At 45.8% G+C, this 64,375-nt stretch overlaps 2 protein-coding genes across 4 annotated transcripts in view; both read right to left on the bottom strand.

Annotated features, from left to right (window-relative positions):
• Nucleotides 1-19,576: 19,576 nt before the first annotated feature.
• CD8B (CD8 subunit beta) lies at nt 19,577-32,930 on the bottom strand. 2 transcript variants are annotated; one of them, XM_007175318.2, is made up of 5 exons: nt 32,888-32,930; nt 29,353-29,712; nt 26,188-26,277; nt 21,170-21,259; nt 19,577-19,617 (listed from the first exon to the last, which is right to left on the bottom strand). In XM_007175318.2, the coding sequence occupies exons 1-5, from the start codon at nt 32,928-32,930 to the stop codon at nt 19,577-19,579; spliced, it is 624 nt and encodes a 207-aa protein (XP_007175380.2). The 2 variants fall into 2 exon arrangements, with proteins under 2 accessions (XP_007175380.2, XP_007175381.2); XM_007175319.2 differs by lacking the exon at nt 21,170-21,259.
• Nucleotides 32,931-58,893: 25,963 nt separating this feature from the next.
• The window catches only part of LOC130704538 (lysine-rich coiled-coil protein 1-like), a 10,131-nt gene continuing 4,649 nt past the window's right edge, over nt 58,894-64,375 (bottom strand). For both annotated transcript variants that reach the window (XM_057558292.1, XM_057558291.1), the window contains one exon: nt 58,894-60,256. In XM_057558292.1, the coding sequence (XP_057414275.1) occupies nt 59,467-60,256 (790 nt within the window). In that variant the 3' untranslated portion in view covers nt 58,894-59,466. The remainder of the gene's footprint in view (nt 60,257-64,375) is intronic.

Below are 64,375 nucleotides of genomic sequence, written 5' to 3'. Positions count from 1 at the left end.
GTGTGGTACATCCAGACAAGGGAATATATTGAGTGCTAAAAAGAAATGAGCTATCAAGCCACGGAAAGACATGGAGGAAACTTAAATGCATATTACTAAGTGAGAGAAGCCAATATGAGAAGATTCCATTTATATGACATCTGGAAAAGGCAGAACTATAGATACAGCAGAAAGACTAGTGGTTGGCAGGGGTTAAGGGGAGGGAGAGATGAACAGATGGAGCACAGAGGATTTTTAGGGCAGTGAAACTACTCTGCATGGTGTTATAATGATGGACACATGCCATTATACATTTGTCCAAACCTATAGAATGTACAACACCAAGAGTGAACCTTAATGTAAACTATGGACTTTGGATGATAATGATGTGTTCATCAATCGTAACAAATGTACCACTCTGATGGGGGATGTGGATAAGGGGAGAGGATATACATGTCTGGAGGCAGGGAGTATATGGGAAGTCCCTGTACCTTTTCAATTTTGCTGTGAACCTAAAATTACTCTAAAAATATAAAGTCTTTGAAAAAATGTGGCAATCTTCTAATACAAAATCATATCAACACTGAAAAAGTATTTCCCACCTATAACCCATCAGGGGCATAAAAAAGTGATACCTTTTTTATTGTGGGTGAAAGTGGTGTAGAACTGGTAGTTGCTGATGGCCTGGAAAGCAATCTGATACCAAGTATTAAAAGTGACAAAAATATTTATACCCGTAAGCTCAGTAATTCCAATCCGGAAAATTTCTCCAGTGGATATAATCTTAGACTTATCACAGTAGGGTATGAACAGAGATGTTGAAGGTTGAAAGCAGTTGAAATGTTCAGAAATAAAGGGTCATTTAAGTAAACTATGATAATCCACTCAATACAATTTTAAACACTAAAATCATGAATTGATGGGACTTCCTTGGTGGCGCAGTGGATAAGACTCCAGGCTCCCAATGCAGTGGGCCTGGGTTCGATCCCTGGTCAGGGAACTAGATCCCACATGCATGCTGCAACTAAGAGTTCGCATGCCATGCAACGAAGGAGCCCACCTGCCGCATAAGAGCCGGTTCAACCAAATAAATAAATAAATTTAAAATTCATAATTAAAAAAAATTATGAATTGTAATTATGAAAACTATGTAAGAACAAGAAAAATGCTTATAGTATACTTAATAAAAAGATACACTCAGCATGATTACAACTAAAAATGTTTTAAAAACATTAGGTGAAAATACATCAAGATGCTTTTTCCTCACTCTTTTTTCTAGTTTCTAAGTTTCTGCGATGTATATTACCACGATTATATTACTTTTACAAATGGAAGACTTAAAAATAACTCACTTCCCTTCCGGGGGAGCAGTGCTTAGTGCAGAACCGCACTCCGCCCGGAAACAGCCTTCAGAACTGGGCTTCTTTCTTTCTGGGGCTGAATCAAGTAGTGTGTGTGTGTCGCTTTCTGCTCCATATTGTCTGTGTTGTGTATTCCTGTGTCGTCTCATAATTTTCCAGTTTAGTATATTTATGTCTTTCCCACAACTATTAAAATTTTCAAAAACTGTGGCAAAATATATATAACATAAAATTTGCCATTTGAATCATTCAGTGTACAGTTCAGTGGCATTAAGTACATTCACATTGCAATATCAGTGGCATCCATCTCCAGAACTTTCTCACATTCCCATCAAAAACTAACTCCCCCCCCACAACATTCTACGTTCTGTCTCCTTGCATGTGACTACTCTAGGAAACTCATCTATGTGGAATCATATAATATTTATCTTTTCCACCATCATTTTTAAAGCTCTCTAAGGATAAGGACCAAGTCTCCGGTTTATTTTCATTTTAAACGTAATGTTTACTTGCTCATTTATGTCAATACTACAGGGCTAGGCAGAGGGTTCAGAAACGCTCAAGGAACGCACGGGCTGACGGTGCAGTGGCGCAGAGAGAACAAGGGAAAACAGAGAAAGAAGGACAGAGCATGAGAAGTACGCTGAGTGTGGTGATGGAGAACCGCAGGGGGCTTTCTGGAAAACCTAAGTGCTGTCGGATGAGTGGAGGAGGGTTCCTGGAGGGAGGCGAGGAGGAGCCCTGGGGGGTCCAGGCAGAGGGAGGGGAACACAGAGTATGAGGATGAAGGGGTCTTTGCGCAGGGTGAGTGTGTGTGTGTGTGTGTGTGTGTGTGAGCGCATGCGCATGCAGGAGTCCTGGGGGAGACGGCAGGCCCGGGGTTTGGGGGGTGCAGGAGTGTATTTTAGGGGTGGTGGTAGGTGTGGAAGACCTGCTTCTCTCGCCCGGTTGAGAGGGAGAAGTGCCCCGGGCTTGGTCAAGTGCACAGCCAAGGGCAGGAACAAACGCCAGTATGTCGTGCGGGGTCCTGACTCTACCACACTGTGTACCCGCATGACCTCCCGGGCCAGGTGCCAGGGAGCCCCGTTTCCCAGACACCAAGGCCGAGGCACAGGTCAGTGCAGCCTCTCACCCAGCACGGCCCAAGCCCGGAACCGCCACTTTGCTCCGCATCTTGGTTTACGGCTGGGCGGCTGTGGGTACAGTGCCTGCGGTACGGGCAGGCAGGCGATTGTTCTCTCTAAATTTGTAGGAGTGAAAACAGGCGGAGGGACCAGAAGCCGCCCGCCCAAGGTCGAGGAGCAAGTGAGTGAAGACTGAATAAGTGATTGCATGAAAGAGCGAATGAAAAGAGAAAAAAAAGTCCTACGCCCCCCCATCCCCTCCCTCATTCCCTCCCAGGGTCCTGGGGGAGGGGGTTTCGTCACTCTACTGGGCCTGGGGAAGACAGAGGGAGGCCTGTGGGGGGAGGAGGGGAGAGGAAGGGGGAGCAGGGCCCACCACAGAAGATGAAAAGTAGATTCTAGACTCTTCAGAGCACACTTGGGCGTGCTTTCTTCTGCTCCTTTCCTAAAGCCTCGTCTAGACCTTACTTACTGTAAATGCAATGTTATGTCCTGTTTTTCCATTTGTTATTTGCATAAACATTCTCTGAGCCTCTTACAAAATCTTTGACAATTGTTGAGCGTTGAATAATTGTCTGCCAAGTAAATGGACCACAATTTATGAAAATTTCCTCTTACTGTCAATCATTTACATTGTTTCGATAATTTCTAAAGTCCGCAAACAATGCTGTTAAATAATTCGAATAACCTTTGGCTTTCAAAGGTCTGAGCAGTTTCTTTGGGCCCTGTCGGTTTTGACCTTCCAAGGTACCTAAGGTGTCTGTGGGCCTTCCACAGAGGACAGAACCGAGACACTGCATCTGTGCTTGTAAGTGAACTTGTTCCTCATCCCAAACAGCTGCTGGAGGGGGGCCGCCCTATATAACGTCCCCACATAAAAGGGGCAGGTGTGCAGGTGGGACCCAGGGTGGCAGCAGCTCTGCCTGACTCCCCTTGCTCGTGAGGGTCAATTGCCTGCCTCAAGCGTCCCCCCAACCCCTCCTTGGGCCATTCCCTTCAACTTCCCTTGGGAAAGAGTCCAGAGTACAGGAATTCTTGCACGTTTTAACCTGACCTCATCTGAAGGGCAGCCTCAGAGTCCCTAACTGTTGCAGCAAACCCCAGGCACGCAAAGACAGAGGCTTGTGGCTGGCTTGCGGTCGCTGTGATCAGCTGTGATCACGCTGAAGTCAGGACGGCAGCCCTGGCAGGCACCGCTCGGCACTTCTAGGAGGGAAAGCTCTGTGCTAGTGGATGGTGTCCTGAGGCTCTGGGGGAGACTCTGCCCTGGGAGCCTGGGCTCCAGCCAGCTCAGCCTCCTACTGGCTGATGCCCATGGGCCAGACACCTCTGGGAAGAAACCCACAGAAAATACAAGGGAGAAGAAAACTGCTGAGACCCGTTCTTGGTGCCACCTCCAAGTCTGAGTGCTCAGCAGACCATCACCAAGGCGTGGGAGCTTTCCAGAAAGGACCACCTCTTTCCTGGTCGGCTTATCTCCTGCCCATACACCGTCACCCTTTACTGCCCTTACCTGACTGTATCAGGCCCAGTGACTCAGCGGGTGTCTGTCAGCCACCCCCAAAGATGCACCGAGGAGAGCAGCCGTGACCGTGTCCTCAGGGAGGGGACACCATTTGGTCATGAAGGGGAGCACGTACCTGAATGTGTGGACAGCGCCGGCTGGAGCTGTTGGAGGAGAACATTCAAGACAGCTCCCCCAAACTCTGATAAATCTGTAGACCCAGCAGACTGAGGCACCCGTGTTTCTGGGTGGTTTTTTAGAAAGTCTCATTTTTCTTGTATTGTTATGCCCTTGAAACCCTGGGAGGAAGTGTGCTCTTGTGGGGAGCACTTGCTGTCGGAGGAGTCCCTCTGGGCCACGGGAGTGAAGGTCACACTGTCCCCTGCTTAACCAGCGACACCGCCCGGCGGTGTGGCAGGGTGATGGAGGTATAAAGCCAGTGCGCTGCTCCCAATAAGCAAAACAAACAGCAACTCTAAAGTGGTGACTTTCTCGCAAACAATGGAATATTCAGAGAAGCTGTGACCTGTGGGTTTGTAAATGAAGAGGAAATAGGAACCACTGCTCAATTCATAGTGATACCATTGAAAGTTGCTGTGGTTCTGGGCGAGGGGAACACCAACAGATGTGCTGGGAAAGCAGATGAACCCAGGAAGGGTGGCGGTACATCTGGGTGCATTGCGTGAGCCCTGTCACATGGAAAGAACCCCAACTCACCCTCTTAACCTTCTCTGTATGGGTACCTTACTGTGTCACTGCTGGGTGTGAAGAGTGGCAATTAATTAATTAATTAAGTTTTTTGCTGTGTTGGGTCTTCGTTTCTGTGCGAGGGCTTTCTCTAGTTGCGGCAAGCGGGGGCCACTCTTCATCGCGGTGCGTGGGCCTCTCACTGTCACGGCCTCTCTTGTTGCGGAGCACAGGCTCCAGACGCGCAGGCTCAGTAGTTGTGGCTCACGGGCCTAGTTGCTCCGCGGCATGTGGGATCTTCCCAGACCAGGGCTCGAACCCGTGTCCCCTGCATTGGCAGGCAGATTCTCAACCACTGCGTCACCAGGGAAACCCAAGAGTGGCAATTAAAAATACCCACTTCCTGAAAAACAGGAGAGCAGGTTCAAGATTATTCCTGAAATATAGTGTCACTTGCATTGTAGTCGGCTTCCCTGAGTGGGCTAGAAAGGGATGAAGTGACAGCTGGCACACTGGGCATCAGCCATGGATATGGTCACTCGCGGATATCACTGTGAATTTTATGGCAGCAAAAAGGTCAACTGGGTGCATTAGTGATTCAGAAACGCCGTCAAATATCAGTCATTGAGTAGACTTGCTTTTGAGCGGTTCTTGGAAGCTTGCAGGGACTTCCTTTGAGAAAAACATTTTCGAGTGGAATTAGTTAACTGTGAACTGGGTTGCCCAGAGAATGTGAGTTCCATGTCACAGGAGGTATTTAAATGTGGGGATGAGGGTCGAGCTCTTGGCAAGGTTGTAGTAAAGGGTGTTGAAGTCTTATTTTGGAAGCTGAATTAGATAGGCTTTAAGTTCCTTTCCCAGCATAGAGATCTATAACTCTAAAGGATAGGATTTTACCAATTGCAAAGATTTTTGAATTTTATTTGCAGTTTGCTGCTACTCCAGCCGCAAGGAGAGTAGGGAAAGAGCCCACGGGACGCCTTATGTGCAGGGATCATGAACTGTGGGGTTGTGTATGGTGAGAAGACTAGGTAAGCTTGTGCAGGACCCAAGATGAAACCGCTCTTGCTCTAGTCCCCACGGGTTGGGGTGGGGAAGAGGACATCTCACCAGGTATCACTGGGTGGTGGTATTCCTGTCTCTGCCTTTTGCTTTCCAGCCCGGGGACTTGTTGGAGCTTGGGCTTAGCATCCTGCTTATAAACTAGCAAGAATGCATATGTGCATGAGGGGTTAGTTGAGACAGTGCAGGTAAAACAGGACGGTACCAAGCACATAATAAGTGCCTAATAAGTGGAGATGGTGGCTGGCAATTGAGGTCGAATCGAATGTCAGTAAACAGTGCGTGAAGGTGTGGGTCATCTGGTTACTTTAAACGTTTAGTGAGATTGGAGGCAGGCAACCCTTCTCTGAAAACAAGTAGAAATGTGTGCGCATGTGTGGTCAGACCCATCTATTAAAAAATAGATGTATAACATAGAAATTTTAGATTTCTTTTTTTTTTTTAAGATTTTTTTGATGTGGACCTTTGTTTTGTTTTTTTTGAAAGTCTTTATTGAATTTGTTACACTATTGTTTCTGTTCTATGTTTTGGTTTTTTGGTCACAAGGCATGTGGGATCTTAGCTCCCTGACCAGGGATCAAACCTGCACCCCCTGCATTGGAAGGCGAAGTCTTAACCACTGGACCACCAGGGAAGTCCCTAGATTTCTTTTTATTGTTTGTTATGCGATGATGATTTTTTTCCTCTCAGAGGAGATTTTGCAGCTGCAGGGAATGCTGTTGTTGAGCTCAGTTTGGAGGGTAAGATGCCTTTCTTACAGCCGTGGACTCAGAGATGTGGAATCCTCAGGGTGGCTAGAGAGGGCGGATCTGTGTTGTTCAGAGCCAACATGTGAGTGTGAAGTTCTGTATGTTTAAAACGGTTATGTTTTAAATAGTTACAGCCTGAAAAACATTATTTTCAAAGTCATGTGTCTTTTTAGAGAAAATTTAGGATATAGCAAAGCAAAGAGAAGAGGAAAAGAAAATACTCATACAATTCTAACCCCACAGATAGGGGGGGTCTGTTAGGTCACCTTCCAGATTCTCTCTCTTAAAAGTGGAGCCGGGACTTCCCTGGTGGTGCAATGGTTAAGAATCCGCCTGCCAATGCAGGGGACACGGGTTCGAGCCCCGGTCTGGGAAGATCCCACATGCTGTGGAGCAACTAAGCCCATGCGCCACAACTACTGAGGCTGTACGCCACTACTACTGAAGCCTGTGCGCCTAGAGCCCGTGCTCCGCAACAGGAGAAGCCACTGCAATGAGAAGCCGGTGCACCAAAATGAAGAGTAGTCCCCGCTCGCCGCAGCTAGAGAAAGCCCGCTCGCAGCAACAAAGACCCAACACAGCCAAAAATAAAATAAATAAAATAAATAAATTAAAAAAAATACGTTGTGGGATGTTACGTGGCAGCCTGGATGGGAGGGGAGTTTGGGGGAGAATGGATACATGTATATGTATGGCTGAGTCCCCATGCTGTGCACCTGAAACTATCACGACATTGTTAATCGGCTATACTCCAATATAAAATAAAGAGTTAAAAAAATAAATAAATAAAACTACATTGTGGGGACTTCCCTGGCGGTCCAGTGGTGAAGACTTCGCCTTCCAATGCAGGGGGTACAGGTTTGATCCCTGGTCGGGGAGCTAAGATCCCACATGCCTCGCGGCCAAAAAACCAAAACATAAAACAGAAGCAATATTGTAACAAATTCAATAAAGACTTTAAAGATGGTCCACATCAAAAAAAATCTTAAAAAATATACATTGTGGGGCTTCCCTGGTGGCGCAGTGGTTGGGAGTCTGCCTGCTAATGCAGGAGACACGGGTTCGAGCCCTGGTCTGGGAGGATCCCACATGCCGCGGAGCAGCTGGGCCCGTGAGCCACTGCTGCTGAGCCTGCGCTTCTGGAGCCTGTGCCCCGCGACGGGAGGGGCCGCGATAGTGAAAGGCCCGCGCACCGCGATGAAGAGCGGTCCCCGCACTGCGATGAAGAGTGGCCCCCACTTGCCGCAACTGGAGAAAGCCCTCGCACGAACCAAAGACCCAGCACAGCCAAAAATAAATAAATAAATAAATAAATAAATAAAAATTAAAAAAAAAAAATAAAATATACATTGTGTACATAGAAAAAAATTTATGGTTATCAAAGGGAAAAGGGGAGAGAGGGATAAATTTGGAATGTGGGATTAACAGATACAGACTACTACGTATAAAATAGATAAACAACAAGGACCTACTGTGTAGCACAGGGAACTATATGCCATGTCTTATAATAACCTATAATGGCAAAGAATCTGAAAAATAATATATATATGTATAACTGAATCACTTTGCTGTACACCTGAAACATTGTAAATCAACTATACTTCAATAAAAAATAAAAATTAAAAAAACAACAAACAACTGTACCGTGAATACCTTTCCAGTTATTAAGCATTCTTGCACGGCATCATTTTAGGGACTCTCTTTACATTGTATTGATGTATTTGTTTATTTCACTGGTGGATACTTGGGTTTTAACATGTTTTCAGCATGCTCGCACGTCTTTGCTGTTAATAATCCCTATGTGTAACCATAATAACCTTTCATGATAAATTCCCAGAAGTGGAATTGCTGGGTCAAAAAATATACACAACTTTATGGCTCTTGATACATGTTACCAAACTGCCCTTCACGGTAGTAGCACCAGTCCGTACTCTGAGCCATGGAATACTAATGGGCTCATTTATCAGCACTCTTATCTACCTGGAATATTATTTTCTGGTGTAATCTGGTAAAATGCATTTTAAAAATGGATTCCTTTTTTGTTTATTTTTTGTTTGAACAACTCCAATCTGTATCAGAAACAAGTTTGTCTTTCATTTTTATTACAGTTTATTATTCATTAAAATACTGATCTTCTGGTTTCTGTCTTTCAGTATATTTTTTTAAAACATTCACTGATTGAAACCACCTGGAATTTCTTTTGGTGCAAGAAAGGCTAAAACTTGCTTTTTCCCTAATCGTTACTAATTATCCCAGCACCCTTTATTATAGAATCCAGTCTCTCCCCGTGTATGTGGATGCCACTTGTAGCTTGTAATCCATATATTCTACTGGGGTCTGTTCTTGAATCACCGTATTTTAATTACTGGGATCAGTAATTGTAAACTGACCAGTATGTGTCTAGTAGCTGCTAATCCCTTTGGGAAGGAGAGACTCTTACCTCTGAGAAAGAAAACCTTTCTGATTCTCAAAAGATGATTTAGTCACACATTCTTCCATCTCTGCAACTTTTCCCTCTGTTGGGACGTAAGGATGGGAAAAACAGGCCTTCATGGTGAGGAGGAAGGAATCCAGAATTCAGAATGTAGCCGACCAGTAACAAAAGCTCGTGTGAAAACTTAAGATCCCCTAGTCCCAGAGGGTAGGGGTGGTCGCAGAAGAGACTGAAGATCAGCCTCAGGGATTCTGACACTTTGAGAAGTCAGCCTGATTCTGGGACCCTGATAAGAAATTAAAAACTAAGAGTTTGGGGAGATGAGAGGAGTTTTTTTCTCAAGCTTTTAGAAAAAAATAAAGTTTTTAAGGGATCAAAGAACAACCTCTCAGTAAGTCAATAACTTCCTTGTACCTATATGCTCGAAATGCATCTTTTTAAATGCAGGAACTATAATATGTTCACCTACTGCAATAACAAATTCTACTTCTGTGGAAAAAAGTACAGATGAGTGGAAATTGTGCTCTCTCATCTCACCATGCTTCTGAGCGACCTGAGTGTTCATACCACGAACCCACAGCCGGAGCAGTACAGACTTTGGGGGGAGGTGAATTGTAATTTTAGATAAATTCAGAGGAGAAAATAAATTATCTGGAGTGATTGGAAAACTAGAACTGGAAAGTAAGAGGCGATATCATATCAGGATGAAGGATACAGAAACATCAAGTTTTACGTGCACCAGATTAGCCAGTTTAGAGATGCTGAAGGCCAGTGGGTGTTGGGTTGCTGTGATGCCGCCTCGGCTCCGTCCCATTGCTGGTTTGTCCTTACTGCTCCCTTTGTGCATATAGCTTTGTAAGCTGCCCCAAATCCTTTCTGGAATTGGACAGTGCCAGTATAAATAAAAATATCGATTCTTAAGTGCTTTCTGATGTGTTGTGAAACTGAATTTTAACTAACAGTCAAGTTAATCAAAATAAAAGGATTACTTTTGTTTTAATCTCTCATTACTTAAAAGACACTAGTTCCTTTTTCAGTGCTTTTTAACACAGTGCCTCATGTTGGTAGTCAGTTAGGTGTCCTTCTACAGCGGCGTATATTGATACCTCCTCATGCAGTCATATATGCTCAGTTATATATCTATATCTATCTATCTATCTATCTATATATATGTAGAGGGTTTTCTGCAGGTGATTATTTGCTTTACAGAATAGGATCATATATTTTTTTAAAAAATTTTTATTTATTTATTTATTTATATTTGGCTGTGTTGGGTCTTCGTTTCTGTGCGAGGGCTTTCTCTAGTTGTGGCAAGCGGGGGCCACTCTTCATCGCGGTGCGCGGGCCTCTCACTATCGTGGCCTCTCTTGTTGCGGAGCACAGGCTCCAGAAGCGCAGGCTCAGTAATTGTGGCTCACGGGCCCAGTTGCTCCGCGGCATGTGGGATCGTCCCAGACCAGGGCTCGAACCCGTGTCCCCTGCATTGGCAGGCAGATTCTCAACCACTGAGCCACCAGGGAAGCCCCAGGATCATATTTTAAATACATTCTGTTTTTGTTCTCTGAGGATCCCTGGCAATCTTGCCAAATCATTTTTTTAAGTCATTCTTTTGATGGCTGCATGATATTTTAAGGTGTGGATAGATCACAATTTATTTAGTGATTCCCTACTCATTAACTTGGGGTTGTTTCCAGTTTTTATTTTACCCAAATAAAGGAAATTGAAATAATCATCAATTATTTGTATATTATTTATTTTTATTTATTTATTGTATGTTTATTTATATAAATAAATATATAATATTTATTTATATTATATATTTGTATATTTATTCTTATGTAGTGGTATTTTTTTTTATATATTTTTTTTTAGGTAGCGGTGCTTTTACTTTATAGAGGACATATTCCCCGGAGTGCTGAGTTGAGTATGTGATTTATATTAGACGCTACTAGATACTGCCAAACTGTTTTTGAGGTGTTTGCAGCGTCTCATGATACCATCGATAACCCCCGTGAGGCTGTCCACATTCTCTCCAGCAGTGAGTGGTATCCTGCTTTTACATTTTCACCCAGTGACCGTTTGTATGCAAATGATGGGTTTCCATTTTCTGGAAAATGTATTCTTAACCTTGACCGAGTCGCAACTCATTCTACGAAGATGAAATTTTGCTGTAGAGGTTACGGCAGGAGATTGAGAACACGTGAATCAACCTTCTTCTCATAAACACACAGATACACACAAAGGTCTTAATTTAGTTTGGATACTAAAAGCAGGGCAGGGAAGCCGTGGGGGAGATTTTGCGTTAACATCAGCGGAGTCTGAACAGGCTCAAGTATGGGACAGCTGTCCATTGGAAGGCCCCGTCTATCAATAATCAGGCCTCGTTCACAAGGCAAACACCCTCTACGCCCCTCACCCACAGGGGCACGCCCACTCGGATATTACCTAGATAAAACCTCAGTAGCCTCATTCCCTCTTCCGCGGATCAGCTCCTTACGCGCTGGCTGGGCTGGCAGAGTCCTGATAGAGGAAGATGTGCGAAGCCCTTGGAGGAAAGGCTGGCTGCAGTCTGAGCCCCAGTGTGCTTTTCTTTGCGTCTCCTTCAGCCCCCCACACGGCTGGGTGGGTCACCATAGATGGGGTTCTGGGTTTCTGGGGAGGTGGGCTTTGAGCGGGGTCCAGAGAAGGTCTTCCACAAAGGGCTGCTCCTCTCGTGGAAGTCACCTTTCTTCCCCTCCCCAAATCTCCCTGGGTCCCCCAAGTTTGGCTGAGGCCCGGAGTGTGGTGAAGGGGGGGAGACAGGAGTCACATCTTCCCTTTGGCCCGGCCTGGCCCTCCCCGGCCAGCAGGCCTAGCCAAGCCGCCAGCTTTCGGCCCACAGGATGCTGAGGGGATGCAGGGGGTGAAGGAGGGTCTTCCGCCTCCCGCCAACACCTCAAATCTTCCCCTCTTCACATTGCCCGCACCCAACCACAGAGACCTCCACAAATCTGCTGTGAGAGGCTGCAGACCCTTCTGTCAGCGGGAACACAGCTTTTTTGTGAGGAAGCAGTTCATGCCTTTGCCTGTGTTCCCATCAGCTGGGTATTTACCTGGTGACTTGTTTACCATCTGTCCAGGCCTGGTTCGAGGGTGGGGCGAGTGAGGTCCCCCAAGGGCACTCACTCTGGGCATCACCCAAGTGTCAGCCCTGTGTCCGTGTCCCCGAAGATGATGTAAGCCCAGGATTCGTGCCAAGGATACATTAGGTGCTCCATTAGCATCTAATACGTTGAGCTTGTGTTCTCCAGGGGGGTTGTTGACTGTACTTGGCAGAGTAAACATGCAGAAAGTGGAGAAGTTGAGTCCTCACCGCTTTGGGATGCCCAGCAAAGTTAGGTGGGGTATCCAGGAGGAGAGGTGCTGACGGGGCGGAGAGAGAGGGTGGTGCTCCCGGCCCACTGACATTGGAGCAGCCTGCCTGTGGGCACGGGAGGCCTCCTAGGCGAGCCTTCTCGCTTGTTTGTTTATTCACGTAGACTCTGGCCTCAGGGCTTGGGAATGCTGACCATTTGTGCAGGTGGCAGGATAGGGCCAGAGGGCTCCCACAGCTCTTGGTCCCCTCACTCCAGGAAATGAGGGAATGGCTAGAAAGAAGGGAATTGCAGCCTAGAAGCCTCTTTGGTGGCAGATGTGAGTCTGGAGGGCTGGGGTCTGTCGCCCTGGCCACCTTCATCCCAGCACAGTGTGGGCTGGGCACACAGAAGTTGCCCAAGTTAATATATTTGAAGTGGCAGCAAGCAGCCTAGGGAAGAGGGCCACTAACTGCAGGGAGAGGGACAGGTAATTAGTTCACATAAATGAGGGGCAGGGTGGGAGATGGCCTGCAATCAATAATATATGAACCTAGAGACTGTCATACAGAGTGAAGTAAGTCAGAAAGAGAAAAACAAATATCGTTTATTAACGCATATATGTGGAATCTAGAAAAATGGTATAGATGATCTTATCTGCAAAGCAGAAATAGAGACACAGATGTAGAGAACAAACATATGAATACCAAGGAGGAAGGGGGTGGTGGGATGAACTGGGAGATTGGGATTGATTTATATACACTATTGATACTATGTATAAAACAGGTAACTAATGAGAACCTACTATATAGCACAGGGAGCTCTACTCAATGCTGTGTGGTGACCTAAATGGGAAGGAAATCCAAAAAAGAGGGGATATATGTATACGTATAGCTGATTCACTTTGCTGTACAGCAGAAACTAACACAACATTGTAAAGCAACTCTACTCCAATAAAAATTAATTAAAAAAAAATAATATATGAACAGAGAGGTAGGCAGTTTCCATTCAAATTTAGAAGCAGAAGTTAAGCTCTAAAGATGAGGACTTGCATGTAAAAGGCTGTCAATTAATGGAAAGAAACACAACCCTGGGGAACCAATGATACTGTGCAGGAAAAGAGTGCCTTTTTCAGCACTTCTGCTTTCGGCTTGATAAGAATCACACATGTCACGCGTACTTCTGTGAATCTCAAACTGATCCAGTGCTGAGGACTATGGTTTCCTTCTGTTGGAGTTGATGCACCGAGCTTTGTAGCAGGAGGACACCAGGAGCCAGTGACTCACAGCCACTGAGAAGTGTCAGTGACGCATCTGAAGAGGTTTCCCAAGAAGTGACAGAGGAAATCTCTTTTGTCCTCCACACCTGGAAAGGCCTCTGAAGACAGGGCTCTTTCTCTCTTTCCCTTTGACTGGGTGGTAGATTCGGATCAGCTTTGTAGCCCACACGGGGCCGGGGATGACTTTCTGAAAACAAGTTGCTCACTTCCTACAGGTAGAGAGTGAGCGGCTGGGGTGAGGGGGTGGGGCTGAGTAAGGATGAAAAGGAGGGGGATGTGGGAGCCCCCTTCTTCCTTTGAACTTGGCCCCGCTGTGGCTGGGTGGGCGCCACACCTGCGAGCTGGGGCCCAGAATCCTCCACACTTGCTTCCCACTAAGAGGAAGGGAGGGGAGGAGACAAGCACTGCCCCAGACCCTCCTGTCTGTGGTCATTCAAGGCCAACAGCAAGACTACTGGAGCCCCCATTTCAAAGGAAAGAACAGGCGCACAGAGGTCAAGTAGCTCCCCCAAGGTTGTACAGCTGGTAGAGTTAGGTCCTGTTGTCCAGCCGTATCAGCGTGCATCACAGTGATTTCCGTTGTACAGATTTTTAAAAATCATGATTCATGAACAAATCCCTCACTGATGGATATTTAAACTGATTCCAATTTTTTAAGATTACAATCACCAGAGCCTCTTTTAAAAGAAGTTGTTTCTTTTTTCCAAACCTCCGTTTTTTCCACCAATTATAAAAGTAATAGGTGATTATTGTAAAAATTCACAGACCACAGAAATGTACCATGCAGAAATGGAAATTCCTCAGAGGAAATGCCATCAACAGTTTGCAGCATATCCTTCCAGACCTTCTTCTATTCATTTAGGAACAAATATGTCCAGAGGTCTTGATTAGAGAAAAAAATCAAACAATAAGATTCAATATTCTACGTTATATATCGTATATTATATTTTATAAGATTTCAACTTTCTGTTTAAAAAGTACATGCAGGAAAAATCTGGAAGAACAAGAAACTTTCGAATACCAATTTTACACATTTCTGCAATGTTCTGTACTTGTATTTTAAAAATATCTCTTTATAGAAGTATAACGTATATCTATTTCCATACCTATATATGAAAGTTGACATCTCATGACTGTACAGCTCTACTGACGTTTCACAAATTGAACACACCCCTATGACCAGCTCCCACATGGAGAAACAGAACATGCCCACCCAAACCTCCTGCTCCCTTCTCATGATCATCCCTGGACCAAGGGTGCCCATATCCTGACTTCTAACTTATATATATTTGCCTGTTTTTATCTGTGCTTGAATTTTAACAGTGACCACGTATTACATTTAAAATGAGAATAATCAATACAGATGTTACAATAGATGCAGATGTAGTGGTCATCATTTGATGCCAGCGTATAGGCTTCTAGCTCATTCCTTCACAGCCACGTGGAGTCCCTTGCGGCACAATTGATCTAACTGGCTCCTTTTGAGGGACATTTGGATTGGTTCCAATTTTTGGCTAATAAGCAACTCTCCAAGGAACAATTTGATGCATATTTCTTTGCACACATCCCTTTGAGATGTGTTTCTTTAAGATACGTGCTGAAGAGTGAAATTGCTAGTCAAAAGATAGCTAAATTAAGAAAAGATTTTTTGATATTTTGCCATAATGGCCCTCCAGAAAGTAGCAAATGCTCAGTTCCTTCTTCAAAACAAAAGTCAGGTGCTGAGTGCAGACCTCCTCACCGCAGCCCCTGCCGCTGGCAGCCAAGCCTGTGCCAGCTCCCCGGGCAGCTGGAGCCCAGGCTGCCTCAGCAGGTGCCTGTTGCACAGAAAACAGAAAAGCACCACCCCAACCTGACCCCCAAACCTCACCCCATGCAAACGCACAAACAACTAAACACAATCACAAAGACAGCAGCTGGGAGATGCAGCTAAATAGCAGAGCCCGTAGCGGGATGGGGGGCCTTGAGATCTGTTCTTACTTCCTCTGCGGACAGGGTATGAGCCTTCCGGAAGGGTAGGCTGCATGTCTGGGCCTTAGTCTCTTATTAAATAGGGCGTCTCGGAGCAAAGTGAACCCCGGAGGTGTCTGGTCCAGGCTAACCCAGCCCTTTCCCATGACCTGTCAGCCTTGGGAGGCAGCCTGTTCTGTTGTCCTTACAGCTGATGGGCAGAAAGAGTCAGTTTCTCTTGAGTACCTCCTGCATCTACGCCCTTCTAACTCCCACCCACCACTGCTAGCCCTGCTGCGCTCCAACTCCACTGGGAGCCTCTCAGATGCTGGGAGATGGTCACAGTGGCCCTTCGTCACAGTCTGCGGCTGCCAGAGGCCTCTGAAGACGGCCTGGTTTGCCATTGCCCTTCTTAAATCCCACCTCCCAGCCCTGGGCTGGCCAGGAAAAGCAGGTGGGACTCTCTCCGCCTTTGACCTGGGCCATGTGCTTCTGTTAATGCAGCCAAAGTTTGAATTCTTCTTTGACTCAATAGCTCTTAAGTTGCTCAAGCCCAGGCTGGGGAACTAAGATATAAGATCCAGGGGCTTTTACAACTCTTCCACCCCAGCTCACCATTTTCTCCTTGCATCTTTCTCCTCTGACTATTGAAGCTGAGAGACAGTAAAATATTAACGGACATGCAACAGAGACCCTGATGTGTCTCACCTTCCCTTTGGTGCAAGGTCGCTGGCCTCGTGGCCAGGAGTCCCTGGGGTTCCATGCTCGGTAGGAGTGAACAGGTGCTAGTGAAGGCAACTTGGGGGTGGGCTGGAGGGGGGTGGCCCCTGGGGCACCTGCTACCTGGCTCTGGGTGCCTTGGGTGCTTCCAAACTATCCAGGCTTTCTCTCTGCACCTACACGGTGGAGTACAGCATGTTTAGGGGCAAATGAAGAGCTTGACGCAAAATGAAGACATAGTCATTTTAACCTTCTTATCTCGTTTTAACTGAGCACCGACATCTTTGCCGCGTAGATGAGCTTTTGTGTGTTTACATCCCAGGAGCCATGTGCGTCATTTACTCAAGACTTTATTTTTACAACCAAGATACTATCATAACAAGAACAGAGAGTAAGAGAAGAAACATACAAGCCATGGGAGGGCAGAAGTGAAAGCTGAAGGACTTCCTGGTGGGAGATCAAGCGGCCTCTTGTCCCCCAAGCCACAAGTTCCAAGCCCCAGAGGAGGTCCTCAGAATCTGAAGTGACCGTGGGAACCAGGTCAGTCCCTCTTGGAAGCCTCATTTCCAGTCTGGGTCTGCTCTCTGGGGCCCTCTGTGAGGAGGGTCAGCCCCAGCCTGGGAAGACCAAAGGGACCCATCCCAGCACCATCCCATGAGAGACTCGGGTCTCAATGTCACTGCCTTACCTGGGCAAAGCAAGGCGGTGGCTGGACGGCCAACACTGAAATTCCCAGCCCAACCCAAGATGAGTGCAGGAGCCGGAAGTGGTGCTCTGGGTGCCATTTTGTGCTCAATCCTCCAGTGTGCCTTGCAAGTTGCAGAAAGTGCCCTGGGGTTCTGAAGCCTTCTCTCTGAGATTCCCGATGACCATGTAACAAGTTGCTCCCATGCACGAGGCCCACAGAAAGAACTTGCAGTAGTTAAAAGCAGGCAGCTTCAGCAGGTCAGTGACATTTCCATGGTTGAGCGTGTCCTTTCTCTCTCATTTTTCCAGATCTCGCTCATCACCGACCAATGTATTTTTGTAGCAGGACACCAGAAACGTATCCTCTGCTCACTTATAAAACCTGAAAACAACAGCAAGCTGTGAAACCACTTATCATCAGGCAAATGCTATTGTATTTCCTGTAAGAGAGATAAATGGCGAGTCAGGTCGCAGGGCTCCACTCCAAGTAAGTAGCCTAGGGCCAAGAGTTTTGTGTTGGTATGTTTTTAGGGCCCATCTCAGTCATTAAAAAAAATTGAAACGCTCAAAAAACGCAGCCCTAAGAACTCTAGCTTTGAATAGTTACTTCCTGCGGTACCTTCTAAGGTAAGCGATTCACCGATGCATACTAAGGGACCAGAGGAACGTGGCCTGCCGATAGATGATTTTCTAAGGCCAGTTAGAGGCTGGGGAATGTCTGCCCCAAATTGCAACTTGAATTAGTAACAGCTGATCTTTGAGGCCCAGGGTCTATTTCATCCACACCTGGATCATGATAGAAAAACCAGAGGTGGTTTTCAAACATCTTTTTAGCCACGAACCCTTTTGTTCAATGACATCTTAAGGTAAGTGTAATTACAGGCAACGGATGAGAGCAGAGCTGTTTGGAATGAAAAGGGTGAGGGGGCTAGGGTCCCACCCGGGGCCACCCCCAGCCCCTTCCTCGCCTAAGCTGATCCTCAGAACCCCAGGGGTTTGCCATAGCATGAGGTCCTGCAGCCAACTCCTCCCAAACTGGCATCAAATCACTGGGGAACAAGTTAAAACGAAGGAGTGGGTGGGAGGCACAATACAGGCAGCTCCTTGAGGGGGAGTCGTTCTCCACAACAGGTCACCGCAAGGAAGATTCTGAACAGAACATTCTGGAGGTCTAGAGTTAGACAAATACACTTAAGTTACTGTCTCTTAAGTACGGGGTAGTTTCTAAATCCAGCACGTAAAGTGAAAATTGCACACCATCAAAATTACCATAGAAATTGCCCATGAAATGCAGCAGGCATGTTTAAGCAACTATACAATACAATGTATACAAATATATACAAACACAATGTGTGTAATAATGTAGAGCAGACAGTATAGTGAGCATATATGAAAGTTTATCATTTCAGAGTATTTAAAAATACATTTTATGTTGTACACCTGAAACTAATATAATATGGTCTGTCACTTATAATTCAACAAGAAAACATGTTGTTTCTTGGTTGTTGGGCTCATAAAGTTGCCTTTTGTAAGTAACATGAGCTGCTGCCTTGACTCCAAGGATCCAGGGGCTGTGCACTTAGACGGTGCTTCTTCAGTAAGTCCTTACAATAGCCATGTGGTTGGTACCGTTATCCCATTTTACAGATGAGGAATCAGGGGCTCAGAGAGGTGAAGTGACTTGCCTACAGTCCCAAGGCTGGTGAGTAGCAGACAGGACTCAAACCCAGATCTGCCTCACAATGGAGCCAGAGTTCTTGATCTTCAATCTAAGATCGGGGGCTTTCTTTCTTTTTTTCAAACACTCTACATAGAGGGGGGGTGTAATTAATGAGATAGGTAGATGCGAAACAATCTCTATTTTGAGGCAGAAAAGGCAGTCCAAGGACACTGCCCATGGCCAAACAGGGGTCCAGAGCCCTTGAGTCTGGGAGACTCAGGCAGCCTTGGCCTCTGCCTTGGCTTCTGCTGGAGCTTACCCAGCTCAGTGGGCCTAAGCAGCGAGCCTTGTAGCCCCTGTGTCTAGGTGACTCAGTCAGTGAGTTTGCCAACTCCTGGGACCCAGGTGGGGTCAAGTCTAACACACAGCACGAGGAGGGAAGGAATTCCACTGGTGGAGATGCTGGCCTTGGGGTGAACTGACTTGTCTTTGAGTTCGAGGCTGTTCTCTACTGTCCCAAATGCTTTGAGCAAGTCTTGATCTGTAAAAATAACCCTCCTATGTCATGCAGGACCAAGTTGAATGAAATAATGGGTGGCAAAAAGTTTGGGATATCTTACTGGTTCTCTACCCATGCAGGAGTTGATTGTTTATTCAATATCTCATAGTAACGTATAATGGAAAAGAATCTGAAAAAGGATATATATAACTAAATCACTTTGTTGTACACCTGACGCTAACACAACATGGTAAATCAACTCTACTTCAATAAAAAAAAAAAGAGTTCACTATTATTCTCAGGAGAGATAAGAGCTAAATCTTACCATACTTGACATATACTTAGACGACTAATCAGTATTCCGTTTGCTTAGGTTCTCTCTTTGCCTGAACTCCATAAGCCCATCTATTTATACAGTACGTGATTGTTTTGAAGGTGGTGTCTGTCTGGGGCTCTCGCAGTTGGAGGCTGTGAGTACCAGCAGGGGCTGAGGAAGCCAGGGCCACACCCAGGGCTGCGGCCCAGGCAATTTTCCAAGGCCCCAACCACTTACTGTTTCAGGAGGCGAAGCCGAGCTCTCCTCTGCAGGCCTGGAAGGAGAAAACAAGACCGCTGGTTGGCATGGGCTGTGAGCCACTGACACGGAGCCCCAGAGAGGGAGGAGGGCGATGAGAGGGGCAGCTGACACCTCGGACCACTTCCTTGGTGCCAGGCTCTGCTCCAGACACCTCATGGGTTTTAACTCCCTTACTGCTCGTGGCAAACCTAAGAGTTGGTACTCTTATTATCTCCGATTTGCATATGGGGAAGCTGACGTAGAGAGTGAGTGTGTTACTGAGTGACCTGCCCAAAGTCATGTAGCTAGTAAGTGGCAGTCTGTGTGCCCTTAAATGCACCACCTTGCCCTTCACAGCAGGTCAGGAAGCAGAGGTTGTACAGACAGGTGGTCTTAAATCAGAGCATGTGTATTCTGGGGAAGTGCAAGATTTCCCCCTGGGACGAAGGAAGGAAGGAATGAGCATGTCTATTTACATGCTTATCTCATCCTTTTTATTTTTGAAGCACATTTAATAAGATACATAGACTATTAAATAAACACAGCTAGCATAAATATTAATCATTTAAGAATATAAATATAGTTATAATTATGTATTAAATATATACATACATAATATATTAAATAAATAAATATAGCTAATTGAAGTTAGGGTTTATAATTAAAAGATTTTTTTACTGATGAGGTCCTTGATCAAAAAAGTCTGCAGACCACTGAACTCTAATGGTTCTTAGAATGGAATAAATGGATCCCTTTTTTGGGGGGTGGCAATTGTATGCAAAAATGTGCACATGGTGCATTTCTCTGCAGAGAGGGTCCATATTGCCATCATACGTTCAAAGGGGTCTGTGGCCTATGAAAGAGCCACTGATCTAGTCCACGTCCTTGTGGGCCACCCCGTCCCATTTCACAGAAGCCCAGAGAGGGTAAGTGACTTGCACAAGGTGGCACAGGTGAGCAGAAGAGTCAGGGCTAGAGTCTGGGGCTCTGGCTCTTGGCCAGCTGTGTGGGCCTCCCCTGAAGCTCCCAGGGGGCCCGTAGAAGGAGGTGATCCCACCTCTGAAGTGACCGGGTGCAGCAGGCATCTCTGAGTTTCCCCACAGCCTCACAGAGGGGAGGATTTCTAGCTTCTGGGAACATAACCCAAACCCTACCGCAATCTCTGTGCACTGCTTCCATCCCAACTGCTCACGCGTGTTCCTGATTACTGAGCACATGCCCCGAGCCGGGCACTTGGGCGGGACTTTACAAAAGCAGCCCTGGGAAGTAGGTAACATGGTTACCCGGGGTGAGGCAGCTGAGGCTCAGGGAGGCCAGGGCATATGCCCAAGGTCACTAGATCAGGAATCAGCAGAGTCGGATTCAAATCCAAGTTTGTCTGACTCCAGAGGCAGGGTGTTCTCTGATCCCTGAAGCTTGGTCTCAGGCCAATAATCACTTCTTGGAACTATCATGGGTTCGGGGTTGGAGGGGCAAACTTCCACCAGGCTGCCATCTGCCCTGCTTCCCTAGAGAAGGAAGGACCCTTGGGGACACCTCCAACAGCAAAAGGGGTCGCCATGACGGCCCAGGAGGGCACAACTTACAGTGTAGGTGAATGGCCACGCCCAAGGACACCAGCAGAACAAGGACGACAGCCGCCAGTAGGCCGACAATGAGGGGGGCACAGGACAGGCCTGGAAGAGACACGCATATTAAATATTTGAGATGTGCAGATGAATACAAAGAGTGAAAAATCAACCGGAAGCCCCACCTCCCAGAGAATACCACTGTTTACATAGTTCCTTCCAGTCTTTTTTCTAGGTTCTTTAAACATATTGAGATCATTTCATATATAAAATTTCATGTCCCACATGCAAATTTTAAAAATTAATAAACTCAGGAGCTATTTATGTTCAAATGAGATAGACAATTTGCATGCCTGGTAATGGGATTTTTCTTATTTATTTTTAAAACTTTTAATTTCAGAAGAAACACCTGAATATATTTTCACTGTAAAAGATTTAAGTATATGGTTAGAATGCCCCTTGGCATCCCAGCTCCTTCACAGAAATAACTGCCATTGTTAATTTGCATGTACACATACATAATTTACATAGATACAGCCCATATAGGTTTTAAAACTACAGAGGCTTATATAGTACAAATTGTTCTGCAACCAGGTTTTTTTTTTCTTCACTTAAACATGCCAGCACATTCTTTTTTTTTAACGGATATTTTGTTTGTTTCCTGTGTTTTACAAATACCTCTGCAGAAAACATCCAGGTGCATTTCTTTCCTTATGCAGGAGCCTGCCGGAGGCAGATACTGTAAACGAGAACTGTTAACCATAGACTATATCCATTTGCAATTATAACAGATACTGTGAAATGCCTTCCAAAAAGGCTGCAGTGAAGTAAGTCAGAAAGAGAAAAACAAATGCAGTATGCTAACACATATATATGGAATCTAAGGAAAAAAAAAAAAAAGGTCATGAAGTACCTAGTGGCAAGACGGGAATAAAGACACAGACCTACTAGAGAACGGACTTGAGGATATGGGGAGGGGGTGGGGTGAGATGTGACAGGGTGAGAGAGTGGCATGGACATATATACACCACCAAACGTAAAATAGCTAGCTAGTGGGGAGCAGCTGCATAGCACAGGGAGATCAGCTCAGTGCTTTGTGACCACCTAGAGGGGTGGGATAGGGAGGGTGGAAGGGAGGGAGATGCAAGAGGGAAGAGATATGGGAACATATGTATATGTATAACTGATTCACTTTGTTATAAAGCAGAAACTAACACACCATTGTAAAGCAATTATACTCCAATAAAGATGTTAAAAAAAAAAAAAGGCTGCAGTGAATTCCATTCCTAATCACCAGTTGTGCACCCTGCCGACCCTTGACATTATCAAAGTTTTTAGCTTTTGCCAGTCCAGTGGGTGAAAAATGATATTTCACTTCAATTCACCAGTTGTCAATTTCAGCCTATTTTCATATATTGGCCACGTATGATTTTTCTTCTATCAGTTGCCTATTTGTTCCTTTGCCCATTTTGTATGCTATGTAAACAGCAGAGCTTATGTCATCGATGACCCAGATCCTTCTCTGGCACCCTTCGTGTCCCTATGGCTGGTCCCTATGAGTAGCTGAGGGAGCAGACCCAGGACCCATGGGTGAAAAGGGAAAGGCTGCAGATTTGGGCTCAAGGTTAAAAAAATTAGAAAGAGTTTTCGATGTCAGGGAAGGGGGAGAATGTTTACTGAAGACCTGTTATGTGCCAAGGATAGTACTAACTACAAACTTCCATCTTGTGAGGAAGGAAGGTATTAACTGTCATTTTTATCTCTCATTTTACAGTTCAGAAAAACCAAGATTCAAAGAAGTTCAATTACATGCCCTAGGTCACCTGGATACTAAAAGGCAGGGCCAGGATTTGGACCCAGATGCCCCGAGTTCTACAGCCCCTGCCAGTCCCATCGTGACAGCTTAAGGGCAGGAGAGGTGGCGGAAGGGACGGCGTGGGCTGCTCTGTGGGGGGGAGCCTGCCGTCACCAAGGCTGCATGGTACCACGTGGAGAGGAAGGTTGGGTGAGAGGCCCTTGGAAGTCCTTCCCGCCTCTGATGTGTGAGCGTTTCTGTCTGCCTCCCTCTCATCTCCCCCATGTTCTCCCGACCCGGAGGAACCTCAGAAGCATGGTGCGAAGTGAAAGAAACCAGGCATGAAAGACCACATATTCTATGACTCCATTTGTATGAAATTGTTCAGAAGAGGCAAATCTATAGCAACAGAATGTAGATTAGAGGTTGCCAGGGGCTGGGGTGGGAACAGAGATTAGCTATAAACAGGCACAAGGGCTCTGACAGTTTGATGGAAATGTTCTAAAACTAGATCGTGGTGATGGTTGTATAACTCGGTAAATTTACTAAAAATCATGGAGTCATGCGCTTAAAATGGGTGAATTTTATGACATGCAAATTATGCCTGGATAAAGTTTTAAGTAAGGGAGGTGGACACAGGCTTCAGGGATAGGGGAGAGGGGTCAGGGGGGGCCTCCTGAGCTATGACCTGAACTAGAGGCCGAGAGACAGCTACCGGTCCACGGGTGCTCGGTGAAACGCGATCACCTACCAGGAAAACTGCCGCTTCTAGTAAAGGTGGCGAGAAGCCTGCTTGGGCAGGGAGCCAGCGGCCAGAGACACACGGGCGACACTCAGCCCCACCTTCTTTGCCTCGCTCGGGTCTTGGGGTCTCCTGAGGTCTGTATCTCACCATACTGTTCCTGTGACAGCAGTTTAGAAATTGTCCCCCAGCACCTCCCCAGCTTGTCTAAGGGGAGCAGGCCCCTCCCCATGGCAGCCTGTGGGTTTCTTTCATGATAACAAGCTCTGAGCTCTGTCTAGGTGCGCCGCCAAGCTGAGTGCCTTGTGTATAGTATCGCATTTTATCCTGCCTTCCCTGCAGCCACGTGAGCATTCCCACTTGACAGGTGAAAGAAACTGAGGTTCAGAGAGGCTGAATCACTTGCCCAAGGTCGCACAGAATAAGCAGCGGTAGACAGGGATTCAGACCTAGGCCTGGCTAACCACTAGACTACACTTCCCCATGGTCCCCACCCCCAATACAACCTCCACCTACTCCCCTTGACGCCCCTCCCCCCAACTTGGCCACCTTCACACACATCCTGGTTATTCTCAATAACCTACTAATGTTGGAATTGCATTTTACCCTGGGATTTTACTGAGGGTTGATATCAGAAATGATGCAAAAAATTTGAAGACCATTTTTCCATCATTTATGAAGTGCTACTGAATTCACTATCGTTCAGCGGTCCTTACATAAGAATGAACGGGGCAGATTTTTTTCTAGAATTTAGCGCCAGGATGAAGGCTTTGATGCCCGGGTTGTTTCTTTATATCATTGTGGTGGGAGGAGGGGTGTTAGCGGTGCCACGTTACTTGGGGTCTACTCTTTGCTTCACTGGATTTTTTGGGCTCCTCCAGAGCCAGGGCACAGACCCAGGTTTTGCGTCTTCATCTTAGTGCCTCTACTGTCTTGGCCTTTTGTGTCCTGTTTTTGGTTATACCCTGCCTGAAATCCTTTAGGCAAAGTTGGGGGGCATACTTTATAAAATGAGCTCATTCTGTCTCCACCTTTACGTTCCCTAAGACTTTGTCCTTCTGTACATGGGTTCTGATTTGCTTTTTACTGTGAACTCATGTGGCAGCTTCCCTCTCCCATCCCCTGGATCCTGCTAGATGCCTCCCCCAAGACTCTTTCTGATACTTTATATAAATATTTAAGACAAAGCAACACCAGTAGCATGAGGCGGCCTTGGTGTGGCTGCTTGTGGTTTGTCCTATGGGTGGGAGCAGGTGGCACTTTCTTTTTGTCACCAGTAACTTTTGGGGGACAGAGGTCAGTGTTTTTCCAGAAACACATTTGGCTGATGGGTTCAAGGCAAGTGTGTGTGTGCGTGCATGCGTGTGTACTCAGCTATGGTGTCTGGTGCTTGTAGCACAGAGCAGTGAGTTGGTTCACTCATTAGTAAACATATATGAAGCACACACTGTGTGCTAGGTCCTCTATTAGGCATCAAAACTGGGGAAGGTTAAAGTGCTGGCCCTTTGTCTTTTTTTTATTACTTTTTATTGGAGTATAGTTGATTTACAATGTTGTGTTAGTTTCTACTGTACAGTAAAGTGTATCAGTTATAATAGGCATATATCCACTATTTTTTAGATTCTTTTCCCATATAGGTCATTACAGAGTATTGAGTAGAGTTCCCTATGTTATACAGTAGGTTCTTATTAGTTATCTATTTTATGTAGTGTGTATACGTCAATCCCAAAGTGCTGGTCCTTTGGGTTGAGTTTTTTGTTTGTTAACAGCTCTATTAAGATATAATTTATATATTGTAAAGTTCACCTGTTTAAAGTGTATAATCTAATGGTTTTTGTTATATTCACAGAGTTGTGCAACTATCGCCACAATCTAATTTTGAACATTTTAATCCCCGCCAAAAGAAATCCTGTGCCCATTAGCTGTCTTCCCCCCATTCCTTCCCCAAACCCCCAGCCTTAGGCAACCACTAATCTACTTTCTGTCTTCAAGGAATGTCATATTCTGGACATTTCATATCAAGGGGATCATATAATATATGGTCTTTTGTGACTGGCTTCCACTGCAAAATATTTTCAAGATTCATCCATGTGGTAGCATATCAGTACTTCACTCTTGATTATGGCTAAATAATATTCCATTGTATGGAGAGTCCATATTTTGTTAATCCATTCATCAGGTGGTAGACATTTGAGTGGTTTCTACTTTTTAATCCTGCTAGGAACATTTGTATGCAAGTTTTGGGTGGATGTATCCTTCATTAAGTTTTGTCCTGTGATGATTTGGGAGTGTGTCCCCCACTAGAGTGTGAGCTGCTGGAGAACAGCACTGCTGTCACACTCAGCTCCCTCTCAGACCCCAGCTCACGGCTAGAGAAACAGGCTGGAGTCCACACTTGGGAAGGGCTTGCGGAAGGAAGGAATGATGAGAGGGAGGGATGGAGGGAGGGAGTGGGTCTGCTGTGCTTCTGAGAATCCAGGGGTATATGGGAGAACTCACCCTTCCGGGTCACCAGGTTTGGGAACCGGAACACTTTCTTCTTGGGAGTGGTCTTCTTGGTGGGCTGCGGAGTGGTGGGAAGGACATCAACTGCGAAAGCAAGACACGTGTTTCAGCCAGGTAAACAGCAGGTGGATTCAGAGATAAAACTTACAACTGCACATCTTACATCCAGGTACTAAAGTCCTTCTCAGTGTTCCCTAGGCTGCTATGGGGCTTGAAGGTCACAGATCACTAGGATTTTTGATCTACTTCCCCAACTCTCAGATGAATCTGAAGGCCTAGGGATGGGGGTCTGTTTGGTGTCCTGGAGAGAGGGGCTCTGGGGCCACCCAGATGTGAAAAGAGCCCCAGAACCCCTGATTAACCACTACGTGACTTGGGGCAAGTCCCATCACTTTTCTGTGCCTCAGTTTCCCTCATTTTAATCCAGTGTCACGTGCTGAAGTGTTGGGACAGGGCAGAGGGACAAGCCCACAGGGCAAAGGGAGACACCTGAGGCTCGGAGATGCTAAGGGAGGGGGGACACCGGGCGCCGCTGAATCCAACCCCTGCCTCTGAGGGTTGGGGAAAGACATTTCACTGAAATGATTTTCTGCAAAATGGTAGGAGAGGGAATCGGGTGACACCATGAACTTGAACTTTAGAGTCAAGGGCAAAGGGAGGGGCAGCCAATGTTTGGTCATTTGGGCCTGGTGGCTTCCATATAAAATGTGGACACTTCAGACACTCACTGCCCTGATCCATGAGCAGTAGAGAAAACGTGCCCCGCTCTGCCCGCTCCACGAGGTTTCTAGAAGAGCCAACTAAGCAGAATTAACCCTTACCAAGCTCCCACCTCGGGCTAGTGCCCATGCCAAGAGCGTCAGCTTAAGCTTATTGAACCCAACAACGCTGGGGACTGGCACTCTTTTCCCCATCTTATCTCCGAAGAAGCCTAGGCTCAAAAGGTTGAAATAAATCACTTGCTCAGAGTTCAAGAGCCACGAAACGGCAGGGCCGGCATCTGAGCCAAAAGATGCCTGTCCTAGGCGCTCACCCCGCACACCGCCTCAAGAGCAAATGCGATTTGACAAAAAGTTAAGCACATCAGGTCATCAGAGTGCTGAGGGAAACTATCGTAAAAGGGGAAAACAGCCTCAGTCTCTTGCTCGGAAAGCCTGGGAGGATCTTGACCCTCTGCGGCGGTGTTTTGACCTTCCATTACCCCCTTTAGTCCTCACTGCCTGGGAAGTGTTCATTCCCCTACTTCCTACACAAGGAGGCACAGAGGCTCCCAGCGGGGCAGTGGGGGCAGCTCTACAGGACTTCGTGCCCTGCCTGGCCACAGGGGCCTGGGGACGGATGGGAGGGTTTGTGGGGAGACTTGTTCTATTTCAATGTCTTCTTGCCCAGAGGCAGGTGCCCTTGATTCTTCCTGATACCACTCCGCCACACCCACTTCTCCCCACTTCTCTCCTCTTGGAAAGGGGCAGGAGTTTTGAGCCCCTGGTGTCCTGAGGGGCCTGAGAAAGGCCCATCTTCCCCCAAATACTTTCTCTACCATCCAGGCTTCCTCCTTTAAAATGTACTGACCTTCTGGCAGGAGGGCAGGCTCTGACTCTGAATACGTGTACCATGTGGAGATGATACGGTTGCCAGCACGTGTTTTGGGGAGGGACTGCCATTCCCGGGGAGCCAGGCAGTGAGAGGGGTTTGGGAAGATCAAAGCCAGGAGTGAGCGGGTGGTGGTACATGTGGCGGGAATCTTCTGAAAACCAGTTTTGCTTATTTCACCATCCACCTTTCCTAGACCCTGAAATCTCATGAGTGGGCAGTGTGAGGCTTATAGAGACAAAAACAATAAATCAAACCCAAACCCCAAACTCACAAAAGCCCAATTTTCAATACAAGAATCAGTTGACACCCACCCCTCCAGGGATGCCTTGGCTTCTTGTCGGGAGAGCTCTCCCTACCTTCCCCACCTCCTGATTTAAGACCTGAGGTTGCTGACATGTGACGAGGGCATCAATCTGGTTTGTGTCTCCCTGATCATGTCGTTATGCCTGCACCTCCCATGCTGAGTGGTCTAATTCCTGGGGGTCCCCTTGTCACTCTCAATGCCCCCAGCCTGAAAAGATCCCAGGTGAGTGCGAAGCAAGACAGTGGGAGGCCCACTGGGCGTTGGCCTTGGCCATGGGCTAACCTGGGGAGGGGGCCTTTGAGAATTCCTTCACACCCCTGATAGTTTAACCCTCACCATCCAATATGGCAGCCACCTGCCACGTGTGCTACAGAGCACTTGAAACACGGCCAGTCTGACCTGAGATGTGCTGTACGCATAAATATCGAGCACTTAGTATGAAAAGCGAATGTAAGATATTTCAGTAATAATTTGTATACTTACACATTGAAATAATAATATCACTGATACACTGGGTTAAATAAAATAAATTATTTAAATTAATTTTACTCGTTTCTTTTGATTTTTTTGAACGTGGCTATTAGAAAATCTTAAATTACATCTGTGGCTCGAAACATAGTTCTACTGGACATGATGACTTAACTCCTGAGGAACTGCAGTTTCTAAGGGCTGGAGGGAGTCATGGAGGCCCTTAGCGGCCCCATAAGACAGATGGGAAAACTGAGGCCCAGGGAGGGGAGCGACCTGCCCACAGGCACTGGGTAAATTTGCAGCAGAATTTGCAGCTGGGTCTCGGATCCAGCCTCCTCACTCCTTGCAACTCTGGGCGTGGGTTCAAGCTACGGGTCCCCATGTTCATTCTTTCCCTGTGTGCACACTGGGAGGGGATTTCTGAGACCACTGGCAGGTCTGGGGACTCGGCCCAATCCAGCCACAGCCTCAGGTGAACGTAGAATGGCTGAAGGACAGTTCTGCCCTGTCTGCAGAAGAAGCAGCGGCGCTCCTAAGCCTCCCATGGGATCAAACAGCACCTGCCTCCCAGGGTGGTTGACAGCATTGAGTGAAATAACTACGTACAACACTTGCACCTGCTTGGCCCTGGGTTACTTTTTGTTTCTATTAGCGGTAGAGCTGTTGCTCCTGGCGGTCATTCCCTCCTGCAGGGCGGGGCTCACTGAGAGTGGGATGTCCCAGGGCCTGGCACGCACCCGGCGCCCAGTAGGTGCTCCGTGCTCATCTACAGCACTGAGCCAGATCCTTACCCACACTCAGCAGAGTTCCCTTCCCAAAGGTCAGGTCGGGGTTCCCAACCGTCATGCAGAAGTAGACGCCGCTGTCGGAAGGCTTCACGCTTCGGAGGCTGAGGGTGTACCGGGAAGAATCTCGAAGCACGGTGAGCTTCTCCTGCTCCACCTCCTTGCCGTGCACAGTCCCTTTGGTGAGATCCCAGAAGGCCAGGAACTCGTAGTGACTGTTAGCGCTCGGGGCCTGGCGCTGCCTCAGCCAGTAGATGCGAGAGTGAGTGGGTAAGGTTTTGGCTTCACAGGACAGCATCACTGTCTGGTTGGTCTGAGCCGTCATGGACGCAGGGGTCTGCAGGAGTGCTGAGCTGCCACACAGAGCTACGAGAAACAGAAGGAGCGGAGACCATCAGCACCTTTTCTTGGCCAGGCTCGTGGGGCCTCAGAGTCACCCGTAGTCAAGTATGAGAGAAGTTATGAGAGAGCCTGCCCAGTTGCAGGGCCTGGGGAGATGCTGTGTGAAACGCAGCCGGTGGCCCCAGGACTCAGAGCTCGAGCACCCCATCCCCCATGCGATCATCCACCAGGCAGGTGTTCATGATGCCAGCCTGACAAAGGCGACAGGGGAGAGAGCGTCCTTTGTTGACTGCATGCTTATGCCTGGCTCTTTGCATAAATTACCTCAATCATGCCTCAGACTTACTTTGGGATTTTTATTCCCATTTCACAGATGAGGAACTGAGGCATGATATGACTTATTCAAAGTCCTGCTTACAGCTAGTAAGTGCCCGGGAGTCAAACTCAAGGATTCAGTCTGAAGTCAAAGCTGGTTGCCTTTCACCTTGTCCTGCTGCCGCTCTATGTAGACCTTCAAAAGGCTCCAAGCAGCTGAAGGAGACCCAGGGCAAGCTCAGAATCCCCGGCAGAGCACATGGCCGGTCTGGCCAACCTACAAGAGGGCCAGCCACCGTTTCTGCACGGTGACAACAGCCAGCAAGAGGAACTCACTGTCCCCTGGTAGGCACAATTCTAGCCATTACTCCCCGAGCCCGTCATCAACTGGTCTCTGGATCCCCATTCCCGAGTGGAAGGACAGACACCCCAGGTGTGGCGCTGGGAGTTCATTTCAGTCTCAGATGGGAAGCCCCTGCAGGTAGGGGATTGTTCAGGAAAACTAGAGCAGAACACAGAGACCTGGCCTTGAACCCCGTCTGTGCCCCATGCCAATTGTGGGACCTCAGGCGAGTCGTGGAGCCTGTCTCCTCCTATAAAAGGAGGGCGGCTTGCTGCTGCTGTCCTGCCTGCTTCTGAGGCTTAGAATGTCCAAAAAAGCACTGCCAAGTGGAAAGTGCTATATGTGGGTAAATCACTGTCTGTGTGTCTCACATCTCAGGGGTTGTTACTGGCAGCAAATGAAATCGTAAGGAGAGGATTAGAATGGGTCCTTCACGGCCAAGTCCAACAAACTGAGTCTGACCTGGCAAAGCTTTCATTTTAGCTGAGGGGCAGAGGAGACTGCAGACCAGGGCAGAGACCCAGGAGCATCAAAGTCCAGAGAGGACACAGACCTGGATGGGCAGAGGAGGCCACAGAGTGTGTGTGTGTGTGTGTGTGTGTGTGTGTACCCAAGGCTTTCTGAGGTCGTGGCCCACATTCACAATCCTGCCTGTACTTGGGGCTCAGGCTCCCTGGCCCCAGAGTGACCTTCTCTAACACTGAAGAAATGAACTTAAACTTTTGGACTCCCCTCACACTCAGATCACTCTGAGCTTCTGCTCGCACTGAGAATGAAAAGGTACCTGGGGCCCAAGTGACTGCTGGGCCTTCTCTCTTCTCCCCAAAAGCCATACTGCCTTTTTAGCAGAGTAGAGATTCTTCATTGTTTGGGGTCATTGACCTCCTGGGGGAGATAGTAAGAATCGACAGGGAATCCCCTGGTGGTCCAGTGGTTAGTACTCCTCTCTTCCACTGCTGGGGGCACAGGTTCGATCCCTGATCAGGGAACTAAGATTCCACATGCTGCGCGCCTTGGCCAAAAATAAAAAAAATAATAATAATAATAAAAAAAAGAATCACTGTACTGAATATGGTACATGCATTATTTTGTTTAATCCTCACCAGATCTTTTGGGAGGAAACATACCATTTTACACATGAGGAAACAGAGGCTCAGGAAGGTTAACACAGCTGCTTAACCTTATAACAGAGGCTGCTTACGGTCACACAGCCTCTTTGTGGTGGATCCAGATTCAAACTCAGGTCTGGGACCCCAGAACCTGAGCTTTGAGCCACTCCTTGGATTGAGGAAACCCGGATCCACATCATGGGCTCATGTGCACGTAGTGGGGCTGCAAATAAGATTCCAGAAGCTCTATCAAGAAAGCCCAGAGTGGAGAGGGGTCGGAGGGGCCTTGGGCTCTTTGTGTACGATCCTCGCCTGCGTCCTGACTTGAAGACTTCCTGGCTGAGACACACCCTGGTCTCTCTCGAGCCCACTTGCTTTTCAGCCCCTGGAGGCTGAACCCCCGGGCTGTGGCTGAGTCCAGTCTGTGCTCCGGACCCAGAGCCAGGCCTCACCACACGCATGGTCTCATTTGATTTATTTGATGGTCTCAGTACCCCCGTGACTCCACTCGTAGAGGGACCTGCTGTTTCTAAAATGACCCACAGTAACACTAGTAGCTTTGAATGGCCTAGACCAGCTTCTGCTTGAGATGTCGTTGAGCTCATTAGGTCAAAGCCCAGGCAGGCAGGCCTTATCACCCTGGCGGGAGGATCAGCTTTGGACTCCTTGAACAAGAGAGCGAATCAACCACAGGTTAGTGGGCAGTTTGGGGTGTGGATGGGGTTTCTTCTAAAAACCAGACTGACCGGGCTTGGCCAGAGGGACAGACTCTCCGCTGTATTCTAACCCCAACATTCAAACTCCATCCCTGCTTGTTCGGGGAGTCACGCTGCCTACGACACCCACCCCCAGGGAGTATTCGGGAAACTGGGGACCCTGAGGGGTACCCCGACACACCTGCCTGAGAACTGGCAACAGCCTGGTATTTGGCGGATTGGGCTACAGATACTTCCCCGGAAGTAATGAAAATATGTCTACAGAACCCTGGGCCAAGCGCCGGTGCACCAAAGCCAGAACTAGGCCCCTGGCCCCTTCCTGGGGGAACATCTCTGCCAGACCTGGACAAGGGCATTTTCCCTTCCTCTCTGGACCTCCTTTCTCTCTTTTCTTCCTTCCCATCTCCTTCAACCCTCCCTCCTCCTCCCTCTCTCCCTCCTCACTTCCTGTCTCCCCTTCTAGGTTCAGGCTCTGGGGCAGAGGTGGCCTCAGTCCTGAGGCTCCCGGGAGCCCTGGGGTAATGAGCTCCCTCGGAGGTTTTCCACCCCCAGGGACTGTGCCTGCCGGCCGCCTCCCCGGTGCCACCGCAGCTCCGGGCTCTGGGCTCGGCATCCTACGGGGACGGTTTTCCCAAACTCCACGGCTCAGTCTCTTCCCGGGTCCAGCGAAGCCCATCCGCTCCGGCCCCGCGCGCCCCACGGTCTCCCCGCCTTACCTGCCAGCTGCGCGGCGAGAAGAAGCCAGAGCAGCGGCTGCATCTTGGCGCGCCCGGGACATCTGGTCCTGGCGGGGCTCGGCTGAGATGGTCTGGGCTGGGACCGGGCGGGGCAGCTGGGGGCGGGGGGAGCGGGTAGCAGGGAGGGAGGGACCTGGCGGGGGAGAGGGGCGGGAGTGTGGCGAGAGGATGGCAAGGTCTCTGCCCTCATCCTCCCCGCATTTCAAAGGTCTTGGCCGCGTCTCCGGTAAGGAGGTAACGCGGCTGCGCTGGCGCCAAGCAATCGCACGTGTGTGATCGCCTCCTGTCCTGGGAGGTCGGAACAGGATCTTCCCTCCATGTGACTCCAGATGAGGCAACTGAGGCTCAGAGAAGTCAGGACGCTCAGGAGGGTCCCGCGGGAGTGGTGGCGGAGCAGGACCCTAACTCCGGTCACTTCCTTCCTTTTTGAGTGGTTATTGACAGCCTCCTGTGTACTCCAGGGCCAGCTGGACCTGAAGTCACCAAGACCCAGGCCCTTCCCTCAAAGGCACACACTTGTGAGGGTGAAGGAAAGTTAACTGACAGTGACACATAGTCTGATGCTGAGGAAGGTGAGCTGGGGCGCCAGCCTGGGCCGGGGACAAAGCCAGACTTTGACCTTCAGAGGCCGGAAGAGCTGAGGAGATTAGGATGCTGTCTCTAGCCAACCCCCCGCCCCCCCAATGTGTAATTTCTGTTAAAATAACACTGAAATGGGGAGGTAGCAGAAGATCAACAAAGATGCCCACCCACTTTGAAGCTGTGTGTGTGTGTGTGTGTGTGTGTGTTTGTGTGTGTGTGTGTGTGAGTGTGTGTGTCCACTCGCCCTGCTCTCCTCTCCTGCTGTGCGGTGCCCTGCAGCTCTGTCTTCCGGTGGTGCAGTCAAGCTCTGGGCAGGGAGACTTGTCAGGGTGATCTTGCTGTTCAAGTGCAGGTTAGCAGAGGAAGCGGGGAGTGGGAAGGTGGGGGAGGGATCCAAGGAGGAGAGCTGGGTATGTGAGCGCCCGCAGGGCAGAGGGAACCTGGGAAGGGCGGTGGGAGAAGGTCACGATATCAACAAGGACCTAGACCCGCAGGCCGTGTGGGTCACCCTAAGAGCCTGGAGTTTACCAAAGAGGGGAATGGAGTGTCCTTGGAGGTCTAAAGCAGGCCATGGGGCAGGGACACTTTCAGCATCCAAAGCCAATCTCCTTTCCAACCTATTCCTGCCTCAGCTCCCTTACCCATCGCTGGGGACCGGCACTGCTGAGCTGGGTTCAGAGAGTTCAAAGTCACTAGAGGGGGAGTAGCATGTCCTGAGTGTGGGGCTGCTCCTATACCCCAGCCAGAGGCCAGAGTCTCCCTCCATACTTCCTAACCAGGAGCAACCGCTGAGGCCTGAGCGTACACAGGGCAGACCTGGGGAGACCACACATTAGTGTGAGCTTTTATTTTTGGAAGTGAAATTCACAAAACACAAATGTTCATTGCAGCTCTATTTACAATAGCCAGGACATGGAAGCAACCTAAGTGTCCATCATCAGATGAATGGATAAAGAAGATGTGGCACATATATACAATGGAATATTACTCAGCCATGAAAAGAAACGAAATGGAGGTATTTGTAATGAGGTGGATGGAGTTAGAGTCTGTCATACAGAGTGAAGTAAGTCAGAAAGAGAAAAACAAATACAGTATGCTAACACATATATATGGAATCTAAGGAAAAAAAAAAAAGTCATGAAGAACCTAGTGGCAAGATGGGAATAAAGACACAGACCTACTAGAGAATGGACTTGAGGATATGGGGAGGGGGTGGGGTGAGATGTGACAGGGTGAGAGAGTGTCATGGACATATATACACTACCAAATGTAAAATAGATAACTAGTGGGAAGCAGCCGCATAGCACAGGGAGATCAGCTTGGTGCTTTGTGACCACCTGGAGGGGTGGGATGGGGAGGGTGGGAGGGAGGGAGACGCAAGAGGGAAGAGATATGGGAACATATGTATATGTATAACTGATTCACTTTGTTATGAAGCAAAAACTAACACACCATTGTAAAGCAATTATACTCCAATAAAAAAAAAAAAGTGGATATAATCCAGTGGTATTTAGTACATTCACGATGCTGTGCAGCCACCACTTCTATTTAATTCCAAATCATTTTCATCTGCCCAAAGGAAATCTCTGTACCAATTAAGCAGTCTCTCCTTATTGCTCCCTTCCCACCCCCCCAAATCCTGGTAACCACTAATCTTCATTTTATCTCTATTGATTTATGTATTCTGAGTATTTCGCATAAACAGAATCGTATAATATGTGGCTTTTTGTGTTTGGCTTCTTCAACTTCCAGTAATGATTTTGAGGTTCATCCATTTTGTAGCATGTATCAGTACTTCATTTCTTTTTCATGGCTGAGTAATATTCTATTGTACATATATACAACATTTTGTTTATCCCCTCATCTATTAATGGACATTTGGGTTGTTTCTACTTATTTGGCTATTGTCCATAATGCTGCTATAAACTTTCTTGTGTAAGTATGTATTGAGTACTTGTTTTCAGTTCTTTTGGGTCTATACCTAGGAATATAATTGTTAGGTTATATGGTAATTCTGTGTTTAACTTTTTGAGGAACTGCCAAACTGTTTTTACAGCAGCTGTGCCGTTTTACATTTCTACCAACAATGTATGAGGGTTCCAGTTTCCCTGCATCCTCACTGACACCTGTTACTTTCTGTTCTTTTTTTTTAAAAAATATATCCATCCCAGTGGCTGTGAGGTAGTATCTTATTGTGGTTTTGATTTGCATTTTCTTAATGGCTAATGATGTTAAACATCTTTTCATATGCTTCTTGGCTATTTGTATTTCTTATTTGTGTGTCTATTCAAATCCTTTGCACATTAAAAAGATTAGGTTGTCTTTATGTTGTTGAATTATAAGAACTCGTTATATATTCTGGATACCAGACCCTTCTCTGATATATGGTTTGCAACTATTTTCTCCCATACAGCTGCTTGTCTTTTCACTTTGTTAATAATGTCCTTTAATGCACATAACTTTCTAATTTTGATGAATCCAATATTTCTAAGAGTTTTATAGTTTTAGCTCTTATAATTCAGTTATTGATCCACTTTGAGTTCACTTTTATATATGGTGTGAGGTAGGGGGTCCAACTTCATTCTTTCGCAGGTGGATATCAAGTTGTTCTGGCATCATTTGTTGAAGAGACTATTCTACCCCCATTGAATAGTCTTAGTATGCTCGTTGAAAGTCAGTTGACCACAGAGGTATGGTCTTATTTCTAGACTCTCAATTCTATTTCATTGATGTATATGTCTATCCTTATGCCAGCAACACATCATTTTGATTACTGTAGTGTGATAGTCAAGTTTATATCAACTTGACTAGGCCACGGATGCCCAGATATCTGTTTAAACATCAGTTCTGGGTGTGTCTGTGGAATTGTTTCTAGAAGAGAGTAGCATTTGAATTAGTGGACTGTTTAAAGCAGATGGCCCAACCTAGTGTGGGTGAGTAACATCCAATGTGTTGAGGGCCTGAATAGAACAAAAAGGTGAAGGAAAGTGGGATTTTCCCTCCTTCTGCCTGTCTGCCTGAGATGGGACATTGATCTTCTCTTGCTCTTAGCACTCCTGGTTCTCGGGCCTTTGAATTAGAACTGGAATCTACACCTTTGGCCCTCAGGCCTTTGAACAACAAAACCCAGGCTTTTGTGGGTCTCCAGCTTACAGACAGAAGTTCATGGGACTGCTCAGCCATCATGCTTGAGACAGCCAATACCTTTAATAAATCATATATATCTATATATATCTATATCTCTCTATATATATCTCTTATTGGTTCTCTTTCTCTGAAGAGCCCTGATTAATACATGTAATTTTGTAGTAAGTTTTAAAATGGAGAAGTGTGAGTTGTCCAACTCTGTTCTTTTGAAATATTGTTTTAACTATCTGGGGCCCCTTATATTTCCATGTGAATTTAAAAGTCAGCTTTTCCATTTCTGAAAAAAAGCTGTTGAAACTTTAATAGGAATTGCATTGAATTTGTAGATTGCTTGGGGTAGTATTGCCATCTTAACAATATTATGTTTTCCAACCCATGAACATAGAATTTCTTTCCATTTATTTAGGTCTTCTCTAATTTCCTTCAGCAATTTTTTTTTTCTTTTCTTGGTTTCAGTGTACAAGTTTTTCACCTTTTTTGGTTAAACTTATTCTTTGGTATGCTATTGTAAATTGAATCGTTTTCTTAATTTCCTTTTTAGATTGCTCACTGCTGGTGTATAGAAACACAACTGATTTTTGTGTATTGATCTTGTACCGTGCAACTTTGCTTAATGTTTATTAGCTCTAGTAGTTTTTCTGTGTGTGTGGATTCTTTGAGATTTTCTACATATAGGATCATGCCATCTCAGAATAGAGATAGTTTTACTTCTTCCTTTCCAATTTGGATGCCTTTATTTCTTTTTCTTATCTAATTGCTTTGGTAAAACTACCAGTATAATGTGGAATAGCAATGGTGAAAGCAAATAACTTTGTTTCATTTTTGATCTTAGGGGAAAAGCTTTCAGTCTTTCACCATTGAGTGTAATGTTGGCTATGGTTTTGCTGTACACATAAGTGTATTCTATCGTGTTGAAGAAGTTCCCGTCTATTGCTAATTTTCTGAGTGTTTTTTACGATTAAAGGGTTATTGGATTTTGTCAAATGCTTTTTCTGCTTCAAGTGAGATGATTCTGTGTTTTTTTCCCCCTTTCTTCTGTTAATGTGGTGTATTACATTGATTAATTTTCTTATGTTGAATGGTCCTTGCATTCCTAGAACAAATCCCACTTGGTCACAATGTGTAATCTTTTTAATATGCAGTTGGGTTTGGTTTGCTAGTATTTTGTTGAGGATTTTTGTATCTATATTCTTAAGGGATATTGGTCTCTAGTGTGACCTTTGTACAAGATCGACCACTGAGCTGCTTTGGCCTGTGAATGCTTTTAGAGCTGTAGCCATTCCTGTGCTGTAGTCAATGCAGCAGAGACATTAATGACTGTAAATCATCTAAGCTGAACCACGTTTCCAGTTTTACTCTCCAGCCTCTGCAGGCTGTGCTGATCTAGAAAAGCTTTCTTGCCCTCATGCCATTCATTCAACAAACACATAGAGGGAGACATCTAACCTTGTGCTCAGCCCGGGGAAATCAAGGTGTGTGAGAGCCAGTTCCTGCCCTTCAGGAGCTGCACCTCCTGACTGACACAGACGTGTTGCCAGACAATTACAATTGCAGTCAGTTCAAGTTCCACGTCACGCATGAACTCCCATGCTAAAATCCACGGTCCTGATACTTACCTGCCCTGAGCCCTCTGTCCCTGATCCTTCTGTACCCATCATTCTCAGCGGATGGTTGCAGGGAAGGGAGGCAAGTGTGGTGTTGGGGAAGCAGGAGCTCCTCCTAGTCCTGCCACTCACCATCTGGGTAACTTGGGTACATTTACTCAACTCTTTGAGCCCCAGTTTTCTCAACTGTATACTGGAAAAAAGGATCCTAGCATTGCGGGGGACAGTGATGTAGACACGTGAACTTTCTAGTAAAGAACTTTCAAGTTAAGGAGCTCAGACGATGTGAAGTGCATCTGAAACAGCCAAGTGGTTATTGCTTCCTGATGAAACACAACTAGCCCAGACCCTCCCAGAAAGCCCAAGCCATTCAGCCTAAAAACTTTCCCAACCTCCAGACACAGCTTTAGATATACAAACTATTCATAACCAGATTGCACCCCCCCAATTATTCCTCATTTGAATCTTTACCTTATACCTCAACATGTCAGCCTGTATTTGAAACATATAAGGCGTGGTTTAGGCTGGTGTTTCCCTCCCTGTTGTTATTCACCCCTCACCTTTATTTTTCCAGATTTATGTATTCCAAGATTGCGCTTTCTTTAAATTGACTTAAAAAAGAAAAGCTCAAGTAAATTTATTTTTTTTAAAAAAGTCTAATAACAAGTGCCATAAATGGAAAGTAACAGTTACATACGATGCAAACAAAAGCTGAAGTCAGCATGGGAGGTTAAGGGTGTAAAGACACATTAGCACTGAATGGAGGCTCTCTCCTTGCAGAGCACAGGGAGACGAGGAGAACTGAGCAGTGAACCGCCTTCTCCCTGTGTCATTTAATATTGTTTGATGCTGTGTCTGTGCATTGCCTAAAGTAGCATTTGGAAACAAAGGTGGGAAGAGCACGGGGTCAGGTCTCAGAGGATCTGGGTTGGAATTGTTGCTTGGTTATTCCAGCCCCTGAGGTCTTGATTTCCTCCTTTGATAAATGGAGGTAAGATACCAGCCTTGTTTGTCTCACTGGGTTGTCTTCAGGGACAAAGGAAATCAGGGACTCAATTTCTAAATTTTTGTTCAGTTGAACTCGAAGGCTAAGCCGGGCATTCTCAGAGGGAGCAGAAACCTCTGGGAAGGGGGCACATTTTGTAGATTTATGGGGGTCTATGTTGATCGTCTGTGTTTGGGGCAGGGAGAGGGAGCTACCGGCATTTAGTGGATGGGGACTAAGGATGCCAGATGCTCTACAAATGTGGGATGATACCAAACAGCAAACAATGGACACTCCAACAACCTGCAAGACTCTCAAAGTCCATCCGGACCCACTTCCAGGTGGGTTACCTGCTCATCATGACCCAGTCCCAGAAATGAGCTCTATTATGTATACATCCACAAAGCCTTCCTTCCTACTTTCCTTCTTTGTATCTCACTTGTATTTCATTCTCTGCTTTATCTCAGTGCCTAGAACAATGACAGGAACTCAGTATTTGTTAACTAAATGAATAGATAAATGCCTATTTTCCTATTGGGTTGTTCATATTTTCTTATTAAATGGTAGAAGCTATTTGTCTATTAGGGTTATATCATTCAGGGCCAAATCAAGAGACAAACCGTACCAGTAATTTAAACAGAGAAAATTAGATATAAAGAATTTTTAACTAATAAAAGGTGGTTAACAACCAAAAGGGGTATAAAAAAACTACAGCAAGCAGACTTCCCTGGTGGTCCAGTGGTTAAGACTCTGCACTTCTACTGCAGGGGGCACGGGTTCGACCGCTGGTGGGGGAACTAAGGTCCCACGTGGTACGGCCAAAAAATAAGAAAAGAAAAAAAAAAAAAAACTGAGGTAGGGATTGGCAAGCTTTTTGTGTAAAGGGCCAGGTGGTGAATAGTTTAGGCTTTGTGGAATAAGAGGCACAATCAAGGATATTATGTAGGTACTTATATGACAACACAGAAAACAAATTTCCACAATCTTTGTATTGATGACATTAAAAATATAATAATAATTGAGTACAAGCTTTGTAACAAAGTTCTTTAATGAGAAGAATGGGATCCACTGTTTTGGGATAACATTTTGCTTCCTTGGGGTTCCAGTGTGAAAACGGTTCTTTGATGAAGGGATGTACACGAAACAGGCAGAGGGCTGGATCTGGCCTGCAGGCTGAAGGTTGCCCACCCTTGACGGTTAAGGGAGGGTGAACAGGGGAGAGAAACTTGGAAGAGGGCCTCCCACGACTGAGGTACAGAGATCTGCAGAGAGAACATAGATGTCTCAGGTCACACAGCCCCGCAGTGACAAAGAAATATGTCAGAGGGCATGGGCTACTGCTAGATCACACACACACAAAGGCAAGAGTTGCTGCCCGGGAAAACTGGCAGACCTGGGAAAAGGAAGAAAGTCCCTCAAGCTCCCAGTTTATGGTGTCCCTCCGGCGCCCTCTACTGGCAGAGACTAACAAGCCGGCTGGCAAAGGAGACACGTTTACAGGGTCCAGTTTCACAAAGAGGAGCAAAGAAGCTGCTTGGAGCTAAGAGGCAATTATTTGATCGCGGGCGCAAGAGATATTAGTAGAGAGTGTTGCAAATATTTCTTCCCAATCTGTTTCTTACTTTTAAAATATTTATTTATTGGAAAGATAGTAGTCTTAGTACAAAATTCAAAATAGAAATGTACACTTTGAAAAGTTAGTCTGCCAGCTACCTCCGTCTACCCGCCTCCCCCAGCTCAGTTCTTGCCCCCGGAGCCCAGTTACCAGTGTTTCGTGTGTCTTTCTGGCGCTGCTCAATGCATATGCACAATGCATATCTTTTAATTTCTGTTTTTAAGAAAATGTACCACAAAATCTTCTGTTATATGCAGAGTTTAAGTGTTTTTGCAAATACATGTATTAGTTTTTCTTCTTTCATGGCCCCTGGCTAACGTGTCTTGTTCAGGAAAGCCATTCGTATTCCAAGATTGAAAATAATTTTCCTATATTTTCTTCTCATACTTTTCTATTTTGGTTTTAAATTGACATCTTTAAACCAACTGGGTTTTTATATTTGAACAGAGTCTGAGGTGGGGAATCTAATTTTATTTTCTTTGAAGTATGGCTATTGAATTGCTTCAATACCATTTAATCCAGCCTTTCCAATGGATCCGAATCATTTAATATCCAGGTCCCAAATCTCCAGCATCAGTAAGAACCACCGAGGATAGCTTCATCCCACAAGTCCCACTCCTGGGTGCTGTCTTTGCCAGGATGCTTCTTCGCTCTACTGGACCTTCTTCCCTCCTTCATGGTGTCCCAATCATGGGTGCTCTTCTCTCTGTACTTGGACTTCTCTGTGCTTCCTGGCGCCACTCTGGCCTTCCTCCTGTTCTCTTTGTGGGAATCTTCATCCTCTCCATCCCTGTGGTGCTTCCTCTTCCACGATACCTGCCCCTCATCGCCATGTCCTCTTCCTCCTTTCTCCCTGGACCTTCCCATCCAGCCTCCATCTTGATCTCCTGCCTGATGGATGCTGGTGCGGTCCTCTGAGAAGCAGCTGGCCTCTTCTCTGTGTTGTGCTGTGTGCGGGCCAGTGGTCATTCCTTGTACAGGTGGGCTTGGAAACCACCGGTTATTGAAGAAATGGTCGTGTTTTTTCCGACAGTGATTTACAGGTTCCAGTCTTTGCCGGAAGTGATGAATATTGGACAGTGTGGGTAAGTGTCTTTCCACTGTTTTCGGCCTTTTGTAGGAACTGGGGGACCTGTGGGGCCTCCTGAAGGGGAATCTCTGCGCCAGCATTGGAGGTCTGGGTGCAGTGTGGTCCTTTTCTCTGTACACAGAGTCTTCTGTCCCCTTTCTACAGCAAACCTCTGGTTGTAATCCTCTGGCTCTTTGCTTTCTAATATAATCCTGAAGTTCATGTTGAAAAGAGTCATAAGTCTTAGAATTTTCCATTATATTGACTATGGATGAAATTCTGCCAAGGAAGATGAAGAAAAAACTTTCTGTTAATTGTTTTGCTATAAATGTATGCCTTTTTCTTGAAAAGATCAGGTTCTCAAATTTCTAGTGGAGATTATATTATAATCATGTGCTGTAAATACCATGTAGCCATTGATTTTGAAAATATATGGTTTTGAAACAAACAACCCAATCGAAAAATGGGCAGAAGATCTTAATAGACATTTCTCCAAAGAAGACATACAGATGGCCAGTAGGCACATGAAAAGATGCTCGACATCACTAATTATTAGAGAAATGCAAATCAAAACTGCAATGAGGTACCACCTCACACTGGTCAGAATGGCCATCATTAAAATGTCTACAAATAACAAATGCTGAAGAGTGTGTGGAGAAAAGGGAACCCTCCTACACTGTTAGTGGGGGAATGTAAGTTGGTGCAGCCACTATGGAAAACAGTATGGAGGTTCCTCAAAAAACTAAAAATAGAGTTACCATATGATCCAGCAATCCCAGCCCTGGGCAGATACCTGGACAAAACTATAACTCAAAAAGATACATGCACCCCTATGTTCACAGCAGCACTAGTCACAATAGCCAAAACATGGAAACAAACTAAATGTCCATCGACAGATGAATGGATAAAGAAGATGTGGTACATATGTACAATGGAATACTACTCAGTCATAAAAAAGAACAAAATAATGCCATTTGCAGCAACATGGGTGCAACTAGAAATTATTACACTAAGAGAAGTAGGTCAGAAAGAGAAAGACAAATACCATATGATGTCACTTATATGTGGAATCTGAAATATGGCACAAATGAACATATCTACAAAACAGAAACAGACTCACAGACATAGAGAGCAGACTTGTGGTTGCCAAGGGGGAGGGGGGGAAGGAGAGGGATGGACTGGGGATTTGGCGTTGGTAGATACACACTATTACATTTAGAATGCATAAACAGTAAGGTCCTACTGTATAGCACAGGGAACTATGTCCAATCTCTTGGGATAAACCAAGACTATTAAAGAATATTAAAAAAGGAATGTATATATGTATAAAACTGAGGGTAAAAGAACAGAGGAAGATGCTACTTATTGTGATGAAATCTGGACCTATTATTATTCCTTTTTTTACAGATGAGGAAACCGAGTTAGAGTTTAAATAACTTACTTAAGATCACACAGCCAGAAAGTGGAAGAGCCAAGATTTGAACCCAGGCAGAGGGTCCAGAGCCTGCTCACTTAACCAGCCCAATATTGGTACCAACCTTCTAGGTGTTATGAGGACTAAAAGAGTGATGGGTACAGAGCAACTGGGCAGTGCCTGTCAGCTATTAATATTCTCATTAAGATGCTGGAATGACAACCAGCAGCATTTAATGTGTTATTGGTGGTCTATTCTGAGAACTTTTCTGTTATACTTTAGTGTTTCTATCTTCCCAGTTAATTAAAATAAATACCTGTTTGTGCTAAATGTAAAAAGTCACAGCAGCAATATACACTATAAAATTAAACTCCGCTGATTTCACTCTCCAGAGATAACTACTGGACATATTACTGTGTTACTGCAGACTAAAACTCTGTTCAACCAGGTGTGAGGTCAGATCGTACATTCTGGTTTGCAACTTAGCTTTTCTTCCCGAACAATATATTCCGACCCATTTTCTGTTTCAGTGCACAAAGGCTCTACCTTATCTTTAAGAGAGCTGCTTGGTGTGACAGAACAGGTGTGGACCATGATTCACCCCCGCCCCGTGCTGCGAGGCTTGCGGGGATCTTATTTCCCCAACCAGGGATCGATCCTGGGCCCTCTGCTGTGAAAGTGCCGAGTCCTAACCACTGGACCACCAGGGAATTCCCACCCCCTTTCCCCCCACTTTTTTCCCCATGATTCTTCAAAAAAAATCAGATCTCTGCAAATTTAGGCGCTCCTAGTTTTTAGCTAGGGCAAACAAAGCAGCAGTGTTTTGCAGACACCCAGAGACCTGGTCGGTAGGGCATAGTAGGGTGCTGGCCCAGAGTGGGGGCTGCCGGGCTAGGGCCCTCCTCCTTGGGAAGGATCTGCTCCTGAAACACTACTGCCCAGGAGGGAAACCCCCTCCCCTAAATAGAATCTGAAGTGAGAACGAATTTAACAGCAAAGAGGTTCAGTTTTTCGTGGAGGGTTCAAATTGATTCTGGATTCTGGCAAAGTGAAATGTAATTTCAGAGAGGCCTCCGGTCGCTTCCTCAGTATGGAAGGATGAGGAAGAGTGAAAATGTGGACAGCGACGATCTGTTAGGTCAGGGCGGTGGGTGAGAGCCCTGGGCATCCAGCCTTCGGGAGGAGGGTGGAACGCAAATTCCCCGGGAGGACTCGCCTCCCAGGCACCGTGCGGGGCTGGGTTCCCACGCCCTCCGCTTCCGGTCTGGGTGCCTTTGGACAGGTGACAACTGTGGGCAGACGCGGATCTGGAGCCATGCTGGCCACTTGTGCTGTTGACTTACATCCCTGCCTTATTCGCTCAGGGTCTCAGTTTCCTGTGTGCAGCGAACCCTGTGATGTGAGATGCAAATTGGTGTGATGTTGTATGTTCTCGCCTGCTCATGACGCGTGTTCAGGGAGCACGTACCCCGAGCCAGGTGCTCTGCTCGGCCCTGGACACATATGTGAACTAAAGAGACATGTTCTCTGCCCTGAGGAAGCTTACAGTGTAGTGTGATGGCCAGAAAATACCCTCCCCCCACAACCCCCCTGTCCAAATACGCAAAACAGCCATGACAAGTGCCGGTAAGGAGAGAGAGGAGAGAGAGGTTCAGCCCTGTCCACTGGGAGGTGGATGGGAGGGGACAGAGGCAGGGGGAAGCAGGCCCTGCTTACATGGGGCTCCGATATACGCAGAAAATGTAGGCACCGTGAGATCCACCAAGCCCGGCCTATGTTACCTACTACGCCCCTCTGGAATCTACCCACTGCCCTCCCTCCAAGCTGCCGCCTCCCCAGTCCAAGCCCCGGCTCCTCACCGGCGCCACAGATCAGCCTCCATCCCCTTTCACCCACCCTTGAGTTCTTCTCCAGGAAGCAGCCAGCGAAACCTTCGAAACCTTTTTAAAGTCCATCTGATTACAGCCAGCGCATTTTCACAGCCGCAGATACCGAGGCCAGACTCTGTATTCATTGTCCTGAGCTATTTTATACAGGGACTTGAGCACGGGGGTGGGGATATCCTGGGACCAATTCCCATGGATGCCGAGGGACGACTGGATGTCTCCTCCAGCCAAGCCCCTCTGTTTCTTATTGCTCTAAATAGTCCTTAGTTAAGTCCCTAGGCCACCCACGTCCAACCTCTACCTATTCCTCAGTCTCCAGGTACCAGCCGCAACTGCCACCTCCCTTTTTTTTTTTCCAGCCTTTATAGAATCTGTGCTCCCTCTGGTCTCTACCCCCAACCCCCATCAGCTTCTACCTTTCTTCACAGTCCGCTAGGTTATCACTTTCTGGCCTACTTCTCAGCCTCATCTCTGTCCCTCTGGCTTTGCTTTTAGTTGGAATGCTCTGTATTAAGACAAACTTGGCCACACTATAGGGTAGGAAGCAAAATTTACCCCCCAAAATTCCAAAAAACAAAAGAAAACACATCCAGTTGAAACCAGACTCTCTAAGGCATTTCCGTCTGCTCGGAGCTGGAGCTGCCATCCCCCCACGGAGAGTCCCGTCAACTCTTCTCCGAGGGAACTTGTGGGGAGTTTGGGGAGCTTGCACTGCCTGCAGGCTCTCTGTCTCCCTCAACTCCCGTCCTTTCTTCTTTGACTCAGACCAGAACCCCAGGAAACACTTGCCGCTCCCCTGCTTCCCTCACACCGCACGGGCAGCGCCATCAGCAGGTCCAGCTTGCTCTGCCTTCAGAATGCATCCAGGATTGGACCACTTCCACACAAGCTGTTTCTGCCGGGGCAGGACCACATCTCTGCTGAATCACGGCTGTCAGCTCTTAACTGGCTTTCTAGCGCCTGCTCGCTGAATCTGTTTCTAAACCAGCGGCCAGAATAATTCTTTGAATGTAATGTAATCCCGGCTAATATCACTCCTCTGCTCAAAATCCCCCAGGTTTGCTCCTTCACCCAGAAGGAAGCCCAAACCCCCAAGGGTGCCTATAATGCCCAGCCACTGTTGGTTGTCTCACTGTCCTGAGGTGTCTGGTTTCTCTCTGATAACACTCCCCTTGCTCTTTCTTTTCAGCCACAGTTCGCCCAAGGGACACGCAGGCATACGCTAGCCTCAGGGCCTTTGTACTTCTTCTCTGAGCCCGCAAAGCTCTTTACCTACGTATCCCATGGGAAGACTCTGCTTTCCCATGCCTTAGTTGGAATGTCACCTTCTCACAGTTTTGATTGCCCGTCCCCCGACCCCCTGGGACACGCTAGGCCACTTCCCTGATTTATTTTTCTCCATGGCACTTACCATCACCGAACACAGTGCTTCCAGATATTGTTAAAATGCTCATTCTGATTCAGTGGGTCTGGGGTGAGGCCTGAGATTCTGCATTTCTACTGCAGTCCCATGTGATGCTGAATGTTGCATCTGACATACAATTTAACTGAAAAATTTGGTCTATTTTCCATCTTACCACCCTCGAATAGAAAACCCTCGCCAAAGGACTTCCCTGGCGGTCTCGTGGTGAAGACTCCGCTCTTCCACTGCAGGGGGCGCTGGGTTCGATCCCTGGTTGGGGAACAAAGATCCCGCATGCCTTGCGGTGCGCCAAAACATTAAAAATTTTTTAAAAAATTAAAAGAAACAAAAGAAATCCCTCACCAAGCAGAGATTCCTTAGTCACTGCTGTCTCCTCATCATGTCAAATTGTGCTTGACCTAAAGCAGATGCCTAATAAACACTTGCTGAATGAATACAGGAGTGAAGAAGGGCCCTGACCTCTCTCCACATTTCACCTCCACGTATCCAGGTCCCCTGGGAAGCCCAGATCCAAGGAGTCCTAACTGCCTCGGCGGTACTTCTCACCCAGCCTCCTCCTGTTTGCACCTCAAGCCACCATCCCTCCCAACTAGCGCACCCAAGGCCACCAAACAAGAGCGCAAAAGAGCAACACGTTTGCTTCACCTCTTACCTGGAGTCACCACCATGCACTAGTTTACTGAGAGAAATTTCCACAAACAGATAGAACCTCACTTCCTCAAGCCTACAAGTCTTTGGGGTTGTGTAAGTAGAAGATCTGTGGGTCCACCGAGAGCAGAGGTTCGCCTGCCAAGAACCTCAAAAGGAAAGAAGGAAGGAAGGAAGGAAAGAAGGAAAGAGCCCTAGCTAGGGGTAGGTTTCACTCAGCTCCAGGAGAAGAATCCCAACTTCTCTGCAGCTCAAACTTCTCTGCCCCGCCCCCTGCGGGCAGGGAAGCTGGGAAGCAGGAAGCCACGCCTCTTTGTCTCAGGCTTTTGAGTTTTAGAACCTCATTATCGCACAGCTCCAGGCTCTCAGGAGAAACAAATCCAATCACAGTTCTTAAGGTGATTTAGGAACACTTACTTAAACTCATCACCTTGGGACACAGTCTATAACCTAAACCCTATTATTCTATCCTGTATGAAGAGTTTAGTTTGAAACATTTTAAAAATAAAACATGCCATTCTCAAATTGTAAAATACAGCACACATGCAGAAACGTGCATGAAACAAATCTACAGCACGATGGTTTGTCACAAAGGAAATGTCTACCAAATCACCGTTCAGGTTGGTAAATAAAACACTGCCACACCCCAGAAGCCTGGCTCCTTTCCTTCTTCTTTTTTTTTTTTTTTAACAAGGCTGAGAGAGTGTTCGTTTCTTTTTCTTTTTCTTTCTTTCTTTCTTTATTTTTGGCTGTGTTGGGTCTTTGTTTCTGTGCAAGGGCTTCCTCTAGTTGTGGCGAGTGGGGGCCACTCTTCATCGCGGTGCGCGGGCCTCTCACTATCGCGGCCTCTCTTGTTGCGGAGCACAGGCTCCAGACGCGCAGGCTCAGTAGTTGTGGCTCACGGGCCCAGTTGCTCCGCGGCATGTGGGATCCTCCCAGACCAGGGCTCGAACCCGTGTCCCCTGCATTGGCAGGAGGATTCTCAACCACTGCGCCACCAGGGAAGCCCTCCTTTCCTTCTTAATCTCAACTTCTGCACTTGTCCCTTACTAGCATGATTTTTATGGTAATCTCATCCTTGCTCTTTAGTTTATCACTTAAATATAAATCTCAAAATATGCTAGCTTTGCCTGGTTTATTTTGTTTGAACTTTATATAAATGGAATTATATACTTCTTTTGTTCTGAATTTCACCACAGTGCATTCATTTTTATGGCTGTATGGTATTCCATTCTATGAAAAAAAACCCATACATACATACATACATATATACATACATGATCACAGATCATTTATCCATTCATGGGCATCGTGAGTGTTTCCAGTCCAGGGCCATTTTAGACAACGCTGTCATGAATATCCTTACGTACATCTCCTGACATACATAAGCCTGCGTTCCTATAGACTGTAGGCCCAGGAGAGGAATGTCCACTTTACACGTTACACAGCATGGCACATTCAGTTTTATCAGACACAGTAACACCAAATGTTTTTCAAGAGGCTCTATCAATTTAAATCCTCCCCCAGAAGATTTTGAGTGCTTCACATTCTTTCTAACACTTGGAATTATCTGACCTTAAAGTCTGCGTCTAATTACAACAATTAAAATCAATATTTCCATGTTTACAATGATTCTGAGTACCTTTCCTAATATCTGTTGGCCATTTGGATTTTCTCTTTGTGAAGTGCTGGTCGAGGTCTCTGGAACATTCTTCTGTTGCCTTGTTTGCATTTCTCCTTACCTGTATTCTGCAGATGAGCCATTTGCTGGCTCTATCTGTATGAGATCTATTACTCTGTGCCTTGCATTTTCGTTCTCTTGGCAGTACCTTTTGATGGACAGACGTTCTTCATTATAATGTTGTCAGACTTAGCAATTAAACTATTAGAGTCAGAACTTTTTTTGTGTCGTATTTAAGATGTAATTTCCTAACCCTAGACCAGAGTTTCTCCACTTCAGCACTACTGACATTTCGGGTTGGTAACTTTTAGTCGTAGAGGTTGTCCTGTGCATTGTAGGATGTATGGCAGCGTCCCTAGTCTCTACTGGCTAGGTGCCAGTAGCAACCATCTACTCCCAGTTTTAACAACCAAAAATGTCTCCAGGGATTGTAAAATGTCCCCTGGGGGGCAATATTGTCCCTGACTGAGAACCGTTGCCATAGATCATAAAGATATATTCTCATAGAATGTCTTGTAAAAGCGTCATGGATATATGATTCAATTGGAATTGATTTTTGTCCAAGCTGTGAGGTAGGCACCCTACTTCATTTGTTTTCCCATACAGAGACCGTATTTCCTCAACACAGTTTATTGAGAAGTCTGTCTTCCTCGCTGCTCTGAAGTGCTGCTTTCATTACATTAAAAAAACAAAATTCAACTGAGTAAATTTGAAGATCTAATTGGCTTTATTCGATAATCTGGCAGCTTCCCTTCTAGCAAATAGAAAGGGGCTCTGAGGAGTTGAACAAAATGGAAGGTTTTCATAGACAGAAGGAGGGTGGGACAAGGAAGTTAAGAGTGGATCATTTCAGGCAAGGTCACTGTCCCTTAGAGGAAGGCAGGGGGGTTTAGGCAGGTTACCTCACTGGAGCTGACCAGGTAATTCCAGACTGACTGGTTTAAAATTCCACTCTTGGGAGAGGCTGAAACTGTGATCAGGTTAGGTATTAAGTTTCTGTGGGGCTTAGCACAGGTGATTCCATTTTGGGCTTGTTTCTTTTAACAATTATTGACTAAATGTCCATCTGTTCATGGTTCTGCTTCTGGGTTCTGCTGTATCTTTGCACCAATACCACTCTGTCTTAATTACTATAGTTCATGATAAGTCTAAAATAGCTGCCAGAGCAAGTCCTCTCCCTAGCTGTTCCTTATATGAGTATGTTTTGATTATTCTTGGCATTTTGATTTCCTTAAATCTTAAATTTGGCTCATCAATTTCCAAAAAACACTTGCGCTTTTGCTTGGCATTCACTGAACCTTTAGATTAGTTTGAGAACTGACATCTTTCCAATATTACGTCTCTCAACATATGGATGTAGTTTGTGTCTCTATTTATTTGGGTATTCTTTATTATTCTGTATTCCTGTGGACAGACTTTGTCCTCTAAACCTCTCTTGGTCACAGAATCATGAAAGGCCAAAACTTTTTTTTAAAAATTAATTAATTAATTAATCTTATTTTTGGCTGCATTGGGTCTTCATTGCTGCGCGTGGGCTTTCTCTAGTTGTGGTGAGTGGGGGTTACTCTTCGTTGTGGTACAGGGGCTTCTCACTGCAGTAACTTCTCTTGTTGCGCAGCATGGGCTCTCGGTGCACTGGCTTCAGTAGTTGTGGCTCGTGGGCTCTAGAGCACAGGCTCAGTAGTTGTGGCGCACGGGCTTAGTTGCTCTGCAGTATGTGAGATCTTCCCGGACCAGGGATCGAACCCGTGTCCCCTGCATTGGCAGGCAGATTCTTTTTTTTAAAGTTAATTAATTAATTTATTTTTATATTTATTTTTGGCTGTGTTGGATCTTCGTTTCTGTGCGAGGGCTTTCTCTAGTTGCGGCGAGCGGGGGCCACTCTTCATCGCGGTGCGCGGGCCTCTCACTATCGCGGCCTCTCTTGCTGCGGAGCACAGGCTCCAGACGCGCAGGCTCAGTAGTTGTGGCTCACGGGCCTAGTTGCTCCGTGGCATGTGGGATCCTCCCAGACCAGGGCTTGAACCCGTGTCCCCTGCATTGGCAGGCAGATTCTCAACCACTGCGCCACCAGGGAAGCCCTAGCAGGCGGATTCTTAACCACTGCGAAAGGCCAGAACTTTTAAGCCCTGGGCTCAATGTCACCTGTGATACTTGTGAAATCTGTGGGCTTGTGTACTAATTTATGTCAGGCTTCATTTCAAGTAGCTTTGAGGCAGTTCACAAAGATAAGAACTTTATTTGAAGAATGTTTGCAATGGGAGAAATGGGAGAAAGGAAGTAAAGGTGGGTCGGATTCTGACACCAATTCCACCAAGCAATTCACTCCATTCTGACCTTATCTTCTGGGAGATAGCATCAGATCCCACAGGCTAAAGGCTCAGTCCAGAAGACTCCCTGGTGATCTCCACCCCCTTCAGATGCCAATCACAAGTTCAAGTTGTCACCTATACAGTTAGATCATATGATTCAACAACTGCCTCCTGGGGTTTTGTTAATTTGCTAGAGCAGCTTAAAGAATTCAGAGAAACCTTCTACCTACTAGATTGCTAGTTTATAATAAAAACACATAACACAGGAACAGCCAGTTAGAAAAGATGGATACACCATGTCCTTCAATGCAGTCGAAAATGCACACAAGCGGATCTCAGTCCATTTCTTAACTTCAAAACTCCACTTAATGTTACGTTATCCAAAGCAAAGAGCATGTCAAATACTACCCTGAAAAAAAACAGATTAACGTCTGAGTCCTCAGACCCCGCCCCTCTCTAGGTCCTCCCTTCTTTCATGCATCCTTAGTTCACCTCATCCTCGGTCTAAATCTCACTTCCTCTTTTTTTTTTTTTTTTTTTTTTTTTTAAATTTTTGGCCTCGCCGAGTGGTCTGCGGCATCTTAGTTCCCCCACCAGGGATGGAACCCATGCCTCCTGCAGTGGATGCGCGAAGTCTTAACCACTGGACCTCCAGGGAAGTCCCCTCACCTCCTTTCTTATGTGAATACTATACCGAAAACATTAGCCTCTTTCGCAGACATCTTTGTTCGCTTCTTGATTGATCAGTGACTTTTCGCGTCCTTTCTTGCGCGCGTCTCCCCCCGGTTGAAGCGCCAGTTAATTTGCATGTCCTGCCCACTATCCGCCCCTGGGGGGCGTGGCCACCACAGCTATAGCCTCAGCGATCGCCGCCTTCTTAGGCGTTTGAGACGCTCTGGGGCGATCCTAGTGCGGGGTGAGACACAAGTTTTGTCCAGAACTGAAGGGAATTTGGGGTTGGGTGGCGGTAAGAGTAGGAAACGAAGCTGCTTCGTGCAGAGCTGTCAGCACTCACCAGAAGACAGTGTGCGCGCGGATGTCGCGGACATGAGTTAGTGATGGAGGACCAGGTGGCCTCCCAGCGCCCCGGGTACGGGAGCGAAGGCAGCAGCGCGACGAAACCAAGGCTGCGGGGCTGCACCGAAGGGCGCCGCTTGGGGTCATTTCCCGCTCGGCCCTCGCCAGAGACCTTGGGCGGGGAGAGAAATGGAGGGGAGACCTGGGAGGGAGAGAGAAGCCAGGCTTGGGGAGGAGCTCACAGTTGCTAGGTTCAGGCTGCTCCAGACGCGGAAATGAGGTCCCCTTGTGGCGGAGCCCGCTGCTTGGAGGGGAACCTTCTAGCCCATCCAGCCCAACGCCCTTCTTTTCTGCCTAGAAACCGCCCGTTACTCCCTTTCCTATTAGACCAAGGTTACCCCTCACTTTCCAAGTCCCTCCAGGACTCTGCCCACCGTCCTCTGCATCTTCTCTCATACACCGTGAGGCCAGCGACTCCTTCCTTCCCTTCAAAGTCTGTGGTAAACCCAGTTCCTCACCCTTGGCCCCTTGGGGAAGGCAGCACCTATCTGCCAGGTACCCCGACCCAGCACAACTCCTCCTGGACTCCAGCTCCCTAAATGGGGGGCGAGGATTGGGGGGAGGTGTTTCAGACCTCAGACCTGGAAGGAGATGGGCCTGGGCTCCAGAGTAGCCCTGGACAAATTAATCTCTCTGACCCTCAGCTTTCTTCCGTTTCTTCCGTGTAAAATGGTGGGAGTAATGGCAGTTCCCTTTGTGGTGGCCGCGGGCATGAGGTACACACGGATGCTCAGTTTCTTCCAGGACCCAGGGCCCAGTCGGTGTCCACTGTTATTAGGGACTCTGGTCTTCAGGCAATCTGTGATACATTTCTTTGATTTGGACATCCATCCTGCCTGGGAGGGCTGTCCGTTTCCTTGGCTTGTTTCTTTTTTTAAAAAAAAAAAAATTAATTAATTAATTAATTAATTATTTTTGGCTGCGTTGGGTCTTTGTTGCTGCACGCAGCCTTTCTCTAGTTGCGGCAAGCGGGGGCTACTCTTCCTTGCAGTGCGCAGGCTTCTCTTGTTGCAGAGCACGGGCTCTAGGCACGTGGGTTCAGTAGCTGTGGCATGCGGGCTCAGTAGTTGTGGCTCGCGAGCTCTAGAGCGCAGGCTCAGTAGTTGTGGCGCAGGGGCTTAGTTGCTCCGCGGCATGTGGGATCTTCCCGGACCAGGGATCAAACCCGTGTCCCCTGCATTGGCAGGCGGATTCTTAACCACTGCGCCACCAGGGAAGCCCTTTGGCTTGTTTCTGGTCCGCAGAGGTCCATACTTTACGTTGCCGGAGGAGCCAGCTAAGTCACTGAGTGCCCTGGCATCCATCGCTGGGGTGGGCGCCGGGATGGGGTGGCGGGCGGTGATAGTGGCAGGGAATAGCCTAGAGTGCACTCCCCCCCACCCCCAATGGCTAGTGCTGTGGCCTGGGGCATGCACCTGGTAGCTGGGCCTCTGCTGCCCCATCCTTCCAGTGCTTTCACAGGCTCCCTCTGGCATTCTAGATTTGAGGACTGCTTACAAAGCACTAAAACTGTGTACCCCAGCCTGAGGACGGCCACCATTCCAGCCTGCAGAGGTTGGTTCTTTTTATTATTGAGTATTTATGCTGTGCCAGGAACTTCACATATATTTCCTCATTTAATCCTCCAAAGAGCCCTCCAAGGGTCATTGTTTTATCTCCACATCACAGGTGAAAAAACTGAGACAGATTAAGAAACTCACCTAAAGTCATGCAGTATATAGTTTTTGCTGCATTGTAAACCACCACAAAACTTATGATTTAAAACAGCAAACATTTATTTCTCACAATTTTGTGAGTTGGCTGGGCTGGCTCAGTGCGGGCTGGGTGGCCAAGGTGCCTTGTATCTGGTGAGGAGGAAGAGAGTTCAATGGCAGCTGGGTGGTGCAGACATAGCCACAAGACTCTCATTATTCAGTAGGGCTTGTACGAGGTGGCTGGGTTCCAAAAGCGGCATGAGGGCAAACACAGGCACTTTCTAAATCCAGCTCGCATCTCATTTGCTGTTCTCCCATTGGCCAAAGCAGGTCACATGGCCAAGCCCAGCCTTATTGGATGGGAAACAAGGGGTGGCTACAGGGAGGGGAAATTATCGCTGACATTTTCCCCGACAAAGAATCTACCACGCACAGCTTGTAAGTGCACAACTGAAATTCAAAGCCAAAGTTGTCAGAGTTGAAAGTTCAACTGTCTTGGAGTCAGAGAATTCCGAACACCCCATGCATCGCCCAAAGTCAGCAGCCTATTGCCTGCGCACATGCAACTGTTTTGCAAACGTGTATACATATTGTTGTCATTAATAAACACAAATTATAGAGTTTTAAATGTTAGTGCTGCTTCATTCATTCTTCTTCTTTAGAGACTCCCAGTATATTTGGATCTCCTTTGCTCATCTTTTGTCTTTACCACCTTCTTGCAAGGTGTACATTTACTTTTGTTGGATTATCTTTATTACTCTTTCTTACCGTTTATTTCCCTGTTTCTTGTATGGTGTCTATACTCTCTTGTATTCCTTTTATTTCTGAAATGATTTTTTTTCTTTTACTAATTTGTTCCTGTGTCTGTCAAGGTCATTGTTCAGTAACCATGTCTGGCTCAAATTTGATGCTCAGTGAATATTTTTGACTAAAAAATACAATTACTTTTTCTTTACTGCATTATATTTTATTTTTCTTGGAATTAATTGTTGTCTTTTTCAGCTGCATAGTTGTCTGGCCATTTTATTTCAGAGTTCTTTTTCCACTTTATGCGCTTTTCTTAAAGCTTTAATTGCTTTCTTGATCTCTTGCAGCCTTGTTTGAAGAGTCAGATTAGAGTTTTCATCTGCTTTGTGTCTGCATTTTTCTGGTGTCTTGTCAAAGTATTTTAGTCCAATTTTCTTTTGTAACACTTTGTGTGGCTAGATCATATTCTCCTTCTCCTTTCCAAAGTTTAAATGAAATGTGGTGGCCTGAACTCCTGTGAACACATTTTTGTGGAGAGGGAATGGCCTAGGGTACCTTTGCCAGCATCATGGCTTGAGGGCTCCCTCTTGGTACAGTGAAAGGCTCAAAATATGGCTACTTCTCTGCCTTTCAGAGCTAAGCTCGGTTCAGAAAAGTGTTTCTGCTCTATTTCCTACAGGCCTACGGGTCTTGCTTGGCAAGGTGGCATTCTCACCTCAGATGTATTTTGCTGTTGCAGAATTTTCTGGGTTCTTCACCTGGGACCTTCCCCTGCTCCCTACTATTGGTACCTTCCCTTTCCCTTAGCCCTGGTGTTACTTCCCTGATCTATTAGGTTTCTTAGCCTAGCAGTTTTCTTTTCAGGTAAGGCTTTGTCTTTCTGGAAGGAAATATTTGCTGGATATTTCTGAAATCCTCAGTGCTAGATGACCATGATACTATTTGGTCTCTCAGTACTCCTGGTGCTGGCTTTGCGCTCACCAACTCAGAGCCTCTGATGACTTCTCCCAGTTTTCAGCTTTTCTCAGACCTATTAGTCCTGTTTGGTACAAATAAAAGCAAAATAATACCAGAGATAAATGATGGTTTGGGTCAGGGTGGTGGTAATGAAGATGGGGAGAATTGGACAATAGGAGAGAGAATTGGGTGATATAACCAGGAGGAATCACTGATGGCTCTGATGTAGGAGAGAGTCAAGTGTGATTTTAGTGATTTTTGGCTGGAACAATCAAGATGGTGTTGTTATTTGCAGAGATGAGGAAGACTGAGGGAAGAATGACTGGTGACGAGGGATGTAAGTGCCCTTTTGGTGTTCTAGGTGGAAATAACAACAAATGCAGTTGGTTATGAGTCTAGAACTCGGGGGGAAAATCTAGTCTAGAAATAGAAATTTAGAGGTCATCAACTGTCTTAGTCAGTTTGGGCTGCTGTAACACGTTACCATAGACTGGGTGGCTCAGCTAGCTCTCTGACCTCTTCTTATAAGGGCACTAAGCCCATTCATGAGGGCTCCACCCTCATGACCTAATTACTTCCCAAAAGTAGGCAGGTACCTGCTCCATATACCATTACACTGGGGATTAGATGTCAACATATGAATCTGGGGGATGACACATTCAGTCCAGAAATCAACATAGAGGTAAATTTAAAGCCATGAGCCTGGATGAGATCACTTAGGATGTGCGATTAGAAAGAGTGGTGGTCTAGGATTGGCTCCTGATGCAATGTACCTGATGCATTCAGAGGCGGGTGGAAGAGGAACCAGTAAATGAGACCATAAGGAGCAGCAGCTATGGAGGTAGGGAAAATCAGGAGAATGTGGTGCTATGGAAGCTGAGAGAGGAATGTTTCAAGGAAGAGGGACTGATTAACCAAATGGAAGCTGCTGAGAGGCTGGATTTGACCACATGGAAGTCATTGGAGACTTTGATCAGAGCAGCCTCAGAGGAATGGTAGGAACAGAAACTAGAATAGGTGGAGGGGAGAATGAGAGGTGTGAGTATAGACAGCTGTTGTAGACAAGTTTGATGTGAAAGAGAAAGGAGATAGCTGAAAGAGGATGTAGGGTGTCAAGGGAGTTTTGTTTTTTTTGTTTGTTTGCTTTGTTTTTTGAAGAGGGGAAACAGAAGCTTGTTTGCATATAAAGGAATAATCCAGTAGAGGAGAGATTCAAGGTTCAGGAGAGAGATGAAGTCCTTGAAAAGGTAAAAGGGTGTAGGATTCAGTGCATGAGGGGAGGGATTTGTCTTTATTAAGAGCAGGGACACTATTATTGTAGAGAAGACAGAGAACAGAATACTTGAGGGAAGCTTATAGATCCAGTGGTAGGACAATGAGTAAGTCCCCCTCTGAAGGCTTCTGTTTTTCTCACTGGAGTGTGAGGTGAGGTCATCAGCTGAGAGAAAGGGGGCCCCGTATGGCAGGTACCAGGGAGGGGAAGGTTTGAGGAGAGAGGGGAGACTATAAGACATCTCTGAGGGTGGGAAATTTACTAGGGAAAACTGATGGGTTGGAGGTTTGTGGTCATTAGTTTAAAATAAAATGGGTCACCTACCCTCTCTCCCTCCTCCCCTGCCTTCCTTTTTTTTAAAAAATGTATTTTATTTATTTATTTATTTATATTTATTTATTTATTGGCTGCATTGGGTCTTTGTTTTTGCGTGCGGGCTTTCTCTAATTGTGGCGAGCAGGGGCTACTCTTCGTTGCGGTGCGTGGGCTTCTCATTGCGGTGGCTTCTCCTGTTGCAGAGCACGGGCTCTAGGCGCACAGCCTTCAGTAGTTGTGGCACGCGGGCTCAGTAGTTGTGGCTCATGGGCACTAGAGCACAGGCTCAGTAGCTGCGGCGCACGGGTTTAGTTGCTCCATGGCATGTGGGATCTTCCCGGACCAGGGCTTGAGTCCGTGTCCCCTGCATTGGCAGGTGGATTCTTAACCACTGCACCACCGGGAAAGCCCTCCTTCCTTTCTTCTTTGCTATTTGGGACCCACTGAGGTAGGAGGCTAGGCAAGGTGGGGACCCAGAGAGGGGTCAGAGCTGAGTAAGGCAGCAGCTTAGCAAGGGTGGGGAGACTGGTTACATGCAGAGGGTTGAGTAGGGGAAGGGAATATATATAATTAAAAATAATTTAAGCAAAATAATTTTAAAGTTAATATTACAATAAACATGTAAGCATAATATTGTAGGATGCAAAGAGAGTTTTCATATTCCAGCCTCTTTTTTTTTTTTTTTAATTTATTTATTTATTATTTATGGCTGTGTTGGGTCCTCGTCTCCGCGCGAGGGCCCCCCCCCCCAAGCTGTGGCAAGCGGGGGCCACTCTTCATTGCGGTGCGCAGGCCCCTCACTGTCACGGCCTCTCTTGTTGCCGAGCACAGGCTCCAGACGCGCAGGCTCAGCAATTGTGGCCCACGGGCTCCGTCGCTCCGCGGCATGTGGGATCCTCCCAGGCCAGGGCTCGAACCCGTGTCCCCTGCATTGGCAGGCAGACTCCCAACCACTGCGCCACCAGGGAAGCCCCAGCCTCTTTTTTTTATCCAAGGCATTTTAGAGGCCAGTCCTTCTAGGTATATTTGATAATGAGGAAAATAAAGTGAATTCCCCAAAGTCACATAAGAACTTGATGGCATAGTTGAGTCTAGAATCCTGGGATTCAGATTCCCAGGTCACCACTCTTTCTACAACTAAATAGCAGTGCTCAAACACTTGATATGCTTATCGTAAAAAAAGGGGATTATCAGAATGAAAACACTGGTCAGGAAAGAATATTCCAATGGTTTTTTTTTTTGTTTTTTGTTTTTTTTGCCACATCACGCTCCATGGGGGATCTTAGTTCCCTGACCAGAGATGGAACCTGTGCCCCCTGCAGTGGAAGCTCGGATTCTTAACCACGGGACTGCCAGGGAAGTCCCTCTAATGGCATTTTCTTATAAATTCCCCAATTTCAACTATTTGGAAAAATTGTGGTCGTTCAGATTTCTGCCCTAAAAAGTGGGTTGATATATGCTCAGTTATTGCTCTTCCAGAAGAAAATCTTCATTGAATAGGAACACATCACTGTGTGTTCAGAAATGTAGAAATCAGAAAACAAAACAAATTGTAGAAATTAGAACTTTATTATATTATAAACATTTTCAAAATATAAACTGATTTTGTATCAAGACTTCTTGAAACGTTTAAAACTGTATGTAACTTAAGCTTATTATAATGTATGTCATTTTCCACTTTCCAATCTAGAAAATATACTGCAAGTTAGATCTAACGAAGGAAAAAAATAATCAATCTAAACTGCTTCACAGAGAAAACTAATATAAAAACACCCACCCCAAACTAAAACCCAATCAAGAAATAGATTATGTAAAGCCTATTAATCCTCCAATTGAAAATAAATGACCTCCCAAGGGAAAAATACTTCCACCATCATAGCAATTTGATGAATAAAAGCAGAGCCACCCTCTTTAAGGGAAATTACGTTATGTATAAGAAAAATGTAGTAATGATTTTAGAAGAGAGGAAAAGTAATTTCCATGTTGGAGAGCAAGTACACTAAATGTTTTCTGTGCACTTAGCCTTTGTACCTGTTCACATGAAAAAAGCGAAATGAACATGGACATCGTAAAACCAAGCTCCTCAACTACTTTTTCAGTTTAACCTCAGGAGATCCAATGCAAGAGCTTCAGAATCCAAGGATAGCTTGGTCCCAAAGCATATCCTCTTCTGTCCTCTCTTTCCCTTCTTCCTTTTTCTCTTTACGCTTACGTTCCTCTTTCTTAGAGGCTACATCTTGGCTTTTCTTGCCCTTTCGGTTCTTAAGCTTTTCTCTACTGACTCTGACTGTTTCCACCTCTGTTTTGTTTCTTTGGATGCTCTTGTGTTTGTCTAAATCTATTTCCTCATAAGCTTTCTTCCTCTTATGCTTGGGCCGCTCCTCTTCTGGTTTTTCCCGGCCTTCCTCTGGGTGTCTTTTTCTCTTCTGCTGTATCTGTTTATAACTAGCTTGATGGGCACTGGTACTGTTTTCTAAGGAGAGGTGCCTGTAAACTCCAGATTCTACACTGTATGAGCTACAGCTATACTCTTGTTGACTAAAGTTCAGGGCTACTGGTTTTCCTGAGAAACAGTCCCTGGTGAATTGACAGTAGCTCAGGGAGTCTAGTCTCAGCCTGCTGTCATGAGCTGGTAGCCACTGAGGTAACCGCTTCTCCACTGCTTGTGAAATATTGCATGGTCTTCGGTAGGTCTGGATGGGTTCATAAGGGAGTCTTTGATCAAACATTCTACACCTGGGTCTAAAATTAACCTCTTCTTTGTATCCACAGGTTTCCAAATAATCCTCTCTCCTCTTTCTGAAACAAGTCTTTGGCTCTAAGCCTCTGGCTTTCTGCACTTTGATGTAATCTTCAAGTTCATCTCGAAAAGAGTCAGATGTCTTCTTTGAATGCTTCATTAGGTTGACAAGGGATTCTCTGTAGAGAAGATGGGAGAAAATTCTTCTTACTATATTATTTTATGCTGAATATTTCCTTTACTCTTGAAAAGAGTCTCAAAAAACAAAATAAAGAAGTCCAAACAAATTAAAACCTACTTTGGCATGAAAGTTAAACATCATGACATTAAATGCCAAAAAGGAGCATCAGAAAGGTCAAATATTGCCTAGGCCGCTCACAAATAATTTTATCTTTCTCAGAAGTGGGATGAAGAGGGTAGAAAGGAGCTGACATATAGAATTCTTTTGTAGGGCTAAAAACGTAAGGAATGTAGGGACTAACGACTTACACATCCATGGTGACTGGCGTGATCTGAATGTTCAAACAATTACTAAAGTTCAGATTAGTCAAATTTTTGTACACTGTTGTCTAAGAAAAGTAATAAACCATAATTAGAAGTATAAAGAAGTAATTTGATCTTTAAAATCTTCTGTTTACTGAAACAAAGTAAAATGAACACATATACTCACCTGACTAGAGTATTTTAAGACTTAATAATAAAAGGATGTTTGTAAAATGGTTTGGGAATGCTGGAAATTAGAAATTCAGCTATGAGACAAAACTAATGGTAGGTATAGGGCATGAGGAAAGACGAGGGAAAAGAGTTGTGTATCTTCTGAACAGGGTCTTGGATTTCATTCCGTTACTTCTGATTGGTGAAAAAAGCATTCTAGAATGCCTTCTGGTTTGTTCTCTAGTAAAGCAGTGGGGGGAGGGTTAAGGAAGGAAATGGAGGTGACAGTTGAGATGGGCTAGGATTTATGTAGAGAAAAGTTTCAAAAGAAATGTAAAGCAGATAGTGCTAGTCTTTGCTTGTTTAAATTTCTTTTCGGGGGTGGGGGCAGTACAACTACTCTTTCTCTTTCTCTCACCCCACCTCAATCCTGTGTTACAAATCTAACAGAAAAGTTACTCACTATGAGATGATAATGTGCTAGATATTTTTGTGTTATACTTTATTTCCAAAAATTAGGAGGCAGCATAACCCACGTAGAAACAAACATTTCTTTCCATTAACAGAACAAGTCTGAGAGCAATCTAGAGTCACTAATGATCAGCTAGCTTTACTGGCAATTTGAGATTAAAAAGAAAGTCTAAGTGAAGCCTAATTTGGTGAGTCAGAAAATTTAGCTCTTATTCAACTCAAACAGTATAAAAATTCTGACTAGAACAAAATAATGTAACAAATAATTGATGAAATGTGGGTAAAAAGATTTGAACAGACACTTCAGAAAAGAATATATACAAATGGACAATAAACAAATGAAAGATGCTCAATGTCATTTGTCATCAAGTAAATGTCAATTAAAACCACAAAAAGGTACTACCTCACCCTCACTAGAATGACTGAAATTAAAGAGACTGGTGAGGATGTGGAACAATTGGAATTCTCATACATTGCTGGTAGGGATGTAAAATGACACAACTACTTGGAAAACAGTCTGGTAGTTTCTGAGGAAGTTAAACATACACCTAACATACGATCCAGTTATTCCACTCCTAGGTATTTATCCAAAAGAAAAGGAAGTATATGTCCACATAAAGACTTATACATGAATGTTCATAGCAGTGTTATTTGTAATAGCCCTGGAAAGGAAAAATAAAAACAACCCAAATATTGATCAACAGGTGAATGCATAAATCAACTAGTGGTATATCTATAGAATGGAATCAATGATAAAAAGGAATAGATTATTGATACACTTGAAATAGATGAATCTCAAAATAATCATGCTGAATGAAAGAAGCCTGACAAAAGAGCACATAATATATGATTCCATATATATAAAAGTCTTGAAAATGCAAACTAGTCTGTAGTAACACAGTGGTTGCTTGGGGATGAGGCAGGAAAAAGTAGGAGGGAGCGACTATAAGTGGCATTTTCGTGGGTATGGATATGTTTACCATCTTAATTGTGGTGATCATTTCATGGGTATATACACCCTTCAAGACCTATCAAACTGTATACCTGGAATACATACAGTTTACTGTATGTCAACTATACCTCAATAAAACTGTAAAAAGTCACTAATAAGATTAAAAAGATGTTGGTAATTGTTAAAACTGGATGGTGGGTACATGAGCGTTCATAATACTGTTTTCTCTCCTTATATGTTTAAATATGTTTTATAATAAAAAGATTTCACTTCATAGCCGCTAGGATGGCTATAATCAAAAAGACAGATAGGTGCCACTTGTTGAGACACAGATCAAGAAAGAGCCCCTGTAACAATCATCCATCCTATAAGCTTATAGCCTCATCCACCAGAGGGCAGACAGCAGAAGCAAGACAAAGTACGATTCTGCAGCCTGTGGAAGGAAAACCACATTCACAGAAAGACAAACAAAATGAAAAGGCAGAGGACATTGTACCAGATGAAGGAACAAGGTAAAACCGCAGAAAAACAACTAAATGAAGTGGAGATAGGCAACCTTCCAGAAAAAGAATTCAGAATAATGATAGTGAAGATGATCCAGGACCTCGGAAAAAGAATGGAGGCAAAGATCGAGAAGATGCAAGAAATGTTTAACAAAGACCTAGAAGAATTAAAGAACAAACACCTAGAAGAATTAAAGAACAAACAAACAGAGCTGAACAATACAATAACTGAAATGAAAAATACACTAGAAGGAATCAATAGCAGAATAACTGAGGCAGAAGAACGGATAAGTGACCTGGAAGACAGAAAGGTGGAATTCACTGCTGCGGAACAGAATAAAGAAAAAAGAATGCAAAGAAATGAAGAAAGCCTAAGAGCCCTCTGGGACAACATTAAACGCAACAACATTTGCATTATAGGGGTCCCAGAAGGAGAAGAGAGAGAGAAAGGACCCGAGAAAATATTTGAAGAGATGATAGTCAAAAACTTCCCTAACATGGGAAAGGAAATAGCCACCCCAGTCCAGGAAGCACAGAGAGTCCCAGGCAGGATAAACCCAAGGAGAAACACGCTGAGACACATAGTAATCAAATTGACAAAAATTAAAGACAAAGAAAAATTATTGAAAGCAACAAGGGAAAAATGACAAATAACATACAAGGGAACTCCCATAAGGTTAACAGCTGATTTCTCAGCAGAAACTCTGCAAGCCAGAAGGGAGTGGCATGATATACTAAAAGTGATGAAAGGGAAGAACCTACAACCAAGATTACTCTACCCGGCAAGGATCTCATTCAGATTTGATGGAGAAATCAAAAGCTTTACAGACAAGCAAAAGCTAAGAGAATTCAGCACCACCAAACCAGCTCTGCAACAAATGCTAAAGGAACTTCTCTAAGTGGGAAACACAAGAGAAGAAAAGGACCTACAAAAACAAACCCATAACAATTAAGAAAATGGTAATAGGAACATACATATTGAAAATTACCTTAAACGTGAATGGATTAAATGCTCCAACAAAAAGACACAGGCTCGCTGAATGGATACAAAAACAAGACCCATATATATGCTATCTACAAGAGACCCACTTCAGACCGAGGGACACATACAGATTGAAAGTGAGGGGATGGAAAAAGATATTCCATGCAAATGGAAATCAAAAGAAAGCTGGAGTAGCAATACTCATATCAGATAAAATAGACTTTAAAATAAAGACTGTTACAAGAGACAAGGAAGGACACTACATAATGATCAAGGCATCAATCCAAGAAGGAGATATAACAATTATAAATATATATGCACCCAACATAGGAGCACCTCAATACATAAGGCAACTGCTAACAGCTATAAAAGAGGAAATTGGAGCTTCCCTGGTGGCGCAGTGGTTGAGAATCTGCCTGCCAGTGCAGGGGACATGGGTTCGAGCCCTGGTCTGGGAAGATCCCACATGCCTCGGAACAACTAGGCCCGTGAGCCACAACTACTGAGCCTGCGCATCTGGAGCCTGTGCTCCGCAACAAAAGAGGCCGCGACAGTGAGAGGCCAGTGCACCGCAATGAAGAGTGGCCCCTGCTCGCCACAACTAGAGGAAGCCCTCGCACAGAAACGAAGACCCAACACAGCCAAAAATAAATAAATTAATTTTAAAAAAAAGAGGAAATTGACAGTAACACAATAATAATGGTGGGCTTTAACACCTCACTTACACCAATGGACA

The sequence above is a fragment of the Balaenoptera acutorostrata genome, chromosome 12, assembly GCF_949987535.1.
Source record: "Balaenoptera acutorostrata chromosome 12, mBalAcu1.1, whole genome shotgun sequence".
NCBI classification, from domain to species: Eukaryota; Metazoa; Chordata; class Mammalia; order Artiodactyla; family Balaenopteridae; genus Balaenoptera; species Balaenoptera acutorostrata.
Note: the sequence above shows the minus strand (reverse complement) of the source record. Positions and strands in the feature narration are given on the sequence as shown.

Coding starts and splice junctions, on each gene's coding strand:
- CD8B (XM_007175318.2), bottom strand. CDS start 32,930: ATGCAGCCGCTGCTCTGGCTTCTTCTCGCCGCGCAGCTGGCAG. Junction 21,260..26,187: donor AAACCTGGTGACCCGGAAGG/GTGAGTTCTCCC, acceptor TGTCTCTTCCAG/GCCTGTCCTGTGCCCCCCTC. Junction 19,618..21,169: donor CGTGGCCATTCACCTACACT/GTAAGTTGTGCC, acceptor TTCTCCTTCCAG/GCCTGCAGAGGAGAGCTCGG.